This window comes from Polyodon spathula, chromosome 1 (genome assembly GCF_017654505.1).
Source record: "Polyodon spathula isolate WHYD16114869_AA chromosome 1, ASM1765450v1, whole genome shotgun sequence".
NCBI lineage: Eukaryota > Metazoa > Chordata > Actinopteri > Acipenseriformes > Polyodontidae > Polyodon > Polyodon spathula.
The window spans coordinates 19,530,845-19,602,933 of record NC_054534.1 but is presented as its reverse complement, the minus strand read 5'-3'; the positions used below and the strand labels follow the sequence as shown (position 1 = coordinate 19,602,933).

General features: G+C 36.9%; 4 protein-coding genes across 8 annotated transcripts in view; 3 read left to right on the top strand and 1 right to left on the bottom strand.

Moving 5' to 3' along the window:
- The window catches only part of LOC121315245 (AP-3 complex subunit sigma-1-like), a 34,225-nt gene extending 24,200 nt beyond the window's left edge, over positions 1–10,025 (bottom strand). For both annotated transcript variants that reach the window (XM_041249290.1, XM_041249299.1), the window contains exons 1-3: positions 9,786–10,025; positions 5,305–5,396; positions 1,568–1,679 (exon numbers count right to left, since the gene is read on the bottom strand). In XM_041249290.1, coding sequence (XP_041105224.1) covers positions 1,568–1,679; positions 5,305–5,396; positions 9,786–9,854 — 273 coding nt within the window. In that variant the 5' untranslated portion in view covers positions 9,855–10,025. The remainder of the gene's footprint in view (positions 1–1,567; positions 1,680–5,304; positions 5,397–9,785) is intronic.
- A 7,589-nt stretch (positions 10,026–17,614) lies between these two features.
- On the top strand, positions 17,615–27,043 carry LOC121315234 (cysteine dioxygenase type 1-like). Its single transcript, XM_041249281.1, has 5 exons — positions 17,615–17,852; positions 19,973–20,050; positions 20,366–20,523; positions 23,192–23,361; positions 26,378–27,043. The coding sequence occupies exons 1-5, from the start codon at positions 17,683–17,685 to the stop codon at positions 26,405–26,407; spliced, it is 606 nt and encodes a 201-aa protein (XP_041105215.1). The 5' UTR covers positions 17,615–17,682; the 3' UTR covers positions 26,408–27,043.
- An 18,588-nt stretch (positions 27,044–45,631) lies between these two features.
- Positions 45,632–48,029, top strand: LOC121315202 (transmembrane emp24 domain-containing protein 7-like). 3 transcript variants are annotated; one of them, XM_041249275.1, is made up of 4 exons: positions 45,632–45,696; positions 46,000–46,214; positions 46,783–47,028; positions 47,262–48,029. In XM_041249275.1, the coding sequence occupies exons 2-4, from the start codon at positions 46,053–46,055 to the stop codon at positions 47,496–47,498; spliced, it is 645 nt and encodes a 214-aa protein (XP_041105209.1). In that variant the 5' UTR covers positions 45,632–45,696; positions 46,000–46,052; the 3' UTR covers positions 47,499–48,029. The 3 variants fall into 3 exon arrangements, with proteins under 3 accessions (XP_041105209.1, XP_041105208.1, XP_041105210.1); XM_041249274.1 differs by having other exon boundaries at positions 45,644–45,716; XM_041249276.1 differs by lacking the exon at positions 45,632–45,696 and adding an exon at positions 45,727–45,903.
- A 14,632-nt stretch (positions 48,030–62,661) lies between these two features.
- On the top strand, positions 62,662–70,606 carry LOC121315193 (protein fem-1 homolog C-like). 2 transcript variants are annotated; one of them, XM_041249261.1, is made up of 3 exons: positions 62,662–62,814; positions 63,482–64,028; positions 67,792–70,606. In XM_041249261.1, the coding sequence occupies exons 2-3, from the start codon at positions 63,485–63,487 to the stop codon at positions 69,099–69,101; spliced, it is 1,854 nt and encodes a 617-aa protein (XP_041105195.1). In that variant the 5' UTR covers positions 62,662–62,814; positions 63,482–63,484; the 3' UTR covers positions 69,102–70,606. The 2 variants fall into 2 exon arrangements, with proteins under 2 accessions (XP_041105195.1, XP_041105185.1); XM_041249251.1 differs by having other exon boundaries at positions 62,662–62,854.
- Positions 70,607–72,089: the final 1,483 nt, after the last annotated feature.

Below are 72,089 nucleotides of genomic sequence, written 5' to 3'. Positions count from 1 at the left end.
GTAGAGTAACCACTGAATTTAGAGAGACGACTTGTTTGAGCCGTTTCAAGGCTTCAAGGGTGCTTTCAACTTTTGAGTTTTAACACTAGAAGCCCCGCAGCAGTCATTTTGGCGGTTTTTGGTTTTAAACTGTAATTTTCACCAGTGGTGTCGCACATATGGGGGGCTGCGCGTTCATGTACCTTTCTGTCTGTATGTATTAAATATTCTCACAAAGCATGAAACGTGGGAGTGCAGAAATAAACAAGATATTTTACATTTTACCTAAAAACCCCAAGAGCAATCACATTGATGGCCACACAGAAAACAATTGTATTGTGATTATACAGCATTCTACTATACTTCTACTTATTTTTATTTACCATTCTGCAATGTGTTTAGCTGTAATTAGATTAGTCTCTACTCTCTACCTGAGTGAATATTTGACAGTCTATTGTTTTCACTTGGTGCCTGCTTACCAGTTGTGCTGTTTTGGTCAGTCAATTAGCATCAGGACTAGTGAAAATAAATACCAGAGACCAAAAGTTTTACAAAGCAAGAAAATATGCAGTTGAAGTTTTTGATGCTTCGCGGTAGTATTATCTGAAAGCTGGCTCCCGACGGTGGTCTGTTCAGGTGTTTTACAATGTATTGGACCTAGCAGCCACCAACTCCTGGGTACTTTACAAAGAATGCACGAAGAAGAATTTACCAAGGAGAGAATACATTTTACAGTTAGCACAGGAACTTCACAAGAAGCATTTGGAACAGAGGGAGACTGTCAAGCGTGTACCCACAGCTGAGACAAGAGGCACCAGTGCCAGGTTGGCAAGTGCAATAAAAATAAAACTTCAGGCAGCTGTGCCCTGTGCAGAAAGGCGGCGTGCATAAGCACATTATCTGTATTGATTGTGAACAGCCTTAGGAATACCATTTTGTCGAAAAAAAGAAAAATAAATGTGACTTTTTTTTTTTTTATAACTTCTTGTGCTGTGCACTTCTGTCAAATGTTTTCTTTTAAGTTTATTTAGCTACGTTGTTCAGTTGCTTTTGCACATCTCATAATAAACCGATGTTTACTGAAAATATGCTGTTGAAAAGTTAAAAAATATATTGCTATCGTTTCAGTTTTATAAACATGTATGTTGTAAACCAATGTCTGTTCAGATGTTTATTTGTTTACAGTTTCTTGTTTTGATTTGTAAAATAAAATGTTCATTCATTCATATATATATATATATATATATATATATATATATATATATATATGTGTGTGTGTGTGTATATATATACACACACTTTGGTTGTTCAGATGTTTATACAACATACTCAAAAAAAAATAATACATCCCATTGTTTCTCCTTTTGTTATACTATTTACAGTATTTTGAATACAGCCATCAGAAAGACTGCTGCAGGGCTTCTAGGTATGAGCATATCTCTGGTCTTTCTAGTGTTAAGAAGCCACTGGGATGCAATGGCTGAAAATGAAACACAGCGAGACACAACAAATTGTTTAAGTAAAATACTTCATACTCTTACCAAGTTGCTCTTTGAGGAGTCTTTTTATTTATTAATTTGTAACATACCTGAATTAGATCTAAGATTCCCAGTTCACTTTCTGAAGAATCCACACAGAAGACAAAATATAATGTAGCGTAATGCCTGTAAATAAGCTTGTTGTCTGACCCTCCAATCAACCTAAAAAAAAAAAAAAAAAAAAACCCAGAGATTTTCACAAGGTTAAGGGTTACAGATTAAAGTATTGGCTGGCCAGAGCAAACAAAATCATTTTCTTCAATTAAGGCATTTAAGTTTGGCAACAGTATCCTGTATCTTAACTGTAAAGCCTGAGCATAAATTAGAGTTAAAGGAGATTTAGAGCGAGGCAAAACTAAAGAAACAAAGTAGGGTATACAAACAATAAATACTTATGCCAGTATACACTATTTGATATCCTCGTTCCTCCTGTACAACACAGATACTGCAGTTTTACTTCAGATTAAATGACTGAGGGATATATTTGAAGTGCAAAGAAGCGGTACATTTTCAAAAAGGCATAAAACAACTAACAGATTACAGGAAGGGTCGGTTAATTTATTGTTTTGCTTGTGCGTAGATCTGCTGAAAGAGTTAAAGTTAAAGAATAGCTTACAGATATTAACCCTAAAAGAAAGAAACATTCCCAAAAAAAAGGCCTATTTTGGATGTGCTCTGATCTCGGATTTATGTCGTTCCACAAATCGTTAGCGAGGCTGGCCTTACGCAATGCTCACAGGAGCAAAGCGGGTCACTGAATCATTTCATGATGAATTATGGAAACACTTGCACTAGTTGTGGATAAAAATGATTACAGCAGGAGTTAACTGAATCATAATCCAAAATGACCCCATCACTTTACAGGTAAGAACATGGGGCTTTGAACTGCAAATGTGCCACTTTTATTCCCCCATTCCAAAGCCAGTCTCAATAAGATGAAACAATTTGGCCACATGCCATGTGTCTTCAAATGGATATATTGATCTGCCAGGGAGATTAAGAGTTTAACACAGAGGGAAACGTTCATCTTTTGTTCCCTGCTCAGGGACAGAAAACAAACACTGTATTTTAAGATTTGTCCAATAACCTGTAGCATATTAAAATGACAACTTTTCACAACAAACAGCATGAAACAGCCTGCAGTTATTGGATTTTTTTTCTGACAGCTCCCCACACAGGGGGTTCTTCCCATATGGCACTAAAAAAAGCTGATGTTTCCAGGAAGAGCATTACTGTTGCAGCACTTTCTAAACAGGACTAGGAGACATGTAGTAAGTCTTAGAAATTGCTTACCAGTGGTACTCACTTGTGGTTCTTTCAATCCATTCCAAACCAGGACTTTGTTCAAGCCAGGTTCTTAAATTACTTAACTTCTTTTTTTTTTTTTAGTAGTCGCCAATTGATTTTTACCCTGTTTTTCTCCCAATTTGAAATAGTTAGGCTCAGCTCACTGCTACCACCACCACCACTCTGACTCGGGAGCCGAGGACACCCTAGCCAACCTAAGCCCTCCCCACCTGGGCGAAGCTTGGCCAATTGTGCGCTGCTCCTTGGGAGCTCTTGGCCATGGTCAGAAGTGGAATAGCCTGGACTCGAACTGGCGACTTCCAGGCTATAGGGCGCAACCTGCTCTCCACATGGAGCTCCTTTGCTGGACGCGCCACTCGGGAGCCCCTTAATTACTTATCATCAATTAAAAAGTTAATCGACCGTTTGGAACAAGTCACTGGATTGGATTGAAAGTCACAAGTGACATCTGTGTACTGAATTTTTGTCAAGCAAATGTGTGAACCCGTTTCATTAAGCACTAAACCCTCTATCCACATAATAAAGCTCATTTCAATCCATCAACCAGATCGTCAGTCAGAGGGGAAAAAACAAGAATGTCTACCCTTTCAGAACAGTCAGTTAGTACTACATTTCAGGGCAAGGTAATCCAGAACACAGCGCAGGACATGAAATCATTTTGATTTCACTTTGCTTGTTTCCTTAGAAATGTGACATGTCTGCAGTCACTTGCGGGACTGTAGCTGGGCAAGATGTCAGTTTTAAAATAACTATTTTCCAGTTGGCACAGCATTAGCATCAGCTCTTAGTTAGGTGTAAGGAAAGACAACGTGTGTGCGATGAATCAGTTGCATTTGCTTGTTTAGCCACATAATTTCATTGTCAGTTTATGGCAACAGTAAGGAAGAAAAAACACCAGTGCCTCGGGTAAATGGGAACTGTCCTTTCAACTGGTTTTTAAATCAGTCCTTGAGGGAGTTCATTCCCATTGATAGGTTCTCAATTTTAAAACACAAGGGAAAGACTGCTTTTCATGTTCTGGTTAGCACATGAATTAATAGGGAATACAAGTATTAGCACAATCTTACTGTCTACTATGGGCTGAGATAATTAGGCTGGTATTCCTCATTATCTTTCCTGCTGACCAACAGTACAAAATTTGGTTGAGCTCCACGGGGGAGATCTGACAAATTTGCCGGGTCTCAGTGACTGATTGTAGCCCAGTTTGGTATTGTTGAATTTTCAGAATGACTGCAAAGGTTTTCCGTGCAGTATTGTAATGTTACTTTCTTGCTCCTTGTTAAAATTCTCTGTCCTCAATTAATCATGTTGCTGTATAAATATTTTAGGTTGTTTTTTTTTTCCTTGTCATCTACCTCGCTCGAACGTTATAAATCTTAACATGACTTCCATCTCATAGAAGCCAAATTATCTCACACAAAGACATTTCAGATGTCTGTATCACATCAACCAAGGTCTACAGTATGTGTAAATGTACCTGACAGTTATTAAAGTATGTGGAAGAAAACTAAAAACTGATGATTTAAACATGTATAAAACAAACAATGAACAATCAAAAGAAAAAAACATTCTAGAGTACAATGCACAGAAAACTATTTAACCTTCAAAAATGATCCGCTGTTATCAAAGCATCTGTAAAGCAAATAAACCTGCAGGTGTACAGTACAGGTGAACGACTGCTTGCACAGTTACTGTAGTCTGAGCCAGTGCTAAAGAAACAAAAAAAAATTGAGTATTATTGCTTTTGGACCTCATAGTACCTCAAAGATGACAGTCAGCACCTCTGTTTTAAGGACCTATAGTGGCACCCTTTTCAATAAGGACAGTTTGCAAATTGTCTAGGTTTTCCTCAGATACAGCAAGGTGCAATGACCTACTGATCTCTGAGCCCCAAGTCAGCAAAATACCCTGTGGAAGTCACAGTATAAGTAAACATTAGTTTGATTATTTTTAACACTTTCAGCGAACAAAACAAAGCATTCCATGGCACAGCTTAATATGAAGAGAAATGTATATTCAAGGTACTGTTACGACAAAAAGGTACATTAAAAATCAAAAAGACAGCCACATTTTATCCGAGATGTGTATATACTGTACAGGTAACCCTGGAAATAGAATGTTTGTATCTACTGTACAGTAGTTTGCATCTAAAATTGTTTCTGAGATAGACAGGCCTTCCTACCCCAGGTACAATAGCAGCTGTCAGCCATCTGGGCTAACTATCAGGTTTCATGGGACAAAGCAGCTTGCATTACCAGCTACAGTTTAAATTTGCTAGCTTACTTTACAAGGACATCTACTGTTTACTAACCAGATTATACCATTTAGTTTGAGTGTTTTTTGCAGCTGGTAAACACTTCAGAACATGTTTTTTTTTTTCTACGTTTACCAGCTGCAAAATAAAAATGGGTAACTATATAAATATCATAGTACCACGACTCCAAAAATGGTTATAGTCATGACATATGTTAATACTTACATTCCACCTTCCAGGAAATTACAAACATTTTCATCTCTTTTTGAGACTAAGTGGAATGTTTCTCTGATAATTTGCTGTTCTATATCTTCACTCTGGATGGGTGGGGGGAGGGGGGAGGGAAAACACAGAAGAAAGGTTCAGAAGAGGGCTGAATTGTACAACAACAAAGAAAAAGATTAAAACCAGCACAGTGTGTCTTGGAAAGATTAGCCAACTAGTAAAGTATTTTGAATTTCTTAAACAAGACATCTGATTTAACACAGAGTATACACTGAAAAGGGGCCAGTAGTCTTCAGGATTTTGTACATCAAAAGTGTTTTCATTGAAAAAACACTTTTCCACAGAACCCCCTCTAAAATAACATTTACAGAAAAGCCTTCTGTAGTAACGGAAGAGGTTCAGCTAGCTCTTAAAGGCCGGATCCAATTCAAAGTGATAATTATATGCGGACACCAGTACCAAAAGTCAATGGCTACAGGGGTTTACCTGTATGTGGAAAAGTGTGACAGGTGAAAAAAGAAGGTATCCAGTGTTAGGTCACTTTTAGTGACACTTAAATATAGAAAGCATAATATACTATATTTCGGGGAGAACACAATATAGATAGATCCTTAATTAACTATATTACTATATCCCTATAAATACAGTATGCATTTATAACAAATCTCCTTAGCAGCTGATAAGTGACTAATACTGACATCCGCATAAGATACATACTTACCTCTTAATTACAAAGCTTGTTCTTTAGTTGAATGGCAAGACATTGGTCTTTGAAACGTCTGGTTTTTTTTTGGTCTGCATCCAAGCCTTGCCTTTCCAATCAATTCAATAGGCTGACATGCCAACTCATTACACTCTTAATTACAAAATGATGCATTGTAACAACTCATAGTGTGTAGCTTCAGCACAGACAAAGCTGTATCATGCGATTACAAGTGATTTCCGTTTCTATGGCAGTACTTGTGTCTTACTTCATCAGGAGTTTAGCAAACAAGTATTCTTAAATTGATAAAGACACTGAGAGAGGACCAGCACAATTCATCCTGAGGAAGCACAAGCCTTCACAAGACACTCATTGCTTATGTAATAATACATTCTATACTGAAGACTGTTTCCTTCTTGATGCTGCTCCTCCAGAAAGTCATGTCTGCCTGAATCAATAATTTATGTGAAAAAATAAAACAAAATACTGCCCTTGAGGATGTTTATCTGGAGGTTTTAAAAAGCATCGATAAGTGGGAACACAATTTGCCAGATGCCAGCATGGTGAGAAGAAAAGAGCCTTGAAATACAAACATACTGTACTGAAAATATTGTTAGTCTTTCAATATTAAATTAACAAAACAAAAACCATGACCTTTTGATTGGGGATCAAATAGTACAACCAGTGCATGCCACTGCACTCCTGTAGTAAAGTAGAAAAACAGAAGAGAATTATGCGATCGCTTCACGAAGGTAGACTATATTAGTCTCTATATATTGTCACTTGAAATACCAACTCTACTTCTTTTTCATGTTCCAAAAGGAGAGAAAAAATAAGTACATTCCTACAGCCCAGGCTGGCGCATTGTGGAGTCTGTTCTTAAGAGGCGTGTGTTATAAAGAAAAGCATAATAAATCTTAGCGTGAACCAATGCTCAGTTGTTTGATAATGGACTAGAATGCCATTGAGTTAGCATGTGATTGTAATGCAATGAAAAATGAAAGGCCTCTACTGTACAAAGTTGTCAGCTGCACAATGACAGCTTACAGAAGACTAAGTTTAAACTCTGTATCTTTAGCTGTGACAGAATTATTTACCCCCCACTATTTCCACAGTAAAGACTGGTCGCCTTAATCTATTGAATGGGGATTTAAATGGACAAATCACTTAATCCACTGGGTTACAAAACAGAGTGATTTAAAGCAGGACGATAGAATCATTAGTGTTGATATACAGACATCCAAATGAAAATTACACTCCTTTAAACTGAAATTTCTACATTTGAAATTTGTTTTTATTGAGTCAACAATATCTAATACAGTTGCACAACATTTGCCTCCTTTTTGCCTGCATCTATTCAAGTATGATTTTTTTGACTGAAGAGATAGCAGGCAATGTATATTTGTACATATTATCATTCTAATAGGACAACAGCCAATGAGAGTACAAATAGATCATCTGTTCTTGCTTTTTAAATAAATGATTGCATACAAAAAAAAGTTTTAAATGTCATGTAGGTCAATTTTGTAGTTACAGTGTATGTGTAGAAAGATATGGAAGATAAACATAATTATGAACTAAAAAAGCAAGATGGGGTAAAGACAGGGGAATAAGGATACATTTATTTAGTGCAAAAATATCAGTATCTTACTGTGTTTTAATTACAGCTGCAGTACTTTAAATAATGGTAAAAACTTTGCAAACTTCAAGGCATAAAAATGGTATTCAAGGTTTTCCAGAAAGGAATACAAACCTGAACAACTGGGGCAGCTGCCCTTGTAATTTATTAAAAAGGGAAGGTCTGTCCGTTTCTAGAGCTCATTTTCTTATTACATGAATGTGATTGAAATAAATCATGTGACAGTGTGCTGAGAATATGCAGGTCAGCTGGGGGAGGGGAGAGAAAACACACCAACTCCACCAAGCTACTAACAAACTGAATCGGGTCTCTTTTCAAATGCATCTGCCCACTGCATGAGCCTGTAACACATCCTGATGCTCAGCAAATGACACAGGAGAGCAGGGCTATGTAATATCCCCTTAGCAATGCTCATCTGCTGATCTAATCAATTAGTTGATTATTTCCGAGCATTATTCAGGACTACAATTATGCATTCTGTGAAAAAATGAATCTTACAATGTATTCTATATCCCCACACATACCTAAACAAATATCCAATCCATTCAGTTTTCTGACACTCAAGGAATGCCTAACATAATTTGCAAACTATACTGGATGCAGTCAGTTTAGATTTGTTTAGATAAACTTTTAATCAAGTTACCAAAAAATGTAATTTTCAAATGAGAAAATAAAATTGTATTTGACTTCTATTTATATTTCACTTCTATTTAATGCCAACTAGCTGATGGGAAAGTGAAAGATTTATTTTGTTTAATCGTTATACAATAATTCACTTGTACAAACAGGTGACACTATGCGATAGCTTGTCTCCACAGTGATTTTAATGATCTTTGACATACAACTATAAAGCACTAACTCTACAGAGCACTAACACAATGGTGTCAAATTAGTAGATCCAAATGCTGACGGATCTAAATAATTCCTTACTTTAAATCATAAAAAGACCTAAGAAAGTTTTCCAAGGCAGAAATGTACCAAAGTGATGCACATGCACTGTCAGATGTTTCATGCAGTTCAGAAATGTATATGATCTCATCAATAGTGTGTATGTATGTGTGTATGTGTAATATATATATATATATATATATATATATATATATATATATATATATATATATATATATATATATATATATGACTTGTTCGGATGAGTTGAAAAAAAAACTTTTTTTTTGAAAAAATAACTAATAAATACAAAAAAAAAAATTAAAAAATTGAAAGCTAAATTTGAGTGGAAATGTCCACTTTTTAACCGTACCTTAGGGCTGACTAAATATGTTTTCATTTATAAACCTATACCTTGACCCTGTTTTTTGTGGGTGTTAACTGGGCCACAATAATTAGGTACAAAACAGGAACCCATCTGTAATCTTGCATGAAATTGTTTGGATCATTATAAACTGTAAATACCAATAAGACTATGAACAAAGTACAGTATGGTGAATAACTGGATATTTTCTAGTATTTCCTGTCAGACAAGTTTTTCGTTTGCTTTTACATTTCTGATTTATTAACTAGAACATTTTAAATGTCCCTCTCAAACAGACGCTTAAGTCCACAGACCAATCACAGAAACAACAACAACAAAAAAACTCTGAAACACCTCTGACCAGTTTATATGTCATTGAGCATGAATCAATCATATATGGTGGAGACTAAGCGCAATCAAGACCTGCTAGCAATACATTGTACCGGTATATTGAAATGCCCTGTATTTATAAATTATTATTAATATTTTATGCCAGTATGTGCGTGTGTGTATATGTGTATATGTGTGTGTGTGTGTATATATATATATATATATATATATATATATATATATATATATATATATATATGAATGAGAGAGATTTACATTATATGCAAGCAATGTACTTTTATTCTGAAGATACCAGTATTGATGAGTGAGGGAAGGTCAAACAATAGTACTGCACTAGTTTCACCTTCTGATGCAGAAAAACACAATGAAATCCGAAATCCATGTGAACAAAATGTTTATCGAAGCTGCTCTCAACAGACTTGATCTTATCATGTCGTAGATTGATAACTACGGCTTTTTTCTTGCTCATTCTAACTTTGGCTACTTGCTACACACTACACAGTCAGAAGCAGATCATCATTCTATCATATACTCACATAGTGTTCGTAGAATTTGGAGAGCCGGGGTTTGCCGTGGTTATTGAATATGAGGATGGCTTTGATCATGGTGTCAGAATAAAAGGACAGATGTCAAGGTATGAGGGTCAGTCTGTGTTAGACTGTGGGGTAACTGTCACACCGACTCGGGTCTTTAATTGTTCTGCTCCCCGCTTCCACCTGAAAATCAGCTACACACCCTCTGCAAGCGCAAGGCGGAAACACTCCACGTCAATTCATATTCACAGCTACAGCAACGGAAGAGGGACAAAAACAACCACTCTCCACCAACAGGCAAAACCATGTTTATGTTTCCACAATGATGCACTCGCGTGTGATTACGATACAGCACGGTTATTATTGTTATTATTATCTAAAAGCTTCAAAGATAAAACATATTATCATATATACTTTCATGTGTATGCACATGAGTGTTTACATTTCTATACGGCATTTACGTACTGCATTGTATTCACACTTTGTGTAATGTTACTTAATCTTTCTGATATCTTTGACACCCACTGCATAATTTAGATGGATCTTTTTACCAAGCTATAGTGTCTGTGCCCGTTGAAACCTGATTGCTATTACTGCTTGGTGTATATGGCAATGCCCTGCATCGTGGGGAGAGCTTGTATAAATGGCAAGAATAATGAAATGTATTTTAATGAACCGTTCCCACTATATTTTTGGTTATCATGTTACAGAAAGTTTCTCGGCTTTGTATTGTATTAAAAATAGCCCAATCATTTTCTTTCATTTATAAATGTACATAGCGAATGTATTTTGGGGGCCACATTTTATTTAAGTGGGAAAACCTTTTTGAAGTGTACTTATTCTGTATCTGTCTGCAATCAGTAAGCTACTAACTACTGTACATGTATGTATAAAGTTGTCCATTCCATCTATGAGATATGCTGGGAATTAATTTAAAAAATAAAATTAGAGCTTTGCTTGTTTTTTTAAATATATTGTAGCGATCGTGGTCCGTGCAAAGGAACCAGTTTGTGCTCGTGGCAATGGGCTATTTTAAAAAAAAATGGCCCAAGGCATACACTCTACTTTGCGGAGCCCGAGGAGGTCCATAGTGACCAGAGCCGCAATTACGAGTCAGTGGTCTTTGCCGAGGTGTGCAGGCAGATGGGAATACAGAAGACACACAACACCCCTTCCACCCCCAAAGCAACAGGCTGGTTGAGCTAACTGCACCCTGGCCGTGCAACTGGCCATCTGGACTGCCCCGGACCAATGGCACTGGGACCGCCACTTACCCCTGGCTCTCTTTGCCTACCAAACAGCTGTCTAGGAGTTCACGAGGTGTACGCTGGCAGCTTTAATGTTCAGGATAGAGTAGTGCACCCCAGTGAATCTACTGTTTGGTTGAAGTGAGTCTACGATGTGCGGAACAGGGGGAGAGACTAAGAAGGGACTGAGCCCTAAACTGACCAGCCAGTGGGAGGGACCCTGTGAGGTTCTTCTCCGGCTCTCTGAGGTGGTGTATCAGCTTCAGCTGCGGACTCGGGGGCTGAAGGTGGTGCTCCACTGGGATTGACTTGCCCTCTGTCAGCCAGGGCTTGACCAAGGGGGGACCACCCCTACACCACTGGACTCAGGTGCTCCACCGGCATCACTGGCAGGGGAGGGGCCCACTTCCATGTTAGAGCCAACACCCCCACAGGGCCTCCCTTCCTCAGAGAGGAAGACCCCGTCAGGTCCCGTGATGGCTTCAGGACAGTTTCCTAGGTTAGGGCAGTGAGTGAAACGTCTCACTGCTAGGAGGGGCAATGTAGCTATCCCGTAAATGTTGTAATTGTGTGTCTGTGCAGGGGTTGCATGGTGCATGCTGTGTGTGTGTAGGGGAATGGCTTGCAGGGGTGTCGCGAAAGAAGTGGTGAGCCGGGGTCTGGTGTAAGGGGAGAGGATCAAGGGGATATAAAGGGGTGATTGAAAATGACCATGGAAGTGAGAGAAAGAGTGAGAGAGAGAGTGTGTGGATTGCGAGAGAGAGCGAGCAAGACTAATTGTTTAGAGAAATTAACAAAAATAATCACTTTATTTTTAATTTTCGGCTCCCAGTTCCCTTCCCTTAGCCTTTCGATTCAATCTAGCCTCACTCTAATTTCTATCCCAAAGAACCCAAAATGCTTCAATATATTACTTTTTCCATCCTGCTGAAGAAGGACTTGTAGTCTGAAACATCCTGATAAGATTGCTTTTTTGTATCAGTTATTCACATTTTTCTGTATCTTTTCCTTTTTGATTTTGCTCCTTTTGGTACACAGAAGTTTTCCTTTTTTAAATTATATATATATATATATATATATATAATATATATATATATATATATATATATATATATATATATATATATAGTGACAGGGTACACCCCACCCGTGTGTATTTGTATTTTTTGTATTTGTGTTGTGTCATTATTATTTAAATGTATGGTTTGGTGTTTTAAAAGCACAATGTTTGGTTATTGTTGTTTTGCAGCATGGATGGGGTTAAAATGGTAAAAAATAAACTTGTGTAGAATGTGAACGTCTCCAGATTGATTGATTTGATTGATTTACTGCTTAAATGGAGACGGTCACATGTATAAAAATCCGTTCAGCCAAACATGGGTGGGGTGTACACACAGACACACGCACACACACACACACACACACACACACAGTTATCAGTGGTGACACATGAAATCTAACACAAAATGTGTGTTACCTACAGTGGTATAATTGTACTACATTTGTATCACTTTATTTTTATGTCTGCATTGCCACAGTTAATATTATTTTGAATATTAATATGAAACACAATTAAAAGCAACAGCTGGTTATTAATTTAGTTATTGGGCAAGTTAAAAAATAAATTAGCAGCAATGTGTTTCACTTGAAGAAATTTCCTTCTGAAGAAAGTTGCAACTGTACCCTGACCCAACATTAACAAATTCATTCATCTCACTTGAGAACTGCTTGTGGGTGCTGAATCGTGTGTCCAGGTCCTCAACCATGGCAATTCAACTAGCCTTTAGCCAAAGTATCTCTGATAAGTTTTTACAACCAATTGTGTTAATCCACAAGGCAGTTAGCACTGCACTGATACTGAACCTATCTATCCAATTTCAAAACAAAGGTTCCAGTTATTGTTTGTTTTACTTTGTATGCACAGTATATACATGCACAACAGTATAACACAAAACCTTACATTTGCTTTTTGCTATTTTGCAGGTGGATAATTATGTTTCCAGGATTAATTAAACTAAATGGGATACTTGTTGGACAGTGTATTCTCTGTAAATCATTTACTTGTTCAAGTAACTTGTTCCTTGTTGAAAAGGCAGAGAATGGTATCTGAAGGATAACATATCAGACATGACGATATAAAAAAAAACATGAAAAAGTATACCCGTTTGTTACAGCATCACATTACTGAATTAATATTATTATAAATTTGAATTACCCCTACTTGAATAGTGAGACGCTACATACCTCACAATAAGTAAACAAGTAAGTAGCAGTTCTATATTATTCCACTAGATGGAGTGCAAGCTTTTAAAAATGCATGCACTAGAGGCCAGTAGATGGCAGGCTTACTGCAAACAAGAAGAATGAATCCAGTATGCCATGTCTTGTTTTGTTCAGTTGCCTTACAGCATACACAATGTGTGTAAAAGTGAAGTTCCAGCTCGTTTCATTTCCACAAGTGTAAAGAACAGTATTTTGTTATTTAGCTCATAATTTAGAGAATGTATTTTAAGTTACCATCATGTTTCATCAGAAGAACAGGCACTTTGCATTTTAAGCAGTTCATGTATTTATAAAGTATAATACATAGTGTAAAATCATTCGTACAAACATTTATGTATACCCAGTGGGACATTCCAGCTATTACCAGCAATACACCTCTTTACTGCAATATTTTAAAGTCAATTGGATATTGTCTACACTCTCAAATATTTTTAGCTGTAAACCAATGTTTTTAATACAGAACAGTACCAGCAAGATATTAGTGTGTGTTCCATATCCAGCGCTTACCTGTTACCAGCTGTACAGCAATTGCTGAGATTTTCAGTGGGGTACATACATACATACATACATACATAAATACATACCTACACGTCCATACAGTATGTCCAAACAGATTTAATGTAGTCTGTGCCCAGATACAATATTGATTATCAATTAACAACATTATCTTAGTAAAACATATGCTTGGAATAATATTTCTACTGTAGAACTGGCCAGGCGGTGACAATGCTGTACAGTCCATGTTCTATGTTCACTTTGTTCATTTTAGATATGCCACCGCTATTATTATTACAGCATCTGCCACAGAATACAGTCTCCTTTACTTCCTTTACCAGAACCTAAGCAGAACAAGAGAAGACAGCAGAAGAAAGAAACCAAACAAGAAGGGAGAGAAAGAGAAAGAGACCGAGAAAAAGACGAGGGAAAGAGCCAGAAAGAAAGCGAGAAGAGAGAGAAAGAGAAGAAAGAAGAGAAAGAGAGAAGAAGAGAGAGAGAGAGAGAAAGAGAGAAAAAAAAAAAAAAGCAGAGAGAGGAGTCGAGAGAGAAGAATGAAGGGAGAAGAGACTAGAGAGAGACAGAAGAAAGAGCGAGAAGAGAAGACGAGAAAAGAAAAGAAGAAGGAGAAGGAGAGGAAGAGAAAGGAGAGAAGAAAGGGAAGAGGAGAAGAAAAGAGATGTGAAGAGGAAACAGAAAGAAAGAGAGGGAGAGAAAGAGGGAGAGGAGAGAAAGAGAGAAAAGAGAGAGAGAGAGAGAGAAAGAAGAGGAGAGAGAGAGAGAAAGAAGAGGAGAGAGAGAGAGAGAGAGAGAAGAAGAGAAGAAGAAAGAGAGAGAACAAGAGCGAATGGAAAAAGAACTGCTTTATTAAACCTATATTCAAATGATCTAGGAAGTTAGGTACTATAAAAGCACAGCAGGGTCCAGTACATATTGCAGGTATTGTTATAACTTACTGTCTGGCCTTAACGACTGTATAGGAAAAGTAGATACTGCAATAGGCAAGTCAGTCATTTCCAAGAAATTAACATCTCAGTGACATGTTTGATGCCTCCTTGAAAGGAAATTGCAAAAGGGGTGCAAGCCATTTGAAATTATCCAACATTTCTACAGAATTAAAAACTGTTTTGCAATGCATGCTTTTGAAATTACTTTTACAATTTGAAGTGCACCTCAACCAACTAATTTGTTTTTTGGCCTCTACAGTAGTTGTACCAATATAGAAACACATTTCTGCTGTAGAAATAATCAAGCAGTATAAAGATACTACAGAGGCATGATAGAAAAGGCATGGGTGGAAATAGGAAAGCAGTTTAATTCAGAGGAAAGGGTTAGAAAAAGATTATAAAACAGCTACAGGTTGCACAGAGAGGACTGAAGCAAAAAGAAATAGCAAAGGAAAGAAGAAAAGTAATGACTGATAATTTAGAAAAAGTGGACACGTAGTTAACTTGTGTATGTTTCTTCTTGTTTAGATTCACTTTGTTTATATATTTATTTTTGAAAAATCAAAGTTTTAAAGGCCTCAGTAGAGCTATCAAACATGTCTTCACTCTTAAGTTCAGCTGGTGTAGCGCAGTATAACCATTAACCTGTCTCCCTACAGCGCTCTGCCCATACCTGAGTTTAGTAAAAATCTTCAAAGGAATGTGGTATATCTTACATCCATATGGGGCAGTGTTGCAAGGGAATTGGTTGTAACCAGATGCACCAGCTGTGATAAATAAATGGATCCTAAACAACATGAACAAAACTTACATTTCAAACCTGTAACCAAATTGGCATTTAAGGATAATGTTATGCTGCTAACATGCATGTCTGTAGACAAAATCCACCTGGTTTATACAGGCTCACAAACAGCCGTGATTTGATGGTTTGTTTAAGTCTATAAAGGAACAGTATCTACTGTCTTACATACACACACACACACACACACACACACACACACACACACACACACACACGTGTCATGGTCTCCCATGGTCTGAGCGCAGCTGGAGAGGAGGCCATTCAGCCCATCTTGCTTGTTTGGTTGTTAGTAGCTTATTGATCCCAAAATCTCATCAAGCATGTTCTTGAAAGATTTAGGGTGTCAGCTCCAATAACATTGTGTCAGCTTCAACAACATTACTGGGGAGTTGATTCCAGACCCTCATGATTCTCTGTAAAAAAAGTGCCTCCTAGTTTCTGTTCTGAATGTCCCTTTGTCTAATCTCCATTTGTGACCCCTGGTCCTTGTTTCTTTTTTCAGGTCGAAAAAGTTCCTTGGGTCGACATTGTCAATACCTTTTAGAATTCTGAAATCTTCAATCAGGTCGTCGCGTACTCTCCATTGTTCAAGACTGAATAGATTCAATTATTTTAGCCCATCTGCATATGACATGCCTTTTAAACCCAGAATAATTCTGGTCACTCTTCTTTGCACTCTTTCTAGAGCAGCAATATCCTTTTTGTAGCAAGGTGACCAGAACTGAACACAATATTCAAGATGAGGTCTTACTAGTGCATTGTACAGTTTTAACATTACTTCCCTTGATTTAAATTCAACACTTTTCACAATATATCCAAGCATCTTGTTGGCCTTTTTTATAGTGTGAACAAGAAAGATGAAACCAGGAAGCAGCGGTAACCTTTAGACTATTTGAAATACTCGTGCATGGATATTTCAAATAGAAGAATACAACACAAACAAAGAACCAAAAGATCTTCATCATTAAGAACAGGGAGTCTGATTCTAGTTAATTGGTTCAGATAAATTTGTACTATAGTTGCTTCAACAAGAACAAATGGATTGAAACGGGTGTTAATGAATGCTCAATATATGCAGAATGTACAATTGCCAGTACATGGATTTTAATGTTACATATTTAACCCATATACTACAAATTGGTGACTAATAATTGGTAATACTTATTATTTTATTTACCTAATTAGCAATCACTTTGTCTGAGGTTATTGATTTTGCATATACAGCTATTGGTGGAAGATGTTCATCACCTGGAAAAAAAATTCTGAACATAATTAATATTTTTTTTTTATTTAATATCATTTAATCAAAGAAACTACCAAATGATACAGCAATTTTTTTTTAATTTATGGAGGTCGTCAGATTCTCTATACACTTCCATACACGTATAACAGAAGATTGCTTTAAACTCCTGGCTAAGCCTAGTACCGTATCTGTGTGTCCATTTTCACTGGGTTAATGTGTAGCCAGTCTGAATTAAGCAACTGACCTTCAGTTACCTTTAGTTCTTTGACACACTTAAGCAAACAAAAATTGTACAGAATGTTTCTGAACCACTGTTTTTCCTAAATATCTGTATGTGCGAGTGTTTTATTTTTCTTTATGTAAGTGCTTCTTATTAACCTGAACCTGTAATTATTTAAAAATAGTGTTTTTCTATCTTGAACGTCAATATTAAAATATCGGTTTAAATTGTGTCTGGATATTGCAACTTTGGGGTCACGGTCAACTGTCTCCTTGGTTACCCCTCAAACAATGACGTAAAAACAGCGGGAATTGACAAAGCACAAACAAAGTCAGAACTAGCCATTCGGATCATCAACCGCCCCTAAGATTTTGAAGGGTGGAACTTTTTTGGAAGCGTTTTCATAACAAAATGGGTTACTTATCAAAACTCTTAAAGTAGTTATGTTGACTATTTAAATATTCTGTTTGTTATAAATGATAGTTTTCTCTTTGTTTCTGAAATACACCCAATTATATGTGCAGTGGCAACATCCTCTCCTTTTGTCACAGTTGGTACAGTCCAATTGAATTTCATTCTCGATTGTATAAATACAGTACAATTTTGGTGACAAACCAGCAGTTAAGCCATTTAAATTTTATCGTAACACAAGTGAAATTTACTATGGAGCAAACCGAGGTGATGAAGCCCGAAACTTTAAATGATTTAATTAAAGTTTTGCATCAGATTTTTTCTAGCGATACAGTTAATGTTGAAGAGGTGCAGAACCTAATGGAATCATATGAGAGTAAACCTCAGGAATGGATGGCATATGCACAGTTTGACAAGTTCAGGTATCAACTTAAATATAATTTTATGTATTTAATCTGTAAATGTTTATTTATATAAACATAGTTATTTGGTTTTTTTAAAAAAATGTATTTTAATGAAAGAAAACCTATAATAAAGGTACTTTATATAAATGTTATGAATATTTATTATCAGAACCTATGGATATATTTTAGACAGTAAACCAGACACATTAACATTAACATGTTTTATGTCAGTTCATTTTTATTACGGTGTTATCTTCCATGTGCAATAGCGCTCAAACGAGCACAGAAGTATGTAGTATGACACGCGAGTGGTTATCAGTATATGCGTTTTTATAGATTGGATAACCCTAACTTTTCGTTATTTTTTGATACTCTTGCGTGCTTCCCTTAGAATACAGACGGTAGGTCTACTGAAGACTGTACTTGTGAAATTTGTCAGTGAAGACGGTCAGACTTTTCTGTTTTCTTCTTATGCCCATTTCTAACTAATCTGCTGTTAACACAGCGTATACCTAGTTATCCTAAATAATTGCGTCATGCCTTTGTGAACTGGTGGCATTTTTCCATATGTTTGGAATAAATCAATAAACAAACAATTGCTTTAATAAGGTGGGTTTTTATTTATTTATTTATTTTTTTTTGTTTGTTTGTTTTTTAAATTCCAGCGATGGCTGTTCATGACTATGAGTTAAAATTGCAATGTGTTTACAGATTCTGGGGCGGGGTTCGGGACACCAATCAGGCTTTATGTCGAGACCAACACCCACCGTGTATGTTTAGATTCACAACTCGCTCACTGCGGAGAAAGTAAAATATATGATTTAAACAAAAAAAACAAACAAAACAAAACAAAAAAAAAAACAGATTGTACCATCAATACACACTGTACTTAAGACTTTATCCAAAACAGTTTATGTAATATTCATAAACTTTCTACTGATATTATAGTATTCTTCACTAAAAAACGTAAACTGTATGCATTTTTCTTAGGCTTTGATTTAATAAAAACATTCACTTATTTTAACATAGATGTGTCTTAGATACGTGTATATATGTATGTATGTGTATATATATATATATATATATATATATATATATATATATATATATATATATATATATTAAGTTATGTATTCATAAAAATTAAGTATGTCTCTTCGAACAAATTTGTTTATTGGAAATAAAGATTGAAATGACTTAATTTGTGTGTTTTTAACATGTGGACAAATGTTTGTTTGCAAGAAACTGTTTACACAAGATGTTTGACTAACTGCAACGTAGTACGGAGGAGTTTACTCCCGCATCATCAATTGCAGAAGGTCATTCTCTTATTAGAAGTCTCCTTTTACTGAGTGTAACCGAATCATTGGCTTAGTAAAAATATATATATATATATATATATATATATATATATATATATATTATATATATATAGTAATTATATATATATAATCTAATTACTAGAATAATGATCTGATGTACAACCATGTGCTGAATCTCCCTGGTCTTGACAGTGAAGATTTGTAGATGAACATGGTCTGAATCTGAGAATTTTAATAGTTTGTGGCAGAACCTTGAAAAAAATCATGGTGAAACATGTTTTAAACACCAATATCTGGGTGTTGGTGGTTAAAAATATGTCGTAGGCTTGTGCTATGAGACCAGTCTAATGGGTTACATGCTGTCACTTAAATTCCCAGTACATGTTGTAGCAGCTGTTATTGTGAAGGCCTTTTTTTATTTTGATCTCATTTAACAGCTACTTCATAGGGGGATCTCCAGCATGGCATACTGTCTGAAATTACTACTTCTGTAAGAACATGCTCTTTGTTCCCACAGAGTCTCTCAGTCTACACAGAGGCCACACAATACAGACTGGCCAACAGTGTTCAAGCTTAATCCCCACAGGGGATTCTCTGTGCTGCCAGCATTTATAGACACATGTAGACACATTCTTCTTCCATGGACTTAGTGGTTCTGTAGAGGTGTTATATACATGTTTGCTTAGTTCTACCTTGGTAGAAGTATCATAACCAAGTATAAGGAAAAGACCAACATGGTCTATGCAAAGTGAAGTCGGATACACTGTGCTGTTTGCTAACAGTTCTTCTGTAAACAACTGTGTTCCTTTCTTACAGATACACAAGGAACCTTGTTGATGAGGGAAATGGAAAGTTCAATCTCATGATTTTATGTTGGGGAGAAGGTCATGGCAGGTGAGGAGTCGAAAAACTCTGCTCAAACAAATCATTGTGAGAATGGTTGTTTGGACCAAACGGAGACAAAAGTGTTGCACCACAGGATAGCTGATCACTTTTCTATATAGTGTTGTTATAGCTATGAAGTGTGTCTATTTGACCTAATTTCTTGAAAAAAAGGTTAGGAGAATGTTATTATAGAAAGCTGGAGTATGTATGTGAATATACAATTTACAGGTTTAAAGGTATGCATATACAGGTTTAAAAGTATGCATATACAGTACATGCCATTGTGCGTTTTATACTGAGTTGTTTCCTCCTTCCCATTTGCAGCAGTATCCATGATCACACAGATTCCCACTGCTTCATGAAGCTGCTCCAGGGCCAATTGAAAGAAACCCTCTTTGAATGGCCTGATCATAAAATAAATGGAGGGATGACTAAGAAATCAGAAAGGGTCTTACAAGAAAACCAGTGTGCTTATATCAGTGGTAAGGATGACTTACATTTTCTTTTAAAGCATGTCCCAACTTCGTAGGCATGTGACATCAAGTGCATTCAGACTGGCTTGTGGTTAAAAAAAATTAAAATCCTGGTCAGCTGCGGTCAGGAGCAGTTTTTATTCTGAATTCAAGTGGTATGTTCAACACTCACATAGATGGACAGCGTATTTGAACCCAGATGTATAAATGCTCACTCAGACCTTATTGTGTAAACTGAATCTTTTTTTATTTTGTTACATTGTCACACTGGTTATTACAGAGGTAAGTAACTGCGGCATCTCCAACCTTGGTATCTGTCCCAGTTCAATGTTTATTCATGTTAAACCTGTGATGAAGATGTCTACTCCTATGTTATGGATAGGGGGATTTTGTATTACTAAACCAGCTGGGGGCAAAAAAAAACACTATTATAGTATTTGATACCTTTTGAAGTTGGGGATGTAGAATGCCATGTAGAACATTTTCATTTAACACAATCTCTACAGGTCTACAGACTGGGATGTATTTATATGTGCCTTTAGGGTTGGATATTGGAGCTGACCAAACAATCAATTAATAAATGTGTTGATAACATCTATTGAACCGAGGTGTTATTGCACTGATTGCATGCATTGCAGTTTTATCTTTTAGTAGTTATGCAATAATTCCATACCAGTTCAGTTCAAGGTACTAAATGATGGGTGACTGATTGCTGTTACAAACTGCTATTACTTTGTATCTAAAGCTATGGTGTGTAAACTTAAGACCATAACTTGTCAAGCTTTGCAAATTCGACTTGATCTGAGAAAACATCAAACTAGAATATATTTTACACATATAGAATATTTATGGCTTGAATTTTATTTTCTGTTTAGTTGTAGAAATCTAGATGCATTCTGAGTCTGAGAATTGTGAGAAGTAACAGATACTGTCCATGCTCTATCACACCATAAAATTGTTGTTTTTCAGCCCACCCATGTTATAAGTCACTGTAACAAGTTTATTGTATTATGTAGGTCCTCAAAAATTGATGATTGGTCAGTAGCAATGTATTTGCACACTGCCCACCTTCTGAAAGCCGTTTTCTTTATGTAGAAAGAGAATAGTACATGATTGACATTATTTAGAATATATATTACCAAAACGTTAGGTTACGGCTCTTACCCTGGTTCCCTGAAGGAGAAGACGACCACCAACTAGTACTTTTGGGATGTGCCTGCCACAGGTCAGGTATTTACTGAGCATTTTATGTCAGAACTGCTGAGAGACCCGCCTACAGAGGGAATAAGTAGTCACTCTGCGGTGCTCACTTCCTCTTTGCATCGAACCTGCGAATGCGAGTGATGCGAACTTGCAAGGTTTGGTGGTCGTCTTTCAGGGAGCCAGGGTTACATCCGTAATCTACTGTTCCATTTCAATTCCATTTCAAAAGTATGCCAAAGCTATCGCGAGGGAGCATGAGCAGAGACAGTAGACGAGGGACGTCTTGACATTGCAAAACTTAAGTTAGTGGTGTGAGCATACAACCTCAAGAACCCTTGTGCCTAGTGAAGGCATAGAGGGATCTACCACATTAAGCTGGCAGAACCTGATGAATGTATGCAGATAAGCCCAGCTAGCCGTACTACAAATATCAGTCAATGAAGCTCCTCTAAAGAGGGCCCATGACGTGACTACTCTGGTACAGAGCACGGCCAGCTTCCCAGGTGGGGGTAGGCTGGCTTTAGTATATGCAGTCGAAACTGTGTTCACAATCCAGTGGGACAGTCGCTGCTTCAAGAGGGCTTGACACAATGACAGATGAAGAGCTGGTCAGAGTGACGCAGCACTCTCGTCCTTCTATCCACATAACCTGTCAATGCAGGAACCGGGCAGAGGGAATTTAATCTCCGATCCTCCTCGTTGGCAATGTTGGAACTGCCTCCCTGAGTGCTGCGCTGGGGCCCCTTGTCTGGCATTTCCCCATCATTGCGGGCGGCCCTGGTTATTAGCTGCAGCGGAAGCCTGAAGGCTATGCCTCAGGTCCCACCACACCAGCATCTCATCCTGTCCAGCGCTAAAGTACGGGAAGGGAGTGTTGAGGCCACCTGTCAGGACGCCTCTCGTTCTCGGTGGGAGCGTTGCAGGATCTCCTCCACAGCTGGCCCGAATGTATGTTCAGGGGAGATAGATGTGTCCAGCAAGGCAGACTTGTCCGTATCCGGGACCTTGGCCTGGGACAGACAAAGCTGTCTGCACGCCACTATAAGGCTTGCCAGGCTTTGACCCAAACTACAGTGTGACTTTAAGATTACCTGGCCACTTCGCTGATGGATAAAATCACCTCATTTCATAGGAATGTTGCAGCCAAAACCTATAGTCAACACCTTTTTATCTTCAAATATGCCGCATTTTAACAGCTTTTAACTTTTAGTGACTATCAAGTATTCTTTGGAATCCAATGCAACATGTTATTGCAACATGTTTATTCAGTACAACTCACTGCTTGGGTATAATTTTGCAAGCACAGCATGTACCTTGTGCCTTACTTGGAAAGAAATAGCTACCATGCTTATCATAAACTAGCAGCATGCCCTAGTAAAAAGATGTTTCTAGACTGCCTTTCAGCCTTTAAATCCTACCAGTAATGTCAGCATGTGGTCTATGCTAAAAAAACTGGTTCTTCTCTCCTTTGTAGATTCCATTGGCCTGCACCAAGTGGAAAATGTGAGCCACACAGAGCCTGCTGTCAGCCTTCACTTGTACAGCCCTCAATTCGACCACTGCAACACTTTCGATCAAAGGACAGGGCACAGAAACACTGTCAAAATGACATTCTGGAGCAAATACGGAGAAAGAACTCCATTTGTAAGTTCTTATTAATGTTCTTATTTAGTTTAAGTTTGCTTTCATCTTTGTTGACAAAATGGCGTGTGTGTGTGTGTGTGTGTGTGTGTGTGTGTGTGTGTGTGTGTGTGTGTGTATATATATATATATATATATATATATATATATATATATATATATATACGGAAATGTTGTCATGTTGGAAAGTCCAGTTGCGCTTTTAAAGCAAGTTTTGTAGCGGTGGGTTTCAGATCATTGGCCAATATCTTGTGGTATGTTAGGGAATCGATTTTACAATGGATTGGAACTGGATTGAAATAGCTCATTTTTTGTCATCACTCCACAATACCTTTGACCAGAACTCATATCCACCATTCAAAAGCCATTTTGCAAACTTTAATCAATTGTCCTTGTGACGTTTTCCTAAGAGTGGCTTTTTCCTTGGCCTGCGACTATTGAGGCCTTCACCATGCAATACGGAATGCTTTATCTACAGTTAGTGCGCATATATAGTTTCTCACCAAAAAGATAAAATAAGTAGCTTTTATTTAAAAATAAATTACCAAATAAATAATATACAAATACAATTATGTGGAGCCCATTAAGTGTGTGCTTCCTCCTTTGAATAAAATATTTCCTTGGCTGATTCCATTTTCTCCTGCTTAGTAAAGAAATTCCACCCAAAGCTTTGCTTGGATGCCATCACAGACAGAATTTAGTGATCAGGAATGGCACTTTATTGTTACAACCAAAGAGGTGTGTGTCTACACACACATACACACACACACACACACATATATATATATATATATATATATATATATATATATATATATATATATATATATATATATATTTTTTTTTTTTTAAATAGTACAACTACCTTTGGAATAGCAACCTTCTGAGAATTTTTCCCTTGGTTTTCTAAAAATCCTCAAATAAATCATTTAGGAGCTTTATCGTTTATTGCTAGTTCTGTGATATTATCGGTTTGCCTTTCCTTTATTATGCTTACAAATTGTACAAATTTATTACTGTGGTAAACACATTGTGAAAGTGGCCCTTTGTGTTCAGTGACAGCACAGTTTAATTCTTAAAATGAAAATGGTCCTTTATAAAACACGTAAGTGTGTACACATTCGTTTTATCTTTTTCAGTTAAGCATCTAATTTATTCAGTACAATGCAATTAATATTTCTAAGTTGTTTACATATTATCAGGTAATAAATATCTTTATTAAAAAAAATCTTACCTGTACTTTGACTTTCTTTACAGAAACATAAATTAATGTAATAATATATTTGTACTTGCTTTGAAATGTATAGTACTGGTTCCGAGATTGTTTTATTACCAACCAACTTAAGGGATAGCACTTCACTCAAAGATAAGTTATATTAGTGTATGAAGCCAAATAAACAGGCAAATTACTGGTTAAAGATTTGCAATTAGATATGTAGGGTCATATTAATAAAAGTAATTGGTGTGTTTTGCAATTTTGCAATTTCTATTTTTCTTTGCTTATCGCACTAATGAAATGACACGTTGCTAGTGTGAGTCACACATTATTTTTTTAATCATTGTTAAAAACATTATGTTTCTAAAATCTTTACTAAGGTTTGTTAATACAGCTTGCATGTTCTAATAAATTCTTACAGTAAATGACATTGGGAATGAGGCCCCAGCTCCCCACCTTCAACACTGGTTTTTCAATGTGATCTAATCTTTTAATGAGAAGACTCCTTTTTTACAAGTCCACATAAGCAGAGCCAAAGATGTTTCTGCAGATCATGGGAAATGTGCTCTTTACTTCTGGAGTCTGTATTGGGAAGTCATGAAAATCATTGGGGTTATGCAGTATATACAATATGATATGATAATAAGGAATACTGTATGATATGTATGAGTGCCAGGGTCTCTGTCACTTAGGTGTCAAATGAGAATATGTTCCAGGGACATGTGACACTATATAACAGCTAGTTCACTGTGATCAGAAACATAAGCTTGACAAAGAACATTATTGCTGGAGACCTTTCCACCTTTTATGACCAAAGCAATCCTCAAGCGCTTTAAAGGTAACAGGTATTAGTAACTGCACCACTGCTCATAGATAAATGTCTCAAACAAATGGATACATGAGGGTTTCCACTTACTTTATTAACTGCTATTAACTTAAAAGCAATGAAAATGAATAAATGGATTATGTTTAAAATGAAAAAAATATGAAATACAGTTTTCATTTGGGTAGAATAACTGTACATACAATCTGTTCAGAGATCCTCTTTTAATAAGAGGGTGTGAATAATAGCACAGGCTGATGGGAAAGTGGCACAGTCTTGTGACACATTTATGCAAAAGGAAACCTTTACTTAAATATGAGAAACCTTCCAATTTATATATAATATTATATATATATATATATATATATATATATATATATATATATATATATATTAGTCTTTAGTCTGGAAAATCAGTGGTGTGCCACCAAATGTTATTTGTTATTTGTCTTTTTGTAATTTGTGAAGCAGGTTTTTCTGTTTATGGAAATTGTTTTGAGAGTTCGGTTGTTCAAGAAGTGAAATGATGTGAAACAATTTGAGAATCATTCCACTGCGGTCCTCCAGTGCTGCAAATTAAATGGTACAAATGTTCATTTTAAATCTGCAGTGATGTTAACTGCTCTGCATTTGCAGGGCAGTACCTGCCGGCATGGATTCACCATCATCACGAAGGTTATGTAAATAAAACACTTATTAGGGGTAACCTTTGGTTTATTTTCATGAAATCTTTGTTTCACGGTGCTAACTTCCAGCCTGATTACATGTAAGCTGTTGCTAAAGCACGGTGCTGATAATGTAAGCAGGGTGCTGATAATGCGTACCGGCACAGTGTTCAAACTGCTACGCATGCATTCGATTTGAAGTGCAAGTTCCTTTTCAATAACATTTTCAAAGTTTCCAAATATTTGGTTTAAGGTAAGCTCCCGAATAAATGGCATGAAACCTTTTTCACAGTGTGATTTGTTTTTCTTTTACAGGAAACCACTGTCTCACGAGAAAACAACTGAAGGACCCAATTGAATAAACCTTGTTGGTGTCAATCCAGGCAAGATCCCCAGTTCTTTGCTGGCCATGCAGAAAGATAAAATGAAGAAGTTCTAAAGGTGTCAATAATTAGAGCATGCATATTACATCACTTTTTGATCCTAACTAATGCTGATTGATGGACACTGAATCATTGAATAGTGGTGTTAGAGTTAGCAGAGGGATAGATCTACTCTTTGTTTAGTAAGCTCTGAGAAAACACCCTGCCAATAACATAATTCTTTTTCAATCAAGCTTATTCCCTGACTTGTGTAATTCCACTTTGTACTTTGATAGCGAAAAGCAGTTTTCAGTGTAAGGGTTGTCCTCTTGTGGATGTAATAAATAATAATTTCTTTTTTTTTTAATTATTATTATTCTGTGCCAACAGTAACAGAGTAGAACAATAATATGTTTTTAACAAACAAAAAAATAACATGTTTTTTATTAAACCTGTAGATCTGTTGATTGTGTCACAGAAATTTATTGTACTATCATTCAAAGTCGCTTATCAGATAAATTGTACAGTTTGCTAATGCTGAAAGTATTTTTTTTAAATGTAAAATCCTATTTTAGATGTTTTATTTTTAGCTACAATAAAAAGTCATGTTTACAGAGAAGTATTTACTTTGAAGGTTGGTCTTCATGTATTCATGTATGAATGTATTGTGTTTAAATGACAAGTGCATTGAAAAATACTGTAAACCTCTTTCACTTCCCCTTTAATTTGAGCTAAATTAAAACTCAGATAGCTTCTAATTGCACTGTACTACATAATACATTTATCATGGCTAATGCTGAGTTTTTTATATTACTTTAGTGGTTCCTAGTATAACAGGGAATACAGTATATTAAAGTCTGTATGATAAATGGTGGTGTTAATAACATGATCCTTGGTACAAATATGTATCCTAGACTTGGCACTGCCGCTTAGCCTCTGAAGAGATCCAATTTTATAAAATCTTGTGTTTAAAAAAAACAGCATTGCTCAAGAGACATTCTCGCACGTAAAACACGTAATTTCATTTAAACTTTGGCAGGAGGTTCCTTGTAGAGCCAAAGATCAAATGTAGAGCTCTGTACCAGGGAAAAAAAAGGCTGTATCATAATATCATGGACTGAAAGCAGAGTAAAAAAAACAAGCTGCAGCGATACGCTATCTGCAGCCAGAGGTCAGTCATGCAGAACCACCGATGTGCAGTAACATGCAGAAAAGGTCTCTTCCTAAACTGCTCAGTACCATTTCACATGGCAAGATTCCATGGATTTGATAGTTGGCAAGAGATTAGGGGGTACCCATCTGATGTGAGCACTGAGTTATGAGGTGGCAATGTGGAATGGCAACAAGACACTGTCTAGGGTCATATTTAGGTCTTTGATTTAAATCGAGTCGTCAGTAGTGATCTCATGGCTTTTAGATGGCCGGCTGAAACCCAATCTTTATGGCAGTCGCAGCCAAGATCTTCGAGCACATCCAGAAAGTGCCATTGCAGAAGACACTCTGGACATGAGAAAAGATGAATACGCCCCAGTGCATTGATAAGTGAAAGTGCAGTGATAATTTCAAACACTTCTATCGTAAGATCTTGAAAAAAACTAACAAAAACCTGGTGAAGTACACCTCTGTTTCGACAAGGCCTATATGTCTATGTGCCTAGTGTATATTAGTGGTTTCTTTTGTTTTTTTTAGCAAGATCCATATAAAATGTTCACCACTGTAAATTGTTCCCGTAATTTTGCATTTTACCATGTTTTCTGCATTTACCATACAGTATTCTTGCAAACATAAGCTCCTGTGCCTATGTTCAAGGGTTCACTCATGTACAATAATATTGTCATATCAATCCAGAACTTGGATATAAGCATAAAGAAAACATTAAAAACAACAATAATTCACCTGCGTAGAGTCTCATCTGAACTGTGAACAAAAACAAGCAATAAAAACGCTCACGCTTGCATTTATGTCAACCATAACATGGTTTCATGTTAAAACAAAAGTTCCTTATCATCATCAGTGAACATCAGTGAACTGTGTTGTAATCTTGGTGCCTCGTTATGCTTCAAGTTCAACAACCACTGAAAAAATGTGATAAAAAAACTTCACTCGACATGTTTAACATGTGGATCAGCTGTTTAGTATTGCCGATAGTCACAGCACACACCCACATAACATAACATCCCCCCTTTCTACATGTAATTTACCACCTCAAACCTAAGGGAATACAATACTATAAAAGAAGAAAGCCCTAAACACAGATGCTTTTATTAATATCAAGCCTTGTGTTGGCCATGACTCTTAAGCACATACTGCTGATTTTTGGGGAAGACAAACTCGTCTTTGTTACTTAAATTACTTTTATAGTCAGAAATACAGCACAGAGACATGTATGCAATGTTAGATGTTTTACCGCAATTTATTTATCTCAGCATTATTTAGTTTAATTGAATAGATCCTTAACTCCAGTAACAAATAATAGCAGAATCTATCTGCAGGAATGCAGTGATGGACAGTGAATTCAATGATTTTTATGATAAATAGTTTTTACTTTTTTTTTTTTTTTGTCCATCAGATTTTTACCCCATAGGCCATTAAAACCTGACACTTAATTAAAAATAACTCACAGTACTGTAGCTCTCTTTTTATGTAATACATTTTGGCAGACTAGAAAACTATTTGTTTCTAATGAATATAAAAGGCAACGAGACAGCTGTTTTTTACGGCTGTTCTTCAGTATCAAAATAACATGTTATCAGTTACATTACAGCACAGTGTTTGGCAGACACTTCTTTCTTCACTCCTCCCGTTTCTGTCAGGACCTCCAACTTGTCTGACAAATAACGATTCTTTATTGAAAACAGGATTAAGCTCTATCAAGTGTTGACCATACAAAGTTATGACTTGTACTTATCATTTTTTTATTCCATTCTGTTCCTTTTTTTTTGTATTACCGCAATGTTTTATTGGTGTACTAAGTAGCTTGTTAGACTGCTTTTTATGTGCAAATTTGTCTTTAAAAAAAAATCATAACTAAGGCTAACACAACAAGACAAACAATGAAACTGAAAATAAGCACCCAGATTTCCAAATATTACAATTTATTCATTCATTCCATAAACCATGGCATTTGATTATAAACGTTTATTGTACTTCATGTTATTCATGGATTTCCAAGTCTAAATGATTTCTGTACAAGCATAAAGGAAAGAGTAAATTACACTATTTGCATAGTTAACTGATAAACACTCATCAAACTAAAATGTTAATGGTCAACCATAAATAGTTGACTTTCAAGAACTCCATACCGGTACTCTTTCAAAGCCGTTGAGCTTGATTGAAGGTTACATTCAAATCAAAAGTCTAAGAAGGAGGGAGTCTATTTGAATTATCTGAACACTGGCAGATCTACACACTGTTGTTTAAAAAGTAAACACCCCTTTTAATTCATGTTAATTAGAGGGATTAAAAAAATCCACACAAATAAGCATCATAAGTTAAGGATTAGTATAAACATGGGGAAAGCATGATTATACTCAGAAGGACTCATTACTGTATGCTTATGTGTTATATCTTGTATATGATCCCTGACACTTAAGTTTATGAAAGCAGTCCTTTATTATAAACCTCACCTCCAGTGAGGTTCTGAGTTTAGTTATCCACAGAGAGATGCCCTCTTAAATGAATGGCACTTTAGAAATACAAAACTTGGTTTGAACTGAAAACAAAAGCTGCTTTAACTAGTTGGTCGGATTTTCTATTTTATTTTTCTAGAAGTATTGCATCACTGTGGAAAGGCTTACTGGAAATGTTCAAAGTAAAATGTTATGTAATACTTCTCAATTGCCAAATGTTTCCATGGGCAAGGCAAAACATTTCGTTTTGGAAAGCCATGAATGTCTAACATTAGATGAAATAAAAGTACATGATAGCATAATTTGTGAAAAAGCTTAGTCCTGAATAAACCAATGTATCATTTGGAAACTTGAGAGCTTATTTTCAGTTTCAACCTAGTTGACTGCTTACAACACTTAACCATAACAATTAATCCAAACCTGATCCATGTTTTTGGACAGAGACCAGTGGGCAGGGCACATGCAATAGAAAGTGAACCATGCAATCCTGTTGATCATGTGTTCTGTTACATAAGCAGTCCTGCTGGAGTTCTTCTTTCATTTTTCATAAAATAATAAATATAATAAGTACAGTAAGTAAGAATTGTGTTTAATTTGGCTCCCTCACTCCCTATTTGCATAACCTGTGGTGTAGTTTCTACTTTGGCTGATTATTAAAAGTGAACATTACAAAGCTTTCAGTGTGAAAGAAAAAAAAAAAAAACCCTCTTGTGAGGCGTGTGAGTAAAAATGGATTGTCCAGACAGCGATTTACATGTAAAAAAAATAAAAATTTGATTTAATATTACACAGAAAAGAAAAAAAAACAATAAAGAAGGATGTGAGGGAGGGAGTGCTGGAGTAATCAAAAATAAAGGAACGGAAGCCTCTTAGTCCTCTTCAAAAACAAAAACAAAAACAAAAAGGAATAAAAACAGAAAAGAGCAAAGTTAGTAAGGCCTCCGTTCGTAATTAAAAGTAAATAACACAGTCCAACCCCGCACGTACTTCCCTCCAGCCTTTTTTTTCCCCGCCTCTATTCCTCAGGACCAACCCCGAACACAGTAGCACGTTCCCTTTAGTATGCAAACCCCACCCCGGTAGTCAGTGGATCACCAATCCCAGACTGACAGGTATCCTTAACGTCACTTGACTCCAGTAGCTGGAATTTACATACTCATACTTCCGCCCCTCACCAAGGTGCCGCCCCTCATAAAGATGACTTTTGTCATGGTCACGAGACATTGGTAAGGGAAGTCCCGAGTTGGTTTGATGCCTTCTACTGTTGGGAGGCTGAATTGCAGACCAAAACCCCTTTGACTCATCACATATCCCACCCCTCAGAGTGGAGCCAAAGGAACACTCGGAAACCTCTAACCCCTCCTTTTCCCCTCCCTCCTGGGAAAAAAAATCAGCATTTTGATGTAACTTACCCGCACGATGCCTTATTTGAAAGGCGAAGGGTTGGAGCGCCAGGTACCACCGCTTAATCCTAGCATTTGAGTCCTTCATTGTGTCTAACCACTTTAAAGGGGCGTGATCTGTGATGAGTACAAAGGGTCGTCCCAGAAGATAGTATTTTAAGGACTCCACCGCCCATTTTACTGTCAGGTATTCTTTCTCTACCACAGAGTACCAATGTTCCGACTAATATATAGTATCAGGTGTTCTATACCGTTTTTTTCCTGGGATAGAACCGCCCCCAGACCAGTTTGCGATGCATCAGTCTGAAGGATGAACTCTCGGCTGAAATCCGGGCTTACTAATGCTGGGGCCTGACTCAAGTTAGTTTTAATAGACTTAAAAGCCATCTGACACTCTGCACTCCACTTAATTTTATTTGGAGCATTCTTTTTAGTGAGATCAGTGAGAGTGGCGGCTATAGTGGAAAAGTGTGGAATAAAGCAGCGGTAATAACCAGCCAATCCCAACAATGATCCCACCTGGGTAGGCACCGGTGAATCCAACAAAGCCTGGACTTTTGAAACCAACGGTTTTACTCTACCCTTACCCATTATGAAACCTAAATATTTTGTTTCTTCTTTTTCAATAACGCACTTTGCCATGTTCGCTGTGAGCCCCGCCTTCCTCAGAGACTGTAGGACGGCTTTTAATCTACTCAGATGTTCTTTCCAGGAAGAACTGTGTATGACTACATCATCGATATATGCAGCTGCATACTCTCGATGAGGTTGTAATACCCTGTGCATCAGTCCGAACTGCATAGTACAAAATTGAAAAAGACCATCTGGGGTTGAGAATGCCGTTTTCTCACGAGAGGCTTTTGCTAATGGAATTTGCCAGTATCCTTTCGTCAGATCCAAAGTTGAAATAAACCGAGCTCGCCCCAGCCTGTCTAAGAGTTCATCTACCCGAGGCATGGGATATGCATCAAACTTAGAGATAGCATTCACCCTCCTAAAGTCTATACATAACCGTAGTGACCCATCTGGTTTGTCTATTGGTACAATTGGGCTACACCACTCACTTGGGGAAGGTTCAATTATCCCAAGTTTCAACATACACTCCACCTCTCTCCGGACAGAATCTCTCCAACTTTCTGGAATGCGATACAGTCTCTGTCTAACTCTCAGACCTGGCGGGGTGATAACAGCGTGTTCAATCAAATGCGTTCTTCCGGGCACGTTAGAAAACACATCACCAAACATTTTGATTAAATTGCTTACCTCTTTGCGTTGATCAGGAGTTAACTGTTCCCCCATCGGAACCCGAGCTGCTGATACTGGCTCAATTGAGTGTCCATAGTCCTCTCCCTCCTGTTCGGGAGATATAAAATGGACCTACCGTTCTTTCCATGGTTTGAGGAGATTAACATGATAAATTTGATTTTCCTTCCAACGCCCAGGCTGTCGGATCTCATAATTAACTTTTCCAATTGCTCGAATGACCTCAAGGGGACCCTGCCATTTAGCAAACAACTTAGATTCTGATGAGGGAAGCAACAACAACACTTTGTCTCCAGGTCGAAAGTTCCTAATTCTTGCATTTTTTTTGTAGCTTTGCTGCTGCTTCTGCTGTGCCACTTTGAGATTGTCATGTGCCAATCGACCGACTAATTCTAAGCGATCACGTAGCTGTAATACATATTTCACTATATTTTTAGAGTCTTTTGACTGTTCTTCCCAGCCTTCTCTTATGAGATCCAAGATACCCCGCGGCTGCCGACCGTACAAGAGCTCAAACGGAGAGAACCCCGTTGAGGATTGTGGTACCTCACAAACTGCAAAGAGCAAGTAGGGAAGCAGTTTAGCCCAATTACATTTGTAGGGTCGCAAAATGAAGTGCAGAGATGATCAGAGACAATCGATCACACCGATCATTGCATCAAAGGTTTATTGCAGTGGTCATCAAAATACAGAGAGCTCCGGAGAATAACAGTCACTTCATCAGTAACTAGTGTATTCTGCCGGGGTAAGGCACATACATGGGTTATATAGTTTCTACATAAAATTCCCTGCTCCTATCAGGATTTGACACTCAGTAGACAATTCATCCATCCCTACCCCCTAAACTCATATACTCAGCCAATAGAGCATAGCTGTGGGGCATGATTGCCCCCTCCGTTGCGGTTGTTATGTTCACTTCAAACTGGAATTTATGACCTAGCAAGCAAGCAGGCATTGCCCTTCTTCTACCATCCCCCCACTGCCCCTGGACATCTGACCCAACCTAATGGTGTACTGAAACATTCCACACTTCCCCCCTCCTTTCACAAATTCCTTACTAAACATTGTAAAACCACACCCAAATGATCGTTGGTTGATACTGCTATCCTGTTCGGTTCCTTCACGTTTCTCCTGATCTACAAAGCGGCGCAACATACTTTTTAAAGTCTGATTAAATCGTTCAACAAGCCCATCCGTTTGAGGGTGAAAAACTGAGGTTCGAATTGAACGGATTTTCAATAATTTGTATAATTGCTGAATACAGCCAGACATAAAATTAGTGCCCTGATCAGTGAGAATTTCTTTTGGGATTCCCACCCTAGAAAATATTTTAACCAATTCGTTTGCTACTACTTCTGCACTCATAGAGCGTAAGGGAACAGCTTCTGGATATCATGTTGCGTAGTCCACTACTACCAAAATATACCGATATCCTGACTCTGCTCCCTCCAGAGGGCCTACTAAATCTACACCAATCCTCTGAAATGGTACTCCAATAATTGGCAGTGAGACCAGAGGTGCGGGGCGAACTAACTTAGGAGCAGCTAATTGACATTCCGAACACTCAGATACATACTTCCGCACAAGACCATAAACCCCTGGCCAAAAAAACCGGGCCAGAATTCGTTCCTGGGTCTTTTCAGTTCCCAAATGACCTGCAAATGGAATGTCATGTGCCAATCTCATGACTTCTGACTGAAAAGGCCCAGGAACCAATAACTGTTTTACGAGCTGTCCCATCCCGTGAGTCCGGGTTATTCTATATAATAAGTGCCCAGATACAGACAAATGCGGAAATACCACTGGTTGTCCTTCCTGCATATCCTTCCCCTCAACATATCTAACCTGTTTCCAAGCATACTGTAATGTGGGATTATTTTGTTGTTCATAGCCCAGGTCAATATCTCGGTCCCAATGATTAGGTACGCTGAGAGGAGTGTCTTTTATTATGTGACCTTCCACATCAGTAACCTCGCAGCCCCGGTCACACTGAACACCTACTCCTTTACCTTGCCTTTTACAAGATTGGTTTACCTTTGAGTCAGACCCCTCCCCTTGTCATCTTAGAGTTCCCTCATATTTTTCCACCCTGCGCTCTCTCTTTGTTTTTCTCGGGCAGATTTTAGGGTTAAACAGGTCGGATTGTAACGGGAAAATCTCACCAATTGTTTTCTCCTGTTGCTTACATTGTCCCCTGGTAGAAACTAAGACCATTTCCTGACCTAAAATACGATCAAAAAACGTCCAGTCTCTTCCCAGGAGAACAGGGTATGGTAAACATTGCGCTACAGCCACTTTAACGTAAGCTGAGTAACCATCAATAGTAAGTCTAACTTTAGTGGTGGGATAAACCCGAGTTTCTCCATGGGTACATGAGATAGCCACTTTACCCTGTGGCTCCCAGGCTACCCCCTCCAAAAGAGCTTGTCGAATCAATGTTTGTGCACACCCAGAGTCCGTAAATGCGTTAGTACTCTTATTCCCAACCTGTACTCTTAATTGATAAGGGCCCCAATGTTCCCTAATGTTCTTACCTGTTACTGCCGACCAGGATCTTCTTGCCAGGTCTACCTCCATCATCGGACAGTCCCTGACAATAATTAATTTAGAACAATTTATAGATTTTATTATTCACTTTGACATTATGGACTTGTTTTGTGTTGATCAGTGGCAAAAACTCCTAACTAAATCCATTTTGATTCCATGTTGTAACACAAAAAAATGTGGAAAAGTCCAAGGGGGGTGAATACTTTTGAGAGCCACTGTATAACCATATGATATGATGTATCTTTCCTGAAATATAACGACTGGTGAGTGGGAATTTCATTGTAGAAGTGAGGATGAGAGATTTGCACAGGGTAGTACATTAAATTGAAGAGCTATCTGAATTATTAGTACAGTATTTGCTGCTGTCCGAGTACATTCATCGTGTAAACTTGGATTACAGATGTTCATATAAGTAATGCAACTGCACTTTAGGATGGTATGTATAGGAAGCCAATTGTTCTGTGCATTTCTCAAATTATATATACACCTTAAAAACACCACCTTTTACCAAAAACGTGTACGGTTTTTACATTAACAGGTTTAGAGATACCCCACTTAGACTTGATTACAATGTCAAAAACATTAGTCTATGGCCAAAATGTTTACAATTTGAAACAATTTACAAAGAATTGTTGGATTGAGACATAATTTTAAAAAAAAAATCTATATGAACATAATTTTTATATTTTATTAGAAGAAACTACAAAATTATATCACAAAGGTCTACCGGAAGACATAATAGTAGTAAAGTATTTCATGTAGATTTTAAAAAGTCACATTTTTCAATTTGTTAGTTTTTTGGTTAAGTATACGGAAAACTTTGAAACTGGATGTAATTCAATATGTTAATGTAACATTTTTCATCAGGTTTCATTTTATGAAGCAATATGAGTTAATTCTATAGGGTGATGCCAGAGCTGTAGAGGAGTATCTATACAGCAACGGTATCAAAGGAGAGCCAACACAGATTCAGAAAAGGGGGCTTCTGTTTGACAAACTTCTAAGACTTCTTCGAAGAAGTCACTGCAATGATGGACCTAAAAAGAGTACTCAGTGGGGTGCTGAAAGCCTCATTCCTCGGACCACTGATGTTTCTTATCTACATCAGCGACTGAGATCAGGGGAGTGGCTGACACACCAATAGCCACCCAGGAATAATTGGGCCGAAATGTGGTAAATGAAATTCAATGTCAACATGCCGGTGAGAAAAATGTAAGATCCAAGTACCAGATGGGGGGGTATGACAGGGAGAGAAGGAATTAGAGCTGTAAGTCTACATCCCGACCAGAAAGGGTGCTAAATATGGGTAGTGGTTCTTTCCCAGAGACGACCAGACTTGGTGGCAGGTTGGAAACAGAAGTCGGCCATTTTGGAGAAAAAATGTAGCTGCAGTATGGTTAAACAAATTCACTGTGATCAGCTGCAGGGTATGCAGTGATTGGATAACGCGGGGCACCAGGCTGGGCACAGGGAGGAGTTGGGCAGTACAAAGGGGACGCAGCTACGCGAGTACCGCCCCTTATGCTGAACGTGTTAAAAAGCCGGAGCGCTGTTTTGCTTTGTTTGTCTGTTGTGTGTTGCAGAGGATTAGGAGCCAGGGAGCCGCAGCCAAGGAGCCAGAACAAACACCCAGAGCATTGTAATCACCGCACAGCATCGCACTGCACCTGCGACCTTGGACACAGAGCACTTTCCGTGCACAAAGACCAGACTATAATTATTGTGTACTTGTTTTTATTTGGGATTGAAACCGTCTACCCCCAATACCATCGCTGGTAGAGGGGCGGATTTATTATTTATTTATTGTGAATAAATATGGACGTTTTGAACAGTAAAGATATTGTCTGGATATTCACTCTTTATTCACACCACTCACCTCCTGACAGGGGGACAGAACTAAAACAGGCACACTAAGAGAAAGACCTTGTTGTTGTAAAAGACTTATCACTGTCAGCCACCTCACAGTGCGGGAAAGCAATCAAAATGGCAAATACAATGCTTGTGTATATAACCAAAAGTGTTGAGTACAAATTTAAAGAGGTTATGATAAGGCTGCAAATGCACAAGTGAGACTCCCACTTGAAATCCTGTGTCCAATTCTGTTGACCAAAGCACCAAAGGGGCATTGTGGCCGTGGAGAGAGTCCAAAGAAGAGCAACCAGACTAATGTCAAAACTCAAGGACTGAACTACAAAGATAACTGAATAACTGAATCTATTTAGCCTGTAACAAAGAAAAATAAGAGGGAACTTGATTAAAGTCTTTAAAATCTTAAGAGTTGACAAAGTTAACCCAAACCAATACTTTAAGCACAGTACAAAAACCAGGACCAGAAAGCACAGTTGGAAATCAAGTGAAGATAGACTTAGGATAGAGAGATGAAGACGCTTTTTCATACAAAGAGTGGTGAGGGTATGGAATGGGCTACCAAATCATGTTGTTGAGACATAATCACTTAACTTAGCAAAGTTCTGCAATCAATCAACTACTAGGAACTGTATAGGCCAAAGGGCCTCCTCTCATTTGTAAATTTTCTTATGTTCTTATGATTTACTCTTGGTAATGTAATAAGTTTCAAAAATTGTTTTATTTTTGTTCAGAAGAAAATGTTGATGAAGTTCGATAAATAATTTTACAATGACGATGGTAAGTTTTCATAGAGGCCTTAAGGACTTGAGAAGTCAGATACACAGTACACCTGATGTGAATCAATTGGGGCAACACTAGGGTGGCTGATGGATGAAATACATAAAACCCTGCACTTTGTAACCAGATACCAGGGAACTGCAAGGTACCAGTTTGCCCAACGGTTCTGCAAGATAAAAGGTACAGTAACACTGTAACATGCATTTATTGGCAGGGGTATAAGTCTCCAGATATTTAGCTGGACTGGCAGAAAGTTGTGCTGTCTGGTGCCTCCATTCTGGTATTTGACATTGTATAGGCATCATATTATACATTATTTTCCATGCATTACTTCTGTCTGGTTTACCCATGGAGCATTTGGCACAAATTGGAACATATTCTACATATGATGTATTGTAAAAGCACTGGCCTCTTGTGTTCTTGGTCCACCACCATTTCACATGTAGGAGTAGACAAATCACTATAGAAATATGTAAAAAAAAAAAAAAATCTACTTTTAGAGATATATATATAGCATTTGAATATAACCATAGTTCCATTTGTATAATAATTTTGCAGACTATTGATGGGTTTCAGGGAACTGATTGACACAGTACAAACTGGAACTAGTTAATATTCAACAACTTTATAAAAGTTATAGAACGACATTAAAAGAAGTCTGACTGAACATTCTTTTTGGCATTTTAAAATCACGCTTTATTCTTGATTACAATACAGCCCACAGAAAGCGTTCCAAAAATTCCAGGCATGTTGCATTTATCATGCCATTACAAGTAGTCATAGGATGTCTTCTAGACAACCCCCAAAACAAGATTATGTCAACTAACTGGTTCCAAATGATCTGACGCTAAAAACAGTGACAGAAAATATTATCAAGATTTTGACTGTTACGTTAAATTTAACATGGGAAGTGAATATTTAAAAGGGTAACTTGAAAAACAATACTTCAAATGTTATCATTTATTTCATCATAAAGCAAGTTACATATAGTTTGCACAAAGTATATTCAGTCAATCCACATTAAAACAAACTCAGATTAGATAAATTTCCTGATACAGTAATACAAATTTTCTAGCGAGTGAGTGAGTGTTTGTTTGTCTGTTCTATTTTATTTTGGCTCTGTAAAGTTCAGTGAAGGCTCTGCCCAGCCTGAACAGTTCTTGTTAAACTGTTTATTTTGGCCCTTGTGCCTATTCATTTTGTTCCTGTATATTGTTTATTTGTTTTGTTTATTAAAAATGTGCCATAGTGCTAAACCTAAGCAATTCTGTGTCTGAGTCTCTCTCCCTGCCAGTAATACCTGGGCCATGATGCTGACCTGTTCACAGGGCCCTATGGGATTGATCAGATTTTTTAGAGCATTATACAGCACCATGGATTGTATCATCCACCCACTATGGTAATCTCAGTAAGGTTGCCATCAGTCTGCACCAGACGTTCTTGTGTTAAAGGAGATTCCTCCCCATATCCTCACATTTCCACTGCCCCACCGATTGTTGTGAACAACACAACATTAAGCATAACACTCACCACGACGTCTCCACAAACATTGCCTTCCGCCAAGGACAACAACGGCATTCAACGGTGAATAAAACACTCCACCACTCTCTCTGCCACCATCTCTGGCCCACAGAAGACGGCGATTTCATCTCTCCCTTAAAGGCCTCTGAGCATGTAAATTATTTCGATGCAATCGGCGAGCTACAGTCATTCTGCTGATACGCAGGTTATTTTCTCCTGGAATTTCTTACTTTTAGACTGCAGATGGATCAGATTTTAGTACTATTAAAGAAATCAATAACAGTCCAAAACTAGTTCATGAATATCATTCTAAATCTACTAAAGAGACTTTTAGACTTAAATACTGTAACTCATTAGTTGAAGGTTTGTGAATAGCACCCATTTAGTCGGTTTTATGTTGTGATATTTTCAACCCATTGTACCCTTTATTGAATGTACGCTTTTTGTTTACAAACACATCATGTTAATTGCTGCTCATCAAAACTGTATGTTTGTTATCTTTGAAGATATCTATATTTATGCAGTATGCATATATATTGAAAATAATCACATTTTCCCATGATAAATGTGCACAAAACACATTGTCCCTGTTCTTGTTTGAGAAGTAGCACAGGATTTCACAAAGCAAGGAATAAAGTTTTAGAACTCTCCAGCACATGCATACCCTCAAGCACCATAACGATAAGCATATCCAGGTTATTCCATGTTAGACCACCCTACTCTCGCAAACTCCCAGAGTCTGCATAAAAGAACATAGAAATATGTTCAGGCTTTGTCCTGAATTTAGCAAAGACTGTGATTGACAAAGCTGCTCTGTCATAATTTCTGTTTACTAGGAATGAGCAAAGAGATCAAATAAAGTGTTTAATTGATTATGAGGAAAACAAACTTCTTAAAGTTTACACATTTCACATCTGCATTAAAATAAAAATAAATAAATAAATAAAGTTTACTAACTGTATATGCTGGCGTTGAAATATACTAGAGAAGCTATAAGGTTTGCTTCTGTCTGGAAAGAAGTAGAAGTTCTGGTATTCTTGCATAAGTTCATTGTTTGGTTCTTTTTCTTGTCCTTTTTGGAACATATTTACAGGCCAGTACAGAAGTATGGAAATCAAACTGGCTGGCAACAAACTCTGTTCTTTATTTAGACACTTCCACAAAATAGAAAGCTGAGGACTGAATGCAGATGTGAGATCAGGTTTCATGTGCTGGGGATTATCCTTTTTTTTGGTGAAGAAGGAAATTAGCAGCCATTCATATTCATTCATCACAGAGATAAAGGGTTTCGTGTTTTTTGTTAAAGCATTAGGAGTCTTGATAAGTACAGGCACTAATCTTAGAGTTAAACATGTTATTCACTAAGTCACTCCAAAACAGAACTAAAACCATCTCGGTTTAATTGATTTTACCATACAATGCATTTAGAACCTTTTAGTAGAATTTATTTTTATGAGTCGTTGACAATGATGCTTCATTTATTTATTATGTCCTGAAAAGGGTAATAGCAAGAATTACAAGAAAAAGATAATAGATTAATGAGGTGTTTCATTTGCCCACATTTTTTAAGAAAATGTGTCATCTTGTACAGTATTTCACATACTCAGAGGCTGAACTACAAAGTCCAAGGCTATTAGGCATGTAATCAGATATCAATGCGAAAGAACATATTAACAGGCTATCACATATATTAAAAATGCAGTCACACTGATTGACTATCATTCAAATCCTTTATACCACAATAAATTCAAAAACATGCCCCACTAAAATGCATACACAGAATAAAAAGTAATCTTCACACAGCCAGGACACGAACCTGCGCTGTATATCAACAAGCAGCTGTGCTTTTAACAGGTGAGTCACTTAACCCCAATGAATACTTTTTTGATTGACTATACTCGATGACTTCATATATTTATTCCCCACTCTAAAACATATGATATGTTTATTTGTACCATTATCTTAAAGCCTTAAATTAATATATATATATATATATTATATATATATATATATATATATATATATATATATATATATATATATATATATATATATATATATATACTATGACCGTCGTCCTTTTATTGCTGCTGTCTGCACCAGAGCTGTGCTTCTCCATTCTGTACCTGTGCTGACCTCGCCATGCGTTGAAAAAAGTGGGGACCACCAGATTCGGCTGGTGGGAAACAAAGTGTGTGGGGCGCATGATGGAAGCACTCTGATTGGCCAGCCGGGACAGTCTGGGCCTTCCTATTGGACTAGATCCGAACATTAAACCAAAATCTGCATGAAAGTTGCAACATTGAAGGGTCTGGGGCTGTATAAGCAGCCTGTGCTCACTTATGTAAAATTGCAAAATAAAATAACCTGCTCCCTCTTCCGCAAGCTTGTTACAATATATAGCCTTTACATCTTATGCAATTATTCCAATTTCTAATTGGTCAGCACCAGCTGTGTATATAAGAACATAAGAACATAAGAATGTTTACAAAAGAGAGGAGGCCATTCGGCCCATCTTGCTCGTTTGGTTGTTAGTAACGTTTTGATCCCAGAATCTCATCAAGCAGCTTCTTGAAGGATCCCAGGGTGTCAGCTTCAACAACATTACTGGGGAGTTGATTCCAGACCCTCACGATTTTTTAAGCACTTAATTTATAAGCACTTATCAATATTTTACAGACAGTCAAGAATTAACATACTCTTATTTAAACAAAGCTTCCAATATACTGTATCAAAACCTATTACCTGAATTGAATATAACATGAGCTACTTCAAATGAATACCACCATCACACCAAAAGCAGCAATTTCTATTATTTCTATAGCTTGGATGACACCTGGTGGCAAAAACAAGTTGTAACAAGACAGTAATTGACATGTAAGTAATTGCATGTTTTTCTTTAATTGTATTTTAAGTTGCTATTGGTTGATTATCTTGACTGTACAGCCATTATGTTTGTGTTAACCCAGAGTCTGAAAATAGCCTGTAGTTGGCGATCATAGGCGAAAATGCTTTCGAACAGTGATTAATAACCTTGGCACGTCCAGGTATTACCCCCCCCCCCCCCCCCCCCCCCCCCTTTAATAATTCAGGTAACGAAAATCCTTGACTAGGTCCTGAAGCAATTACATTGCTGTATAACCAATAAACCTGTAATGGGTCTGTAGGCCTAAAGCCACCCCATGCTTTAGGAAACACCCAATATAATTAGGTCTAAGTATGTTCTGTGGACAGTAGTAAAACATATCTTTACTCTTATTTGATATATTTTCATATATGTATTTAAAATGCTAATATTTATTACTAACAAGAAACATAAAGTGGCATACATTTTTTTTGGAAAATGTGATTCAAAATACACCTAATATTGAATTTTTATGGAGTCCAAAACTGTCTTTATGAGAAATGATTTTTTTTTTTTTAATCAAATCAAATCATAAAAATATAAGTATATGTTTTAAACTTATAAAATAAGAACCATTTTAACAGTTAATCAGAATTTTAATTAAAAATGTTTAACTAGTGTGTCTAAACATCTGCTTAATACCAGTATGACGCAGTTGACATGTACTGATGGAGGTGACTATATGGGAAAAACAAAGACTTTCTCATTAAAACTTAAAACAGTAGTTTATTAAGAAAGTATAGATAAAGCCACAAATGTTACTGTTTACTATAATTATAAAAATGAGATGAACAAAAGACGAAACTCCAAACATTCAAATCAGTGTCATTTCTTCTGCTATAAGGACACAAATTTAAATTGCTCAGCAGTTTCTTAACATGTATTATATTCAGAATAAGGTATGCTTTAGTTCTGGAATTAAAGTGAAGTTATTGTTTCTACAGAGAAAATAATATATTTTTGAAAAATGCTAAACTAGGCATCAACTTCTGTGGAAGCCAAAAATACCAGAGAAAAACTAAAATCCATCCATGGATCTAGATCAGTGTGTTGGTCTCTGCTAGCTTGTACAAATCAAGAGATGAAGAAAAAATATGGACAAACCTATCAAAGACATGGTCCAGATGTATAAAATGTGAAATTTAAATGGTTGGTCGAAGTCTTTTAGATGTTCATCCTTTATAAAATCCATTACTTTTGGATAATGCTATATCTCTCTTGTGCTGCTTGCAAGAATAGGAGAGGCATTTCCAGTCAACTTAAAGAGTAAGTAGGTAAGTAAGTTCCAAAAAATATAATGTTATATGTCAATGTATTATATGATGTATTATGTGTATTATATATTATGGATTTTATAATATATTAGTTGTATATATATATATATATATATATATATATATATATATATATATATATATATATATATATATATATATATATATACACACACACACACAGTGCCTATAGAAAGTCTACATCCCTTTCAAAATATTCACCTTTTGTTGCCTTATAGCCTGGAATTAAAATGCATTAAAATAGTCTTTTTTTCATCTATCTACACATCCTACCCCACAAATTCAAAGTGAAAAAAATATTCTAGAAATTTGTGGAAAATTAATTAAAAATAAAAACTGAAATAGCTTGGCTGGATAAGTGTCCACCACCCTTGTAATATCAGTCCTAAATTATCTCAGGTGTAACAAATCGCCTTCAAAATCACACACCAAGTTAAGTGGCCTCAACCTGTTTTAAAGTGTAGTGATTCACATGATTTCAGGATAAATTCAGCAGTTCCTGTAGGTTCCCTCTGCTGGGTAGTGCATTTCAAAGCAAAGACTCAACCATGAGCACCAAGGCACTTTCGAAAGAATTCCTGGACAAAAGTTGTTGAAAGGCACAGATCAGGGAATGAGTATAAAAAAATACCAAAGGCCTTGGATATCCCTTGGAGCACAGTCAAGACAATTGTTATGCCAAGCACTCCACAAATCTGGCCTGTATGGTAGGGTGGCAAGAAGGAAGCCATTACTCAAGAAAACCCACCTTGAATCCTGTTTGAAGTATGCAAAAAAAACACTAGGAGATTCGGTAGCAAAAAGTTTTGTGGTCTGATGAAACTAAAATTGAACTTTTTGGCCTAAATGCAGTGTTATGTTTGGCACAAACCCAACACAGCGCATCACCCAAAGAACACCATCCCTACTATGAAGCATGGTAGTGGCAGCATCATGTTATGGGGATGTTTCTCATCAACAGGGACTGGAGTACTTGTCAGGTTAGAAGCAAAAATTAATGGAGCAAAGTACAGAGAAGTCCTTGAGGAAAACCTGCTGCCCTCTGCAAGAAAGCTGAAACTGGGACAGAAGTTCACCTTTCAGCATGACAATGACCCAAAGCACACAGCCAAAGCTACACTGGAGTGGCTAAGAAACAAAAATGTAAATGTCCTTGAGTGGCCCAGTCAGAGCCCCAACCTAAATCCAATTGAAAATTTGTGGCATGACTTGAAGATTGCTGTCCATCAACATTCCCCAAGGAACTTGACAGAGCTTGAAAAGTTTTGTAAAGAATGTTTGCCAAATCTAGGTGTGCAAAGTTGGTAGAGACCTATCCCAACAGACTCACAGCTGTAATTGCTGCTAAAGGTGCTTCCACCAAGTATTCACTCAGGGGGGGGAGACTTATCCAATTATGATCGTTCAGTTTTGTATTTTTAATATATAACTTTCTTCTCCTTAACAGTGTGGTGTTTGGTGTGTAGATACGTGAAAGAAAATACTCATTTAAATGCATGAAACTCTCTGGCACTGACACAACAAAATGTGAAAAAAGTTCAAGAGGGTGTAGACTTTCTATAGGCACTGTGTGTGTGTGTGTGTATATAAAATAAAATGTTATATAATATATACATTATGTATTACCTAATATAACATTATTATGATAATCAACGTATTGGATTATATTGTATTATATTTAGTATATATATATATATATATATATATATATATATATATATATATATATATATATATATATCATATTATAATTAATTTGTAAAGTAATTATATACACGTATTTTATTATGTACTATTGTAATGTACACGCTATAATTGAATACTGGAAAGCATTCTTACTAAAAAGCCTTAATATAGCCTGGGGACCGAAGACCAAGATGGCGGACCGAAATCTCGTTCGACTGCACTGAGAAGTAAGCTGTTGATGAGTCTAGTTCTATACATGTCTATGGTCTTCTCATCCCCAAATTTGTTAAAAAAAAAAAAAAAGCATTTCCTGAAGCAAAGGTCAACTCTGCCAGTCCTCCTGTGCCACGCAGGAGGAGCGACGACTGCATCCGGGGGTAAGAATATTTGTAAAGCTGTGAGTAGGATCTGAGGAGATATATAATTTTAAAATTTTGAATTGTTATTACTTAATCACAGCCTACCTTAGAGTACTAGACGTGAATTTACCAAATATTTAGGATTTTGTCCTAGAACAGAGTAAAAAAAAAAATCAATAAAGATGTGAAAACGTTTTTTCATTTACATCCGGATTTGTTACAGGGGTATTGCATTTCTAAATACATTAATCTGTGTTGTTGTTTTGGCTGTGTTTAATATAGTATCGGTTTTTACACTTTTTTTATTATTTTTTTCTGCAGGTCTTGTCAAAGGTCGAAATCCACCGTGAGTGCGTCTGTGTCCTTGTTTGAAGATGTACGGTGCTAATATGGGAGTGCTCCTGCAGGTGCTGTGGGCCCAGCTCCTGATGGGGTGGGCGCGGGGCTCCGAGCTTACGTTTGAGCTCCCAGACAACGCCAAGCAGTGCTTCTACGAGGAAATCACAATTGGGACCAAGTGTACCCTGGAGTTCCAGGTAAGGTTCAAAAATGAAATAAATTGCTGGCATATTTCTATTAGTAACTGCAAGATGGATGAAAGAAATGGAGGAAAAGGGTGTATATTCCGCACCCAGTTGAGACTGATGAATATACACAGTACGAATGAAAAAGTATACATAATCATATCGATTGTTTTTTCCAAGACATTACTAAACATATATTAGCATTTTTTTCTCACATTCTGAAAACGTTGTGCAGATGGAGTAATTGACTTTGTTGTAAAATCTAAAGTTAATGCAGTATGAATACAATGGCAGTTTCTCTAACCTGTGCCGTCTTGCCCCCAACATGTCATTCGTTTTCTCCCTAAACAAAAAGATCGTTATGAGGTGTGTGTCTATATAGAGATAGATTACATAACGTTCTTCAGTTTATTCGAAAGTGAGTTGATGGCCGCTGTGGGACTTGTACTACAGTATTCCTGAAGTCTTGTTGCATATAGTTGTATGTGAAAAGAGAGCATTAAAACCCACATTTGTGAACTTGGTTTCCAGCAGTTGGCCATGGAGATTTCAAGTTTCAGATTGATACTTTGTGTTCTAGGTTGTCACTGGAGGTCATTACGATGTGGATTGTCGTCTTGAAGACCCAGAGGGAAACGTCCTCTATAAGGAAATGAAAAAGCAGTATGACAGCTTTACTTTCACTGCAGCAAGGAATGGGTCTTATAAATTCTGTTTTAGCAATGAGTTCTCCACCTTCACTCACAAGACTGTCTACTTTGACTTCCAAGTTGGAGAAGATCCTCCTCTGTTTCCCAATGAGAACAGAGTTACTGCATTGACTCAGGTATGTTACATAGAGTAGGAAATGTACTGCTTAGAAAAAAAGTATAGAAAAGAATCTACAGGTGATAAGTACATTTTAAACATCCTTTCTTGAACCAGTGACTTTATTCATTTACACTGTGACAAGTAAAGGCTGAACATTTTAATCTTAAATTAAATCTGGGAATTTAGTTAATGATGTTTATTTAAAATAGTTGTTATGCTTTTTATTTATTGTATTTTTTTCCACCACAGATGGAGTCTGCTTGCGTTTCAATTCACGAAGGCTTGAAGTCTGTTATCGACTATCAGACCCACTTTCGCCTGGGGGAAGCTCAAGGACGTAGCCGTGCAGAGGACCTGAACACCAGAGTAGCTTTCTGGTCCATCGGAGAAGCAGTTATCCTTCTAATTGTTAGCATTGGCCAGGTGGTCCTCCTAAGGAGCTTTTTCTCAGACAGGAAAACCACCACAACCCGTGTTGGATCCTAACGAATTGCATTACACAATGCACGCTGTCCACAACCACACCTGGCACTGTTTATAAAGTAGGTACCGATGGACTTTCAACAAATAAAATGAAAGTGTTTGGACCTTTTATAAAGCTTAACAACGCTGTGGATTTTTCTTTACAATAAATACTGCATTATGAATTTAAAGATGTTCACTGCTTAAACAACCTTTTAAGACCAGAAATAAGGTTAAAAAAAGCTCTAATTACCTGAAATGGGACACTTCTAATTTTGTTATGTGGACTGGATGGTTGATAGCCTCATACATTTTCCATTACCATTTTCTTTTACATTTACTTGTATGAGGACTACTTCACAGTAGGTCCCTAAGATTAAACACCTGTGTTTGAACCCTAATGATTTGGCTGTATGATTTAATAGACCCTGACTTTGTCATTAATTCAATGATGTGCATTCCGATGTTATAGTTGGTTCATTACGTCACAGAAGAAAACAGCTCTTTGTTAAAGGTGGTCTGTATATGTAGTTGAATTAAAACGTCCAATATCAACTGTATGTGGCTCTTTCTAGCAATGCATATTGTGGAGGTGACTCGCTCAGATTTGACAATAACCATCCAAGCCTTTTACACAAGATTGAAGCTAATTTTTCACAGCTAAAAAAGTTATTAGTTTATTTGAGCTTTTATTTATTAATACAGGTTTAGTGCAAGCACCAGTGTTTGACTATGAGCATGTGATTTTATTTCTTTTAAGGTGTGTTTTGAACAGAAACAGAGTAATGTGATTTCATTTTATTATGTAGGAATAACTGTTTGAGGGTGGGAGTGGTATTTAGATGAAGATTTGTCACCCTGAATCTGATTGGAAGAAAGGTTTGAGATTACCATCAATTCCAATGCAGAATCAGTCTACAGATAGACTGGTTTAGATATAAAGAGTTGTATATGTAAGGAGTGTAAGTGATCAGGGTAGAAATTCTAATGTGTATATATTGGAGTGATGACAGGATATGGGTGTGTTACATCAGAGACCAAAGGCGACTGACAAAGCCAAAAGTGTGCACTAGATATACATTTGTGACCTGTATACATGACATACACTGAAGATATGTAATTATTTAAACCATTTTAGCTTATATCTGCTAACCACCTCCTCTTTGTTCAGATAGGGTTGGCAAAAAAAAGATGAATGTTGTTTTTCACCTAAACGCTCACTCCATATTTTTTGCTTTTACTAACATAAGAAATTGGGCCCATAATATATGCATTTCTAATATTTAACTAGAATTACACAAAAAAAACTCACCTCGTTAAACTGGTATTCATCCCATTAGTGAATGCAAATTTACTTTCAGATTACCAAATTGATTAATGGTCATAAAATATCTCAGCAAAGGAAAACTGAGGTTGTTAATTCTAATGAAAAGCATGGATTTTCAGGAAATGTGTGTGTGGTAGAGCTAAACACTAGCTTACAAAAAGAGTTACATAAACACATCCTCTCTACCATAAAGACAAGGTTTATGTAACATTTTGCATGTTTTTAGATATTTTGCTTTTAAAGTTATTTTATTCCTAACAATGAATTGAGCGGCAGTACAAATAGTTTCTTATTAAAATACATTTGAGAGTGACAATTGGGATGACCAGATACAACACGTCAATAAATCTTAAACCCTGTTATGTGCACCTCATTGCAAAAATAAGAAAGTTAGCATCATCTTATTTGTGGGACACCTATAGCTCTTATTCCTTAAAGGGTTAGTGTTCCTCTCCGCTTGACTTTATATCAAAAACATGCATTGTCCCTTTTGGAATGAAGGAAGTGATTTACTGAATTTGCTTTTGTGAATTCTAATTGGATATATGTGTGTGTGTGTATGTATGTATGTATGTATGTATGTATGTATGTATGTATCTATATATGTATGTGTGTGTGTGTATATATATATATATATATATATATATATAATATGTATGTGTGTGTGTGTGTGTGTGTGTGTGTGTGTGTGTGTATATATATATATATATATATATATTTGATACATTTGTCATTTTTTTGCTGTAGGGCTGTGGGTTTATCATTACAATAATTAATGTGGGTATATTCAGATGATCTAAATGGCAACGACTCCAAATTCTGACAACATTTAAATAATTAAATTTTAAACGCCTCGTTGTTTACTACAACATGTGGGATGTTGTATTTTCATAACCTTAGACCTTTTATTAATTGTTTAAATAGTGTCTATGTTTCGATCTGCCCCATGTAGATCAAATTAATCGACCACAGTGTTTGTGAACAAGAATCATTTTACACCTTTTTGAACTTCTATTTACATTTTAACCTCTGATTTTACATGCATCAGTTTTGAATTTCTAAGGATTATCTACAAGTGTTGCCCGGGGCTTGCTAAATAGCCATGTAACAGGACTGGAAAGACTATTGAATAAGGTTTGTACATGTAATTTTGTCTACTGTACCTAATGGTTAATTTCTGATCTCCAAACCTTGTTTATTTTGTTTGTTTTATTTTTAGAATGTTGTAAAATGTTTGGATGACAGAATGATCAGACCCTGTGAATAAATATTTTAAAAGTAATACAAATATCTGATTGTTTTGTATTGTTGCCAGCTTTTTGTAGGGGTTGCAGTAAAATCTTCTATCGTTTCCCCAAGTGAACATGATTGGTAAAGTATTGTACAGATGTGCCTTTTGTATCATTCTCATGACTGGTTCTAAGATTGAAATCTTTAAATGCATTTTAGAAATTGATGCCCCAAAGAAGATTTTTTTCTTCATGTATTTGATAGTGAAAAATTATTTTTGTTTTGTTTATTGACTGCACCAATTGACGTAATTAAGTTCAAGGAGACTTAAAACTTGCACTAGCAAACTTAAAAAAAAAAAAACATACCTGACGCAGTTCCATTTGCTATAACCATCTAGAGTGTGCAGTTTTGAAATAAACGTAAAATAATGTATTTTTATATGGTATTTGGTAATATACTTGGTAAAAAAAAAACAATAATAATCTCTCGATGCAAACAATATGTATGGAATTATGTTATCAATAACCACTTTAATAAAAACTAGGAGATCTAATGGTATACCTAATTTGCCATTGTTCAAAAATCTCTATGGTCTTAAAATGTTTAGTTAACACAGTTGCTCTGTAATCCACACATTTTGTCATGTTTGGTCACTTAAGAATTTATGAAGACAAGTTAAAAAGCTTATGTGAAATTCAAAATGGATCAATCATTAAACAAAAACTGACAGATTCATAATAAAAATTCCTTCTCAATCAGGGCACCCAACAAAATAAATAAGGCAGATGAAATTTGGGGGTGAGAATAGACCTATCAAGACTTGTACTTGTACCTAGCAAACCCACCCTTTGCCCTGTCTAATAGAATTGAATGCTTGCAGAGAATTTGTACAGCATGATGCAAGCTTGTGTATCAACGACCTTGTGTTCTGTCACCTGAACGTGCTGTAGGCAGCGGGACATCAACAAAACACAGATGGCAATATCCCCTGCAGAAAGTTTTTTTATGTTGCGCTTTTGCCATCTGTTACCTTGGACGCCCCATTGTAGAACAGCAGTCTGAGAATGCAGTTAAATCAGCAGTCCGACCCTATTCCCAAACGCATTTTATTTTTTTCTGTTTGATTTATAAGATGTGTAAGTACACATTTATAAAAAGAAAAACACACTCATGCTTCTATTTACATTAAGTAACATTAACTTTGTGTATTAATAATACACTGTGCAGATTATTGGGAGATTTAAAATTCCATAATGGACCACAGAGTCAAATGTTTGCTGATGAAACCATTGTATTATTTAATAAATACAAAAATAAAATCATGGCTGTTGTTTTAACAAGGTAAAAAGATGGATTTACCTTGCTTTTTTTTTTTTTTTTTTTGCTTACAACTGAACCAACACTGACCAAACAATTTGTTGCACTGCAAATGATTGCCACATTGTGGTGCTATATTCATGTTTTTCATACACAACAGAGGCAACAGTTACTGTGTTTACTGCACTTTCACAGAGAAAACAGGGTATCCCAAGTTTCAACAAAATCTGCTTCAGGGGTGAAAGAATGCTTGTGGACTTCTGAAGAAAAGCAATTTGACCTATTGTTTTATTAGTCAAGTGTAATTTGGCAAACTAACTGACATTTAAAGTTTAAATCTACTCTGCAGACCAGTATACCAGTCTAACATATCTCAACTACAGACCACTTTTGCAGTTTACAGAAGGTAACTCTAACTTAAAACAGACCAGTGAACTAACCTTACACATGCCCATCTATGTGTGCGTGTATGATATATATATATATATATATATATATATATACACACACCCACCATTTAATTTGCTTTTCAATAATAGACACTGAAACTTATTTAGTAAGGTTATCGTTCTATAAAGTTACTTAGTGTTGAATGACTTGTTACAGCTGAAGTGTGTCTATTGTAATTAAATTCACAATAAAGTCTGCTAGTTAGAGCTGGGATGCAACTGCCTTGATCTTTCTGTTTTCTTTCAAACGCTGATTTATTGGTAGCCATGGTAATCAAAAAAGATCTCAGTATTGAGTGCGAGTTGAGCCACCTACTAACAGACCAACCTCACCCTCAACTTTCCTCTGGGGATATCGACCTATCAGTAGGTGTTTAGAACAGTTAACATTCATGCATTTGTGCATGCCTTTGCATTAAACAGAGAAGGAAGCAAATATGAACATGGACAAAACAGAATGGCATGTTTGAATGGGTAGATATAATTATCTATATTCAGTGACAATGGCTCAAAATTGTATAAGCTAATTTTATTGGTCACTCACTAGACACATAAAAAAATGGTGCCCATTACTCAAATTTAAACTCCTTCCAAAAACAGAAAATGAAGAGTTTATTTAAGGATATTTCTTAAATAAAGTCATTTTGCTGTCAATGCAAGTTTTTAGACTTAAGTGTATGTTACATTAACCTGCTACTCCCATACAGATTCGAGTCTGTTTTTGATGTAACTGAAAAACACATAGTGGCTGGTATCACAGAAATGGCAAAAGTCTGAGAGGCAGACTTTACCTTCCACACAATAAATAACTAATAACTGTATCTTATTAGGATTCCATTGCAAAAAGGAGACATTTCTCCTGTTTGGGGATGGATCAATTTTACAAATGATTTTCCCAAAGGCAGATTTTAAACGTGTTACTTTTTGCACCATTTCATATGTGGTGACTATTTAATCTGGAAACAATGCACCCCAAATGTCAGTACAATATGAAGGGTTTATAAAAATCTTTAAATTATGAGAATTTGGGGTACAAAGGTTCCTAACATCTATATTACCATGCAAAATGTTTTTCAATTGAAGCATATTTTAGAACTGAATTTACAGTGCAGAAACCAAAAACAGCTTGCAATATCAATGCAGTGGATTGAATGTCCATCAGGTGGCACTGGTGTATATACACAGTACACAGTACCTACTACAGATGACACAGGGTGCGTTAAGTAACTGAGCCGCTCAGAGTGAGAACACTCAGAATGCACACTGAGCTCATTTAAATGACTTAACGCTGTCCACGAGAGCACTGAGCGACATTTAAATGGAGAATAATAATTCTTTGCTTGTTTATGTTTCTGAGGTGATGGTAGATGAAATGGCTCTGTGTGAAGTTACTGTTCCCTGCCGTACCTCACTGAGTTCGGCGCTCTGTTTGGACTGAACTTTGTATCTGGCTGTGTTTAATACTGACAATACCGACATTAATAATGGAAATTATTTATAACATTAATACTACAAGCCTAATAATAATACATTAATAACCGTAAAACAGATCTACATTTTTTAAAAATTAAATTAAATTATACCAATTCGAAAACAACAATTTTTACCATCTTATTTTGCCAATTAATACATAACTTTGTAAGTCGAAACCAGTTCATCGTTCTTGACAAACGTATTTGTCAATCCTGCCTGTGATCTACACTTGTTTCCTGGATGTGGCCATTGTGTACTCTCACTCTGTTCACTCATGAGAAATGCTCAGGTGGTTCTGAGCGGCTCAGCAGGAGCGGAACTGAACAAGTCGTAAGGTTGATTCTTTTACTGAGCCGCTCTGAGCCGCTCACTTACTTAACGCACCCACTGTAAACAACGTGGTCAGTAAGTGGCTTTTGTTGTCCCGCACCATGTGGATGCGCTTGTATTTGATTGCTGTAGCTTCTGGTTTTAGTCCTTTTGCTCAAACAACTGTTATTCTTGATTATATCTAACTTGAAGTATTTACAAACACCTCCTGCTAGACAATTAATAAAATAACAAGTATAGAAAATATAACTGCAAGTGTGGTAGTCGGAATCAACCACAGGAAGCTAACCGCGTGCATGGAACATTTTAAGTTTAACTGTTTATACCAGTCATGCCCCTTGGTGCCATTGGTAATAAACTTTATGTGTCAGTCATTTTAAAATAACTTGGTGGTGGTTTATTTAATTGTTTATGAAAAATATTACAGTTGGACAAAACGCATGTTTGGTTAGCAAAGGCATTTTGTTTTGTATTTATTTGCAGGTCACCATTAGATCAAATTTATTTAATGGTTTCTGCTGGACAGAGAAATCATTTAGGTTTTGTGTACAAAGTGGCATTTAAGGATGAATGAACTAACAGACATACAGACAGGCATTGTGGAGGGTTAATGACCTGCAGTGTCATAACTACCACTGCTGCAGATTGAAATGATGAAGTATCTGCTGGTAACAGACAATACATACATTCTGAAAATACTGTACATCAATTTGAAGTTTCCCATTTTTTAAGTATTCTTGGATAGAGAGTTCTGGTTAAATATCTTTCCTCGCTAAGAGATTCCTATAATGCAGCTCAGTGACCCCAACTTGTGGGCAGTGTGGACAGGTGAACAGCAGTTATTATTTGAATAGCTTGTTACTGATTTTGCATTTCATTATTTAGTCAGTAAACCCATGGAAGTATTACGCTTAATTTACTATAGGGACAGAAGACACAGGACACAGGTGAGCCACCTTCAGGTCAGGTCATTTTGTTTTCCTCAGGTCTTTCCTGCTCTATATTTGGGTCATATTTGATGCTGCTGTAAAAATTGTGTGCATTCCTGCTGAGCTTCATATTTTAAAGGATTGCCGACAATGCAAATAGTTGCTGTAGTCAAAAACAGTTGACTTCAATTGTCTGACATTTGCCGGGTCTGAAGTTGAACACCATAGCAACTGAGAATCTGTTTTTAAATATAAAAACACTTTTGTTGTTGCAGCTGCACAGCCAGAAACATGGGATATATACCATATTGAACATTTACAATGCAAACATCACTTTTGTATATGTAAGCAAATTAGTTATGTTTTATTACTACTATATTGCAGGAATTACACACTTGACAATAACCATTAAAACAATGCAATAAAAGGCAAATATATGCCATATTATCTGAATCCTTGAACACAATTGAATGCTAGTTTTTATGTACTGTATGATGCTGTAATCAGATACTACTGAATGTTAGTCTGTTATACTTATGTACAATAAGATTGAATGTAAGAACGCAAAACCATTGGTCACACACGCTGCGGTATACTTGACAACCATCTAGTCGCAGCATGAGCCCAGACTGACTGGAGCCAAGCTCTGTAGGATTTTGACCAATCAGAGAGTTTTGATAAGGATGCCTTACCTTCCATAGGTTGCCTGCTACATGGACTAGGGGCAGAACAAGGGCTATTTAACTCTGGGAAATGTGAATGAAAAGTTGTACTGAGCTCAGGCCTTGGAGTCAGACCCAGGGATCATTTGGATTCCTGTATTGGAGATTGTTATTATATATACCTTTTACTATTTGCATAAAGCATTTTACCAACCAAACAAGACAAAGTACTCCATTAAACGCAAGCATGCAAAGCAGAGTTCTAGAGTCCGGCGGCGTTTCCTGAGTCAGACACGGAGCAGTGCGATAAGGAGTGGCAGCAGTGGATCCAGCATGTGAGCAGAGTGAGCAGCCAGCATTTCCTGAGTCAGAGATGACACGTGTATAGATGTGACTCGGCAGCAGTGGATCCAGCGTGTGAGCAGAGAGAGCAGCCAGCGTTTCCTGAGTCTGGGATGGAATGGGCGGCAACGCAACTCATCTGCAGCAGGTCCGGTGTGTGAGCAGTGAGGTAGCAGTTCCTGAGTTGGAGATGGAGCGGTGGCAGATCTTGAGTCAGAGAAGGAGCGCCGCTGATGTCGTTCTCATTAGCAATACAACACACAACACAATAAGCAGCAGATCCAGCATGTGCACAGTGAGGGAGTAATTCCACAGAGAGAACGGCGGCATAGACTACAATCGAAGTCAACTAACTACTACAAGTAGGATATGGTGGGCTTATGTAAAATGGAAAATGGAAAATGTTCATTGTATGAAGAACATAAGAGCCTGTTCTTAAAGCGTTTACTCCAGTCTATAATTGAATCCTATATTTGCAAGGTGAAAACCCATGTTGTTATTATAAAAATGATAATAACTTGAGTGTGCTTAAGAGAAACCTTTCTAAAAAATAGGAATGACAGACTGCAATAAACCCTTTGGGAATAGACCTGCTTGTGTTCAAAAAGATCAAGATTATAGGGTTATTTCACTATGGAAATCTTGTCAGGTTTCTCAATGTTTGCGGAATATATCTAAAATTGTCCTTTTTGTACATTGTCTTCTTTTTTCTTTCTACAATGAATGTTTCTTTTTTTACTGTACATTTGAATACACGTTATACTGTACTTGCACAAAGGCTTTTTGTAGAATATGATATTTGCTATTTTAAAAAAAATCAACTAAAAACAAAATTGGAATTGCCATTTTATGAGGGTTAGTAAATTGTTTATTTAGCAATGTGATCAATAATCACATGCTTCTCTTACTCATCAGGAAAATAGTGTTACATTTATAAGCTGTTAATTCATCAGCTATGCTGTGGGTGGAAATCTTATAAAGCATGTCGCTTTAAGAGCTGAAGAAATGCGCCTTGCACTACATTAGCACATAATGTGGAACACTAGGAAAGAAAGATGTATTTTTCCTTAAAGGCTAAGAGAACCACAAAGAAAATGATCATGGTAATTTCACCATATAGGAAAATTCTACATTTTTATAAACAGTTTTTGAAAATCTTTTCTTCTTTTTCACCCTTTTTCTTTTGTCATTAACAAGATGAATTGACACACAGAAGCTATTTCTACATGAGTCAAGCCATCCTTTTAATATATATATATATATATATATTATATATTATATAATATATATATCGTAAAAAAAAATAAATCTATCTCATAGAGTAGAAAACTGTACATTGACATGTACCTGATGTATGGACTCACCGTCAAGATATTACATTTTTTATTTTTTGCCTACTAGTTGCATTCCTTGCTATGCTGTTTTTTCAGTTTGATATATTATTATTATTTATATTACAGTATTAATAACAAAACCAGCAATAACTTGAAATGGTTGTTCACTGTGACGTATTTCCACTGCATGTCTATGGAAATAAGTTTGACACACACTTAATAGCTCATGTTAAATAAAGTGCGTGGCAGGGCAGAAAAGTAAAGATTGTGTATTGTGAATGGAAGTTTAGCAGGGATGGGGTTAATTCCACCCCTGCCAGAACCCATGGGCTGGCCATTCCCTAATTAGATGATTAAGTGCTAATTGGGGAATGTAGGTTATGTACAGTAATCCTTTTTTTTAAATCACATGGTTAGGGCACAAACAGGATATATATGTTATGTGCTTATCCTCTGTCCCACTGGGACAAGACAGAGGCACAAGCAAAATATAAAGATACATTTTTTTAAAGGAAATGTATTTAGTTGAACTCTGATATGTTGTCATGTGACTGAAACTTATATCCACAACACATCACATACAGTAGACAATCGCTAATCTTAATCAGCTGGGAGTAGACCCTATTCAGATTAGGCTAGTGGGTTCATTTCTGTTATTCTACACATATATTTCTCTGTGAGGAGGAAAATACAAAGAAATAAAGTAATTTAAAAGTATGTCTGACACTGTACTTTACACACATGGGCACTGTTGTACTGCAGTATTATTTAACTGCAATTCCCCTGAGTGGAAATTCAGTTTCTAGAGCTGCTCTCTGCATGCAGTTCATTATGATGGCATGGTTTGGATTATAAAATAGTTTGGTCTACCAGGATTTTGATTATTGAAAGTCTACTGTACTGTAGGTTTAACTGACAACCATTGTCATAGCACCACATCAACAGTATATTCTCGTGGTAACCTTGAATCCATTACTTCTCTCTGTTAAACTCTTATATATGAGTCATAGTCACACGGGTTAACAGTTCAATGGTTCACAAGCACTGGGTGAATTTAATGTTAACACCCAATAAACATGTTCTCATACATCTGGCACTTGCCATAGTCATACATTGTTTTCTTTTTTTACTAATTGCATGAATACAAATGACAAGAGGCTTGTTCAGATGCAATAAACATTGCCTGAAAAGCATGCATTGATTGATGATATTGACACAGAGAACTGTTTATCTTTGGCTTCCAATATTCCATTTGATAAATGATGCCACTAATAAAGTATGTGCATCCATACTTCATTGTAAAGTTCTCTTGTTAGGCCCACTTCAGTTGGTTCTCAGCTACATTGAGTCTCACTGAATTACACAGGCATTTGTGTTAAAGTACAGTTTCAAAAGCACAATTAAAGCAGAGTTAGATACTAGTCAAACTGACAAAGTAAAGCTAATGCCTTCATCAGTGTTTTTCATCATTATACATTGTGGAATTTATTTGTCATGATTGGCTGTTTCAACTTTTACTTTTTATAAGTACCTTAAAGAGATAACTGTCATATATAAATATTTGGTCTGGAATTGTTGGCATTCCGGTCACCTGGAAAGGCACATTCTAATTCGACATGTGCTATTCCCCACAGCAACATTTTAAGTTGTGTAAGTATGTTTCTTGGAGTAGTGTAAAAATGGGCATATGAACAAAGATGTACATATACCCAATCATTACTGTGCTAGCATATTGATTTTATAACTCAATGTCGATCAATGCTCCAATGTTTCATTATTATCACATGACTCGCGTTCTTATGCTTTTTTTAAATTATTATTATTATTTTTATTTTTTTTACTGCTTTAGCACGGCTTCGTCCTGTTTAATAAAATCACCAGCTAATTTGACTTTCAGGACAGTCTCTGAGCAAGCCTGAGTAAGCCTGTGCAACGTCAAATTTGCTGTTGACTTTATAGAGCATGCAATTTATCCATGAACTCTGAAACAACAAAAACAATCTGCTTGTTATGCAGAAAGCATAGCCCCCCATCCCAATGCAATACTGCTGCATAGTGCAAACAAGCCCAATTAGGAGCTAGGCCCAGATCACTTATCAAACTCACAGTTTCCCAAACATCCTTTAGGTGAATCTCTCATTGCAAATTCACCAAATCTGCCAGACATGAAAAGACATATCATTATTTTGTCTATGCAACCTACCCAAGACAACATTTTAATGGTTCATCAATATTTTAGATAGCCATCAAAAAGGTTGTAGTAGTATGCATGGAGTTACCATAGTAACAGCGATTTGCATATATACACTATATATGCTTCTGCTAACAATGTCATTTGAAAATGTGTCATGTGTTGTTAGTATCTCAGCAGGGTTCTATTTAGAATGCCATTGTGTGGGCTGTTCTCTTAACTCTTTTCAGTGCTTTATTGGTGGGTGTTTGCTGAAAGAAGAAAAAAGATTTTCTATCTTGATTTACAGTTCTTCAATGGTTTTATTCTGGCGGATGGCGACAGAATGGAATTGATCATGCGGGCTGGTACAGGTCTATTCTTTAGACACAGTGACCTGTACACCACCTTCTAATAATCTTGTCTAGGGTTTGCCCTCTCTTTATTCCTTGGTTACTCTTCCTGATTTAATCTGGTGTGGCTCCTGGTAACTCGTATTGATGTATTAAGCTGTTTGTAAATGATTTATAAATCGAGTAGAGAGAAGGTGACAGGGAAAAATTTGAATTAGTTTTATGATCTTACTGAAAAGAAAACACAGCAGGCTTTTTGAAAAGTATTTACAGTAGTAATGATGACTAATGTGGTTTACAGCCTCATCACCTGTCACAGAACCGGGGAGGGGTATTCACTATGCGTGGCAGTACAGCACAATGCATAAAGAAGTAGCAATAGCTTGTCTGTGACTAAGGACTTAAACTAAAGGATTTATCTTGCCCTTGTGTAGCAACATGCCAGTCACCAGGGGAGCACAATGTTTTTATTATCACAATACGTTGAGAACTTCATGTGCTGTAAGGCTGGACAGTCAGGACCAGACAAGTGGTTGTGACACTGGTTTGGAATGTAGAGTGAAATCCTACAAATAATGTAGCAAGCATGTAAAAAATGCATCGCTGAAGTAACGCCCAAGGAGCATGCCTGATTGTCTCACTGACTGATTATGTGGTAGACAAGTTTCAAAGGCAGAAACTGTTTTCATTCAGCTACAACCTTTGGATGGTCTGCTTTCTGATAGTGTAGCTATTTCTGCCTAGTCACTCAGGTGTGCCTGGCTCTTTTGGTCTTGTTGACACACCGCCTGCATTCTTACAGTGTGTTCACACCTGTCCCTTTATAGTTTGTGGCTGTCATTCAGTTTGAGACATTGATTAAAAATCCACCCATACTGTCTTAACTGATGATGCAATGTGAAGTGTGAGTGTGTGTGTGTGTGGGGGGGGGGCAGGTATTACTATCAATGAGGGGACAGATAGTAACTCCTGAAAAAACAACGTTGTGAGGACATCCCCACTTTGTAAAATACCTTTTTAAGGAACTAAATATGCCTTTAAAAAAAACTAAAAGTGCCAAAATATTTAGTTTGTTGTCGATTTTCACCCTGTGTGGAGTTTTGTCTGACTGGAGTTAGAAATAGTGAATAAAAATATAGTGAGAGTCCCCACAAGTATAGGAATACAAACATGTGTGTGAGTGTGTGTGTGTGTTTGTGCTGGCTGTTTGGGTGAGTTTTATTTGAATGGAAGGAGAATGCTCCTTTAAATAGTAAATACAAGCCTCCAACCATGTGTGTACTGTATGTACAGAAACCATGTACAACAATAAAATGTCATCAAGCTGCCAAACTGCTTGGTTTGCACCTACATAACCAAGTATTGTACAGGTTAATGACTGTAGGTTATACTGATGCAGTGACCTGATGATAGAATGAAGGGATAAGCCATATAAAGATATGTTATCTGCAAAAGGGTCTCTAATATGTCTCTTTTTGCACATGTGAAATGTTTTTGGTCAGATATACCTTCTTTTTGTAACCATTGCTTTGTTGCTTTAGACCACTAGACCATGTTAACCTCCCAAATGTCTTTTATAGCTTACTCATGCAGATTTGACTTGATAACCCCTAATAGCAATGGTAGTATTTAATCGTTTATTTTAAAACAGTAATTGTCCTGTATGGAGAGTCACACTTCTGTAACTCTCAATTTAGGTTGTATAGGTGAAAATAAAATGTACACAGTGTTACAGCTTGCCCATGGCTCACCTATATCAATGCAATATCAATTATGTGAAATACAGCATTGTATTGTGTTGCCAGGGGATCTTTGCAAAAATACATTACAGTATTGTATATATTTATTGCCAAATTAAACTAACGTGTGATGCAGTGTTTTAGACACAGAATGTTTGTAATACAGTCCTGCTGAAGAACAATCAATAATGCAAAAGAGATTCAGATGTAATGTAAGCACCAGACCAAGTACTGTCATCCAGATAATGTTGCCCTTGGTGAGACACATTTTTTCAACAGATAAATAAAAAAATAAAAAATAAAAGTAAAGAAATATAAAAAATATGATACAGAATGATCCCTTATAAAAATGGAATAAACTATAATCATACTTTAATCTTCTCAAGATGGTACCTTTAGCCTACACTTTGTACACTGAACAACATTGCATCTACATCTTTCATTCATCAAATTTGAAGTGTTTTTTGTTGTTGCAAATATAATTGTATGTTGTTTTAGCCTACTTGCCATTCAGACAAGTTAGATGGCAATTAGGTTGCACTAGGCATTTCAGGGAGCGTTTTTGTTCAGAATTGAAAGAACAGGTGATTAAATCATGCAGCTGATCAGTTTTCTTCCTCTAGCAGATCACGACGCAGTGTTGTATTGGTAGAAGTTGAACAGCCTATTGTCTGGCGTGGTGCTCGCTTTTCAATGAGTGTGTGGGTTGCCTCTCTAACAGTTTTAGCACATGCATTGCACAAAGCACAGTGAGATCTGCAACAATAACACACTTTGTCCCTATGCTTTTATATAGAACTTGGAGTGTGGCATATTAAATATAGGCATGTAGGGTTTATTTTTGTCAATGAATACAAATTGTGTGTATGAAACCCAACTTTACATACAGGATATTAAATAGGACACAAAAAAAAAAATTCCACATGAAACAAAAATCATCTTGAAAGCATGTTTCAAATGGACCAAGGGTCACAAATGGAGATTAGACAAAGGGGCATTCAGAACAGAAAATAGGTGGCATTTTTTACACAGAAAATTGTAAGGGTCTGGAATCAACACTCCAGTAATGTTGTTGAAGCTGACACCCTGGGATCCTTCAAGAAGCTGCATGATGAGATTCTGGGATCAATAAGCTACTAACAACCAAACGAGCAAGATGGGCCGAATGGCCTCCTCTCGTTTGTAAACTTTGTTATGTTCTTATATATTTTCTCTTTTTTAATGAAAATAAATATGCTAATTGTTCGGTAACTCGTGGTTCTTTTGGTGTATTTCCGTGTAGAGTAGTTCCTGTTCTTTATTTTATCTTGATACCCAGTCGGGATACATACAAATTAAAAAACTAAAGAGCAAGCGCAACATCTCAATCCAGTCAACTGGAAGAAAATTCGCCGCATTTCCGCAAAAATAAAATTCTGATTGGTTTATCTCAAAACAGATAGTTCAGCTACCCGTGCGATTGGTTCTTTCTCCTGCCAATACAGAGTTTCCTGTTTGGCATCGCAGGAGACCTGCCTTTATGCTGCTCAGTTCCGTTTGAAGAGTATTCAGGCGTTATGGAGCCCTGTCGGAAGGCGGATGAGTCCAGTTACACAGTTCTCTGATGGCAAATGCTACAACTTCTAGCGTTTAATGTCTTGTAAACTTGCGAATTATTTTCGACCGGGTTTTGGTGGCTGTCGGTAAGAAAATAAACACGATATATTTTGGTGAAAGTAAGCAGTAAGTATCACCGTGCTGATGTCTTTTGTATCTTGAAACAGGAAATACAAGGGGAGAAGCTACGGTAACAACCTTGTAAGAAAAACGGTCTGGCCTCTTTTAAGCGAGAAGTAAAACTACAAAATATAAGGTCATCGTTTTCTTAAACTTAAACGAAGTTGAGCACAGTAGCGATAAAGAACAGCACGCACGAGGCATGGGCCTCTCTCGCAAATAGTGATTTTTTATTTTTTATTTTTTTTTGCTTCCTGGTTTGTTGGGGTGAATATACGGCATCTACACAGACAAGAACGACAGCCAGACAAAGGAAAACGGGGGCAGTTTGCTTAATCTGTAGATGGGACGCTAGTAAACCAAGAAAAACAAAACAAAATGCAGCTAAAACCGACTCCGTATATGCATTTATAACGCTCTGTTAGAATTGAAATGCATTTCGTCGTTTGTACTTATCGACATTAATTAAATTAGTACTGCAAGGGTAGACGATATAGTTTAAAAAAAAACTTTTTCTACATTTACATGATTACGGGGTTGTCTGAGAAATGCACGTGTTAACTAGCGCATCTATGTAAATAATTAATTTACTAAAACATACTTTTTCTTGTCATTGGCTGTTATTCCTTTCAGGAAATGGATCTAAAGACGGCGGTGTTTAACGCAGCCCGGGACGGCAAGCTGCGGCTGCTTCAAAAACTGTTGGAGAACAAAGCTGAGGATGACATTTCAAAACTGATGGCAGAGAAAACAAACGGGGCCACGCCGTTACTGATGGCAGCCCGTTACGGGCACCTGGATTTAGTGGAGTACCTTTTGGAGTGCTGCAGGGCCCCAGTGGAAATCGGAGGATCGGTAAACTTTGACGGGGAGACAATCGAAGGGGCTCCACCTCTGTGGGCAGCCTCAGCAGCTGGACACTTGAAGGTAGTGCAGTCCCTACTGGGTCATGGAGCCTCGGTAAACAACACAACCCTCACAAACTCGACGCCTTTGAGAGCCGCCTGTTTTGATGGACATCTGGAGATTGTGAGGTACCTGGTAGAGCATGAGGCGGACCTGGAAGTGGCAAATCGTCATGGGCACACATGCCTCATGATTTCTTGTTACAAAGGACATCGGGAAATTGCACAATACATACTAGAGAAAGGGGCCGATGTCAATAGGAAAAGCGTAAAAGGTAAGCTACTGGTACAGGTCGTGACTTGCGTCATTCTGCATGACTAATTATACCCGTGGCAACATGAGTAAACTATACTGGCCCATGTTTTTTTTTTTCAATACCTAAACCTATTTTACGTATATATGCTTCATAATGCCTATCAGTAACGTGCAGAGGACAAAGGGCACGGGCTCTTGAGAAAAAGGAGCACCTTTCAAGCATCGCATATGACTGAGAAAAAGGGCAAGTTTGGGGGGATAAGGGTAGAAAGACTAGTATAAGTATTGTACTTCTCGGAAATGAAGGTCGAAAAATACTGATAACAGTGAGTCTGCATTTTCTACTTAGTTCTTTGACAGAGTAAATGTCCAGCTATATTGCATATTGCAATATGTTATTTAGTAATGCATATGAATAGATAAATGAAGAATACCAAAGCGTTTTTTAGCTAGAGACTGCGTTGCTACTGTGTGTCCTGTGTGGCAAACAAAGGTGTGGTTCTTTAAAACTCCTTGTTGTCTAAATTACATAATCACGATTTGCTACATTGATTTGTTTTGCTATTTCTGCCATTCTTTCCCATGGATATTTTCCCAGAGCCCCAGTTTCCGGTGCCAACGGCTTTCTCTGTTGAAGACTGCCCTACATTGTAAACTGCACAATGCTGCAGTAGGCATTCAGCCACCAGTTGCCATAGTTACCGACAAGGTAGCTAGGCATATACTTACAGCACAATTACTAATTTAAAAACCCTATACAAAAAACAAATGTTTGTTTGTGTTTATAGTGTACTGCCCTGTACAATACAAGGCACCACATAATGAATTTGGGTCATTCCATGTCAAATCAACACAGTTGTTTTAACATGACTACCTCCAGTTTGTTGACTTGTAATATATTCATAGATAGATTTGGAAACTCAATATTCCTGTCAGAACTGTTATCAATAATGTCCCATTACAATTTTAATGAATTTTGAAGTGTCCCCCCCACCACCAACTTGTATTTGTAAAAGACTTGCAATGCCTGTCCTCTACATTTGGCAAGTTTATCCCTGGAAGAACACCTGGTTTGGTTCATACCCTGAGCACTTGCTGAGAACAAGCCAGGCCTCAGAGAGGTCAGATTGTCACAGGGTGTCTGGTGGTGGGCTATAGACAACATGGTTTCTTACTGTTGCATGGAAATGCATTTAAGAGAAGCTGCTACTGGAATCTCTAGCCTAAGTTATAGTTGAAATATCTAACTGTGAAGGATAGGATTGCAATGATGTGCATTTTTTTGTATCTCCACATTTCCATCTAGGTTCTGGCTTGCAGAAAAATAGTTGGAGTAAAATAGGCAATGAACATTTGTTTTATTTGGACAGTCTTCATGAAGAGTTGTTTTATATCAGTTTGTATTTGAGCAAGAATTTGCTTGAGATGTAAACCCTCTTAAGTATTAACTTTAACATGTGAAAGTTATTGCTTGCATGCCAAAGTGGATTTATTTATTTTTAAACATTAGCCTTTTTGGAATCCAGCTGGAAAGAGAAGTATAGCAGATGACTTAATGGTTTTGCAAGATTAATTACTTAAAACTGCTGATTTCCAGATGCCTACTGAATCCCTATATGCAAAAGGAAGTTGAGATCATGACTTTGAAACTGCTCATGTTGGTATACTAGTGCTGACAATGGTGGATTATACAAACCATACTGTAGAGAAAGTAGTTATGTTATTATCCTAAACAAGGGTGTGCAGTTTAAAAATAAATAAATAAAATTCTTCTCCAAGGGACACAATGCTAGAAAAATCTACTTGCCCCTTCCCTTCACACACAACACACAAAAAAGTAGAATAACTTGTAGGATTTTGGTTTTATTTAACAGTGAACCCAATCAATCAGTTAGTGATTAACAGGGACGAACTAGCCTTGTAGCTTGACTGGATCACTAAATTCTTCAAGATACACAAAAGGTTCCCCGTTTCCCTGCCTTACCTCAAAAATGGTTTGGAACAGATTTGCTAATAAATTTAAGTAATATACTAAGAGTACAACTTTTTTTCCTCCACCTTTTCTGTATAAGCTGACTCCATCGCCTGATGTACAGGTATTTTAGTTTGTTGCATCACAGATACAAAATCATTGCCAACTATTACTGCTGCTTTGTGGAATTCTGATTTTTTTTTTTTTTTCTTGACATTCTTTCAGTTTTGTAATGGCTGAACCCCAGATTTGTAAAGGTTGTGTATAACCTGTCAAGTTTCTCTGCATGTTGTACAGTGTTTCTACCAAAATGCACACAATAGTAGGCTCCATCAAATTCTGCAACTTTTTTCTTCTTTTGCATATTTTTATTATATAACTTTTTAAAAATGGTGTACAAAGTTTTACAGCTATTTGTCCTCCTCTAACATCTTGTCCCATGACGGTTAACTGGTCCTGGCTTCATACCCTGATGGCTTTTTATTTTTTAACATTCTTTCCCTGCACTACTCTCACTATATATATATATATATATATATATATATATATATATATATATATATATATATATATAATTATATATTGAAAAATATGTAAACATAGTAAATGGCAAAAACTAGGTTAGCAACAGTAAAATCGAAGGAGGAAAAAGTTAATTACATTTTTTGCCTGGGAAAGTTTGTCTTCAAGCAGTAAACTTCTTAACAAGTACACTCTTGATCACAAAGTAGACTCATTTTATAAATTTTATATTTATTTAATGATCCGCTAATACCTTTAACATTACTAGATTGCTGCATTTAAATGTCAGGTTCATGTATTCAGAAAGCAGTATCACTTATTTGCTAATTTACAAAAAAAATACAGAGCTCTTAAGTTTAAAAGATTAGTATGCCTTTCCAGAGGCTTTCTTGGTAGCCATTTCTGGGTTAACCAATAGATCAGCTTATTCCACAGCTTGCCAGTCAGAAATGATAGGGGTGGGACATAAACACTTTTGAAAAGTGTGTGTAGGTGCTAGACTTGCACAATTCAGTTTTCACAAACTTGCATGGCTCACTAGAAATATTCCCAGAGTGTTTTTGTAGCAACAGAATGAACATAGGAAAAATAAATAAAAACTACAGATGAACCCGCTTTATATCATGATTGCCGTACTTATAAAGAGGGTCATGTTTGCCTATGAGAGCACATTACAAGTGCAGGGGGGGGTGACGGTGACTAACTGTGAATTAAAGAGCAGTGTTTTAATACTGTACATTTAGTTCTTTACATTTTAACTAAATGCATATAGTTTACTATAGGACAAATACATTTTGTATTAACTGTAACAAAACAGTTTGTTTAGATAGTTAGATCTATCAATACTTGTTTGTTTTGTTTTTTATTAAATGTGCATTTGTGTAAGACTGACCTGTTAAAAGTTGGTGGTTTGTAATTGAACTATAGCATTTGACAGGCTGCACCAAATGTCATTTCGTCAGCTGAGATGATGATTGGTTGTTAGTTTCATGGAAATGTAATTATATCCTGTGGTTACTTAAAGCTTGACCACGCAGCATTTGACAGGCTGCGCAAAATGTGTTATTATGCAGGTTTGTGAGATGATATTAAGCTTTGACAAGCAACGTTCTATTTTTTTTATACAGTTTCTTGTATCAAGGTGTATGTAGCAGTGTGTAATCAAATACTTAATTACATTCTTACAGGTCTCTGTCTTAAATAAACAACTGATATGCCAAGAAATCATTTCTGCTTGTATAGAAGCTGTGACTTGTATCCTGACCTCCTCTTTTAATTATTTTTACAGGAAATACAGCCTTGCATGACTGTGCAGAATCAGGAAGTCTGGAAATCATGAAAATGCTGCTAAAGTATGGTGCTAAAATGGAGAAGGATGGCTATGGGATGACCCCCTTGCTGTCAGCCAGTGTGACTGGCAACACAAACATTGTTGACTTCCTCACCCAGCACCCGCAGGCCAGTAAAATGGAAAGGATCAATGCTTTGGAGTTGCTGGGGGCCACTTTCGTGGACAAAAAGAGAGACCTTTTGGGGGCTCTAAAGTACTGGAAGAGGGCCATGGGTGTGAGGTTCAGTGACGGCAGCAAAATCCTCCACAAGCCAGAGCCAAAGCAACTGATCATGGCCTATGATTACGCCAGGGAAGTGAATGGCGTCGACGAGCTCGACAACCTAATTGCAGACCCAGACGAGATGAGGATGCAGGCCCTGCTCATTCGAGAGCGCATCCTGGGGCCTTCTCACCCGGATACGTCTTATTACATTCGTTACAGGGGGGCTGTATACGCAGACTCTGGTAACTTTGAGAGGTGCATAAACCTGTGGAAGTATGCTCTGGACATGCAGCAGAGCAACCTGGACCCTCTGAGTCCAATGACAGCCAGTAGCTTGCTCTCATTTGCTGAACTCTTCTCCTTCATGCTACAAGATCGTGCCAAGGGGCTTTTGGGGACATCTGTGTCCTTTGACGACCTCATGGGCATCCTCTCCAGAAGCGTGTTGGAAATCGAGCGAGCTGTCAAGCAGACGCAGCCCCCTCCAGACCCGGCTCAGCTTAGCAAAGCACTGTCTATAATTCTGCACTTGATTTGCTTGCTAGAGAAGGTTCCTTGCAGTGCTGAGCAGGACCACTTCAAGAAGGAGACCATCTACAAGTTCCTCAAGCTTCACCCATGTGGGAAGAATGGCTACAGCCCTCTCCACCTGGCTGTGGACAGGAACACCACCTGCGTGGGGCGCTATCCGGTCTGCAAGTTCCCCTCCTTCCAAGTCACGTCAATCCTATTGGAGTGCGGGGCGGACTTGAACTGCAGGGATGAGGACAACAACAGCCCCTTGCACATTGCCGCCTTCAACAATCACCCAGACATCATGAACCTCCTCATTTCCTCTGGGACCCACTTTGACAGCACCAACTCCTTCAAGCAGACTGCCTGTGACCTGCTAGATGAGAAGGAGGTGGTAAAGAATTTGATACAGCCCATCAACCACACCACCTTGCAGTGTCTGGCAGCACGGGCCATAGTAAAACACAGCCTTATTTATAGGGGACAGATTCCTCAGAAACTAGAGGCCTTTGTGTTGCTCCACAGATGATAATGTACAGTGCAAAACGATGGGTGATGCTGCCATACTTGAATGGGATGTGAGGATTGGCTGTATGTTTGTCCCTCCCTGAGCTCTTTGATTGTATTCACCAGCTTTCAGTAAACTCAGATGACTTTGGTATGGTTTAATTCTGAAGTATTCTCCTCTACTCCATTTATAGATTGCATACATCAGCATGAAAATGATCTGTAACATGGCATACATGTACAGTATTTTGTACAAAAAACATAAATTGGTTTTCCCTTTGATATAAAAATTACTCATTCATCCCATAGTGATCCCTGAAAACATCTGCCAAAGTCCCATCTGCTTTAGTCTCGTTTGTTTCTATGCAAAATTTATAGGGTCTTTGGGACTTTGGTTTAAAAGTTTTTACTATTACTGGTGTATGAATTTTGTGTATATTTGCATCTCTGGTAAAGCTTTGTATGCTCTTTTTCCCTTGTTGCGTTTTTAATTCTTGTTGGTTACATAAATTGTGGACCATTTTGTTTCAGCACCATGAAGCTTTATGGACTGGTTTAGTGTTTGCAAATACCGCAAGTGCTTTATCTTTTCTATGCACTGGCTTCAGTATGTGACTGTTCTGTGTTTGCTCTTCTCCATGCAGTAACAAGCATTTTTTTCTTCATTGGGAGTGCTTTCCTTGCAAAGAACAGATTTTTTTTTTTTTTTTTTTCCCTCATCAATCGAAGGGGTGTGTTAATGTGACACTTGTTTTTTTTTTTTTTTTTTTTTTTTGTGTAGGGCTGTTGTTTTAATGACAGGTGTCCTATCGTTTGCTGCTGAATTTGAGTTGAGTACAAAAAGTAAGCTATTTATCATCCACCCACCCAACAATTTTATTCAGCAAAGACAAAGTGCAAATTTTATTCTGTAAATTAAGGGATAATGTGTCTTGTGTGTAGTGCAATAATTACAAACTGCATTTTTGTTTAATTTGTTTCTGATGTATTATTACAGTAAAGAACACACTCAACTCAACCTTAAATATAATGCTAAACACTAAAAAGGAAGCTACATTATTAGTTTTTGCATTTCCCATTAAGTGCTGCATTTGCCAGAATACACATGTAAACCGCATCGGTATGGAGGGTTTATCTGGCATTACTGCAGCATATTATCAGTATTCTGTTTGAAAGAATAACTGTTATGGAATTTGTCACATTTTTAAGATTTCAAGAGGAGTTTGATTGTTTCTGTAGAAGTGTTACTATTGTGTTCATTTCACTGTTGTTGACATAAAAAAAAAAAATCATAGATGCCCTGCTAAAATGTAAGGTTGTTTTTCAGTGTGAATTGTGTTTGTAGATCAGCTTTGTTCTTGCAGGAGAAAGGGCTTTTCAGATTTAATAAGGATTGACACTACAAGTTAAACCAGTTCAGGAAATAACTAACTCAGCACTTTATTTTTATGGCATATATGATTTACTGGCATATCAGCCCTGTTGATGTCTTAAACAAAATGTTCACAATAAAACATGTTGCACTTGGTTTTCCTTAAAGTGTGAGGTTTGTGTTCTACTCATTTACTGTCCTATCTATCTATCTATCCATCTGTCTTATCTTAGTCCATTGCACATTCCATAATGCAAAGAAAAGGAACAATCCCTGTATTTGAATTAAACACCAGGAATTCATTTCCTCATTCCCAAACCCCACCCCTTCTATAAATAAAAAAGGAAACATTTCCTTCAGAAATTGTAGACCAGTGATTCCCAAACTTTTTTGCTGTGCCCCCCTTCAGATACATTATTTTTTGCCCCCCAGTAAACAGTACAATATTAAAATAAATATGATTTTTCTAAAATAACATTGTGATGTTGTGTGTAAAATGAAAGCAGGCGCCACACAGGCAGTAGAAACTAAAGACCAAACCATAGCAAATCAAAAAAACAAAATCCCTGTGTTAAATTTCAGTCTACTTCTCGCACTCACTGAGATAGCCTCTTTCACTCACATGCTCTCCCACTGTGCTCATGCATGCACTCCTATTGATCTCTTCGCATTAAACCGCGCCCTCCATCCACCTTCACCTATCCTGGGCATGGCTTTCGGGCAGTGCTATAATACATATTTTGAAGATGGATACACTTTATTACAATCACTATTTGTAATTGTATTAACAGCAATACATAGTCACTTATTCTCATTCTTCATTCCACATTTAAATGAGAAAGGACCTGGAGAATTTTAAAGCCCATTTAATTGTTTCACAGCCAAACCCTGTAAATTTAACTGATTGTACTATTGTAATTGGTAGTATTGTTATTATAGTATACCTTTTGTTTATATCACGGTCTGGTTTTACTAGTAGTAACACCCTTGGTGCTTAATCTACAACCATTGAAACACTTTTAAATCATCCAAGTCCTTAATTTTGCATTTGATAAAAGCGGAATAAAGCATGAGAAAATGAGGGTGCAACATTTTAATAATTGACTAGTCTATTAATGTTAATGCAATTTCAAATAGTTATTGTAATATTTGGCCAGTGTGTATATATATATATAATTTAATAAAATATTTAATAAAATGTTGCACCCTCGTCCGTTTTCTGCACTGAGCAAAACCCATAAATTAAATAAAACTTTAGCCAAGACCCCACCCACCCTATATATAAACTGCAGGTCTGTCTAAATTTATTTTTTTTTTTTTTTGTGAACAAAATGTAAAACACCCGCTGCACTTTGTACAAACAATTGCCATGATTAGCCTGACAACTTTCAAATCAAGGAGAGCAGGGCTGGACTATAGAATCGCTGAGTTACGATAGGTCTGAAACAAGACAAACCATGTGGACAGGGATAGGTCAGATTAATGATGAATTAAACATGATCCCTGCCTTCGTAGTTGATCAGTCAATCATCCTGGAGGTGGGCCCACCGAGTCTGCCACTTACTACGAGCTTTTACAATCGTCAGAAAAAAAGTATTTTACAGTCAGGTATTAGCACCCCCCCTTAATAACCTCGGG

Bases quoted from the DNA above. Each gene is read 5' to 3' on its own strand.
- LOC121315234 (XM_041249281.1), top strand. From the start codon at position 17,683: ATGGAGCAAACCGAGGTGATGAAGCCCGAAACTTTAAATGATTTAATT. The intron at 17,853-19,972 runs GTATCAACTTAA...CCTTTCTTACAG, and splicing joins GCACAGTTTGACAAGTTCAG to ATACACAAGGAACCTTGTTG. The intron at 20,524-23,191 runs GTAAGGATGACT...TCTCCTTTGTAG, and splicing joins CCAGTGTGCTTATATCAGTG to ATTCCATTGGCCTGCACCAA.
- LOC121315202 (XM_041249275.1), top strand. From the start codon at position 46,053: ATGTACGGTGCTAATATGGGAGTGCTCCTGCAGGTGCTGTGGGCCCAG. The intron at 46,215-46,782 runs GTAAGGTTCAAA...TTTGTGTTCTAG, and splicing joins AGTGTACCCTGGAGTTCCAG to GTTGTCACTGGAGGTCATTA. The intron at 47,029-47,261 runs GTATGTTACATA...TTTCCACCACAG, and splicing joins GAGTTACTGCATTGACTCAG to ATGGAGTCTGCTTGCGTTTC.
- LOC121315193 (XM_041249261.1), top strand. From the start codon at position 63,485: ATGGATCTAAAGACGGCGGTGTTTAACGCAGCCCGGGACGGCAAGCTG. The intron at 64,029-67,791 runs GTAAGCTACTGG...TTATTTTTACAG, and splicing joins CAATAGGAAAAGCGTAAAAG to GAAATACAGCCTTGCATGAC.